Genomic DNA, 63,927 nt, shown 5'->3' with positions numbered 1-63,927 from the left:
TTAGAAGTATTTTTGAAACAGAAATCCGTTTGATGACATAACTTCTAAGAGAGAAATTAATTTGGTTATGCAATTTCATTTTTCTACTTGTGAAACTTTTTTTTTTTTTTCCTTCTCCGTAAGTAGTTTTGGAGCTACTTGAAAGTGTAAAAAAAAGTTTACTTCTCTCGAGAAGGAAAAAAAATCAACTTATGTTCGAGAAGCGAAGTAGGAAAAATCAATTTCCGGCCATAAGTTGATTTCTAGAGTAGAAGTATTACCATGCGTGTCCATCCTTCAAATTGTACCCAAAATAAAAATGATGTCTATCTTTGTCGTGGTTTTGAAAATTGGGGGCATGGTGGTATAACTACCCATTTAGGGTGAGGTTTTTGAGTAAACAATTTTTTGGGAATTGATTGTCCGAGGTGAGGTTCGCAAAAATGACATAGTCAATGGAAATTACTTTCCAGTTAATGAAAAATTCATGCATAAAATTATGAAAATGAATTCCTATATCCAAAGAAGTGAAAATACTTTTCAGAATTGCTCATTTCGATTTTTTAATATTTATTTATCTTATATTATATATTTTTATACTTTATTTTTCATATTTTTCTTTTTCTTCTTCCTCCGCCTGATTCTGGACATCGGTCACACGAGGTCAAGCCTCATTGGTTGCGAGGCCTTGGCAATGGCCGACGGCCGGTGACCGACCACACATATCCAGAGAGCTTGAGCATGCCCGAGGCCGGTGAGGCTAGACCTCATGTGACCGGTTGCCGGCCGTTGTCGAGGCTCGAGGACCGGCGGAGGAAGCAGAAAAATAAAAAGATAAAAAGTTCTTAAAAAATTCATGGTATTTTTTCAACTCGGATAAATTCAAAGATCGAAATCATTTTCCAAATGAGTTCTAAACATCAGCAAATGTTTTCGGTCACATGTCAACAAATAAAGGAAAACAAAACCATTTTCCCCATCGGAAATCATTTTCTTTTTACATGAAAATTTCTCCCAAATGATAGTTTTTTGCCCCTTCTAGCGAGCGATATCTAAAGCCAGTTTTCACGTTGCTAGATACAATGTCGGTCGCCGGGAATACGCGGGATGATTACTTCCATGTGATATAGTCAACTCCCCGAACCCACCTCCATGCCTGCTAGTGCTCATATGACTCGGATCTGATTAAGCACACACTCTTCGACACTAACTCACCCCTTTCTTCTACCGAAAGTGACGCTTTGTGGCCTTACTACACGTTTACTTTCCTCGTGCACGTCCGTCATCTCCACATCCTCTGGCAATACAGATGCGCCCAACATTGGGCTAACCTCACCATGGGATTTGTGGGCCGGAGGGAAAGTGGGTAGGCTCAACAAGAACTCGATTAGCTCCTTTTTTTCCGGGTTTGTTTGGGGATAACACGAATTCATTCGTTCGGAAACCAACTTTGAGCTTGCCTATGTTTGTGGTTGTCTTGAGATAATCGAGGTTAATAAGCTCATTCGGGTCGCGATATGACATGCTTCGTCAGCTGTTCAATTCAATAATCATTCATTGGCTTGTCAGTAATAGACGGAAGCTCCAGTCACGAGGATGAGGCAATTGCATTAAGATTTTAGGTATTAGCTAGATATCCCAAAACAAAACGGCTTAGTTCCAAATTATGGTTAAATAATTGTATACAACGTAGGTTTCGTCAGACATTGATGTTCCCATTACAATATCACATTCTCATATGAATAATATGGTGCACTCCAAATCTTTAAATAAATATAGACAGTTACTTTCAAAGCTATTTTATTTTTATTTTATGGGTCGTTAAATATTTAAATAATTGTTGCCGTATAAGCCACAAGCAATTTCAGCGTTTCGTGTATTTTATAAACAAAACCAAAAAGTGAGTGGACAGCAGTCGCCCCTCTCCACAAAAGAAAGGCAGAAAGCCATTACCTAGATGACATCACAAGAACTGAGATGACCAGACAGCTTAATGTATTTATTATGTAGAAGTTAATATCATTCGAAAGACATTAGTACTTAAAAGAGTTATCAAGCACATATTTGCAAATCCAAGCCCCCAAGATGAAAAGAAAACACCAGGCAAGCCAAGCAATCTCAACAAGTTATAATCGTCAGAGATAGACCCATACACACGAACAGTTAAATGATGAACAGCTATCAAAGAAAGTAACAAGGAAGAATCATGTGAGATCATCCTCCTCTAATTCCTTGGCCTTCAGCTTTTCCTTTACCCTCAGCAGAAGAGTTGTTTTCCACGCATCCTACACAAACAAAAGAATAATAACCATGAAGAAGATACAGGATTTTCATCTCTAAATTCAACGCCAGGAGCAGGATCTTCAACTCTAAATTCAAGGCCAGGAGCACAGCATTTTAATGATACTTAAAGAACCAAAAGCAGAGAGGGTGAGTGCCAATTGCTTTCGTACTATCTAGGTAATGTCATGATAAATGTGCGAAATGATCTTTGCCAACACACAAGAAGGAAAAGCAATCTGCAGAAAGGCCAATTAGATAGTAACATGAGGCATGAGAGTGTTTTACCAAAGGAGTCATGCTGTCGAACTCCTTCACAACATCAGTGAACTTCACGACATCTTCTTCATCAATTGCATCAGCGATATCCTGGACAAAGAAAATAATTCTCACCTCTAACAATCAAACCACAGCAAATTGCAAGGTGAAAAACACAACAGGCAACATTTCTGTTATGTGAAAAAACAAAAAAATACAATACAACAGAAAGATAAAAGGAACTAGAACCACATCCGAGGGACAGCGAGGACTAAAAATAGAGGACGGAAAGTCCATTTCATATAAAGGTCAAAAAGGCAACACTCAGACAAATGGAGCAGGAACACTATCAACAGGTAAAACCTTTAACAATCTGAATTCACGTGTTCCAGAGAAAGTTGGATCAAGTTCCTGCAAGGCAAATGCGCATCCATGAGTTCAGTCCGAGAAACAAGGTAATTTATGGTTAAGGGCCAGGAACAAGACCTGATAGCGTTCCAGTGCATTTGCTATTGCAACTATATCGGCCTTGCAGAGTTGGCAAAGGCCAGCATTTAGCAGGTGTCCTTTCACTCCATACTTCAGTAAGTTGTTGTTAAGAGAATGCCGTGCTATCTCCTCATAAATCTCAATAGCTTTCTGGTATCTGAAAAGCATAACAGATAAAATATTCAGTATCCCATTAAGAATCTTCAAGCAACTTCAGTAGCACTACCAGTTGGCCTATCCTTACTATAATCGTGTTCAGCTGAGCATTCTTCATCTTATTTTTTCCTAGGTAACATATGTTGAGTATTTTACACAAGTGTGCATAAATAACATGTCTGCATATGAGTTTTTTTTTTTGTTGTGTGTGTGTCTGACACGTGAAAAAGGATATCCACTCTTGATAACAGAGAATTTTTGTCAATCAAGAAGCACCAGATGAACAGAGACAACGCAACAATATCATGCATCAGATAATTGACGAAGTTAATACAAATGAAGGTGCAACCAAATAAGCCAGCAATAAACTAAAAGAATGGGCAAACAAATCTGAAAAGCAGAATCAAAATCTTCTTTCAATTCAAAGTTCTCTTTAATGTCAGCTATGGAAAATCAAGTTGCATAAATTGCAGCCAAAAAACAAGATCAAAAGAAATTCATCGGTTGACTTAATTTTGTTGCCGTGTCAAACAGCATTAGCATCTAGCAATGCCGCTTAGCTAAAGAAAGGCTTACTGCTCTAGTTGAGCTGCAAACTGTGCAACCTTCTGCTTGCACTGGTTGGCAGAAGTGGTCACTTCTTCACTTTCGAAGAGCTCAGCTGCCCTCTCAAAATTGTCAATAGCACGTTCAAGGTTCTGCTCAGACTCATACAACTCACCAATATCCTACACAACAAAACCACAGGTCATCGGAGGCTGCCTCAGTCTGGGAGAACATAAATCAATGAGCTATCGTTTTCCGACATCTACATCCTGACGATGTTGAACAAGCGCAACTCACCCACTAAAGGCCCCTTACCCCTTCGCTGGCATCATTAGTCAATGAAAAAGAAAAAGAACAGAACCATCAGTGACCAATTCGTGTCATTTTATAATTTTTATTGTCCGTAATTTCACCAGAATTGAGTAACTGCGCTCCTCGGCCAGTTTGACCTCACACTAGAGCGACCACCACAGCCAATATCAATTAATCATTGGGTGCTCATCATGGATACCTCTTCACTTCCGTAAATTAACTTCCATAGCTAAAATATCCATAAACACTAACAATACTTGGCGAAGTCACATCTTTCATAAACACTAGTTCATTCCACCTGATTAAAGTCTTTCCCAATGTCATATCTCAAGGCAGTGTAAGCCTGTAATTAATAACTTTCATCAAACCCGACCTTGTTCCTAGAAATTCATCCATCAGGTGCGTTAAAGAAATGAGCACACTTTCTAAATCCTTGAAGATAATTGGATTCTGAGAAAGGGAAAGTTCCAGAAAACAACGCTCCGACATGATGGTTCATAAAAAAATCATGGTCGGCTAGGAATATCTCTCAAGGAAGATACTGCTGAAGCATGTTAATGCTAAGAGTGCTTTCACAAGGTCGTGTAATTGCAGGATTGATTCAGACTGATGTCAAAGAGAGAATTGCACCTTGTAATATCTGGCAGCCATATTGAGCCTCCCTATGTCCATGAACAAACTCACAGCCTGCTCCAAGCAAGTTATTGCCTCTACATAAAAAGTGGCTACGTCAGATAAAGATCATCCATGCCTTATTGAGACAAAAAAAATAGGGATAAGGCTTGGGAACAAAGAATGAACTGAAAGGCATACTTGATACTTACAGCGAGAAATGCAACAGCAAAAAAAAAAAAAAAAACAATCACGTGAACCCCAAGGAAAAGGCTATAATGTCCCTTCTTTTTTTTTTTTTTTTTTTGCTTGGAGGCTACAATGTCCAGAGGCCAGAGATTGCTAACAGCCCAAAGGACAAAAACATTTGGCCAAATGGAGCTACTAAGATTACGTTTAAAAATGATGGATTCAAGAAGGTTTTGCTGAAGCCTAGACAGAAACATCCAAATGGTCTTTACGCAAAAAAAAAAAAAAAACATCCAAATGGTTATTGACCAAGGAATGCCTTTAATGAGGAGCAAATAATCTTCCAATCATCTTTTGTTATCTTACATCAAGTATCAACAGACGCATACCCTTGGAGGATGTTTTCTTGTAGCAATTGGCAGCATCGACAAAAGAGGAGGCAGCTTCATGCTTGCTTTCACACTGTTGCATGAACCAATTGTCAAGTTAGTCTTAAGAGAGAAGCATATTGTCTGGTTTTCAGTCCTGGAAAAGGTAGGCACTTGCCTTTAAGTGACAGTTTGCTAACTTTATATAAGTTGATCCAGCTCGGTCCCCTGAAACATTGACAAGATTATGAACATTAGCAAGCCATAGGTTGCTCAACACGGCATGCCCTCTGAAAGCTAACCTAGATAGCTACAATCCACGAAGCTCATGGCGAACCAAACAAGTTCCATGGTTATTTAAAGGATCAAGATCAATATAGCTCTTGTGATACATATATCATCAATCCTACATGGACAATCGAGATAGAACCCAAGAATCAGTAACATTAGAAGCTATAGTATATATTATAAAGCCAAGTGAAACATTCATTTTTCTTTCCCAAACCCGCGCATTAACCTATTCAGTGAATCAATCAACCAAAAAGCATCAATCACAGAGAAACGGAAACGAAAAGAAACAAGTAAATAAGATGAAAAGAGACCAGGTAATCTTGAAGAGAAGTATGTCAGCGCCCAAGATATCCATCGGGAAAGACTTACAGTTACATGCATTTTCTAAACCAACCTCACCCTATCAATCTTAACCAAATCAAAATTAATCAACCCAAATATAAATTCAATCTGCCAAAACCCAGACACTCAACAAGCTTAGATCGCAAAACCACTCTCCTTCCCGGGGAACCAAAGCCAGAACAACCCTAAAGTACGACCGAGTTCCCGAATCTCCACGATCGCCTAAATGCATGCAAACGCAGTCCGCTACTTCGATCGTCTAAAGCAAGCGCGCGACACATCCACAGATTGTTCCCCAAAGATTTCCATCGACACGGAGTAAATCGGATTGAAATAGCAGAGCGGAGCGATTGTAATACAAGATTTGGCGAGCTTGAAGCAATTGGCGGCTTTGTCGTAGAGATCGGCGGCGTCTTCGTGCTTGGAGCTGAACAACCCCCAGCCATTCAACTTCTTCTCTGCTTTCTTCTCGAATTCGTCTCCTCTGGCCAATTGATCCCCCATTATCTCGGTTCCTCGATCGCGGAGTTCGTGAATTATCGGCCGATCGTGGAGACTGGTCGGATACGAAGCGGACTACTCTGCTTAAAGCAGAGACGCGTCGAGGTGGTGGCGACAGAAGGTCTTCGGTGGTGTGGAACGCAGAGAGAGGAAACGTGCTAAGAAAGGTGGAGAGATGTCCATGGAAGAGTCTTGTTGTCACGGATCGGGTCGGGTCGGATCGGTCTTCAACGTTGTCGGGTTCTTTCTCTATGCGGGGCCCCTTTTCCCAAATGGAGCCATTAGACGGGAGTCCATAGGACGGCCCAAAGAAGGACAAGAGCCCATGAGAAAGACCCGGATCTTTCACTGCATCCTCGACTCTCCCATACATTTTATGGATTCATACAAGGTCAATCTCCAGCATAAAATATCATTTATCCAATCAATTGTCAATTGAATTTTTTTTATCTATTAATGGAATGAACTCGTTTTTCAAAGTTAAAAATTATATATGCGTTGGCAATTGAACCCTACTTATGGAATCATTTTTAACTCGGTTCTATTAGATAAAAATCCTTTATTTATCGTTTGTAACGAAGAAAAAGACTTCCCGTGCCATAAGGACCCAAAAGCATTCTCGAATAGGTCACTACAAAGGCTTTATACTTGCAAGATTGAACTCGACAAGTGTAAAAAAAGTCATAAACCTATCGCATTAATGATAATTGAGTTTTAAACCATTTTCAATTGTGCTAATTTAATTCTAAACTTTTTACATTTGTGCCAATTGAGTTTATTCAGCCAACTTTAGCCGGAAATCGCTAACGTGGATATTGATTATCCTATGTGACACGACCAACATTAATGTGGAATTTTCTTATAATTATTTATTTATTTTTTATTAATTTGTTTTTGGTTCTTTCTTTTTTTTCCTTTTATTTTCTTCATTCATTCTTTTTTTAATTAAGGGTCACTGACACTAGGAAAGGGTATCACGACCTGGCCGCGAAGCTCTTGCCAAATCTAGGCCAAGTGGGAAGGGCGTCGTGACCCTCACCCATGTTGCCCTCACCTAGTACTGGCGGGGTCATCGGGCTTCGCCTATGGCAGGCATGGGTCAACTGTTGACCCTCGCCATCCTTTAATCAATAAAAAAAAGTATTGAAGAAAAAAAAGAAAAAAGAAAAATCAAAATAATATTTTAAAATAATAAAAAATTGTTTGAAAAGTCTATGTCAACGTTGACCGTGTCATGTTGGACGGTCGGTGTCCACGTTGGACGGTCGGTGTCCACGTTAACGATTTCATGCTAAAATTGATCGGATGAGCTCAATTGATAAAAATATAAAATTTTTAGGATCAAATTGACATAATTAAGTATTTTATGATTGAATTAGTATAAATACAATAAATTTAGGATTTGATTGGCCTTTTGCCATTGATGGATAGCTACATGTCTTTTCGAAACACCTAGGAAACTCTCACGATGGGCACGAGTACAGTCACTTCCAACTCAGCTCCGTCATCCTTATAAATTAAAAATGGAACCAAAGAGGAGACATGCAAAAAGTTAAAGAACCAAATCATACCCAGAAATCAAATCATGACATGGACATAGGAATCTCGCTTTTCAAGCATGCTTTCCCACTACAGCTTTATTAATACTACTCCCTACCTCCGTCCATCCTTTGCTTTTTTCTTTTTTCTTTTTGGTCGAACCATCCTTTTCAACTGTCCGTATTTGACCACAATCCTTATTCCGAGACGTTGATTCTCTCTCTCTCTCTCTCTCTCTCTCTTTTCCGCTAATTCAACAAAGAAGAACGTTTGACCCAAAAAAAAAAAAAAAAAAAGAAGAACGTGTTCAATATCGACACGGATCTCCCAAAACCCACCCCCGTCGTCCCCTTTAGAACATCAACAGAAACCATGATTGGAGAAAGTCAGTTTGGTCACGTGTTTTTACAAGTTTCTGTTCGTCGAATCTGCTGAAATACATAAGTGGTTTGTATCATAGAAGTTACATATCGAAAAATGAATGTGATGTAAAGTAGTTAATATATTCAAATTGGTCATGAATTCATTGACTTAAATTTTTGAGTAAAGATGAATTCAATTGGATATGTTAATGAAGGTATTAGACCTCTGCTATATGCTCCCAACAAAAGATTGCTCGAGCGGGACCATCCAATAAGCCCGTGTCAATTTGTTGGCAAAGACAAAACCGAATTGGATGTTATGTTTCCAACCCAGGTCAAACCCATCCCCCCTAAACTCATTTCCGTCCCCATACATTTCTGCATTCTCGAGGCTGCGTTGCTCTACGTCTGCGTTCATCCATTATTGCCCACCAACCATTCTTTAGTCCCACTCCGAGCTGTCAAATAATCTTAAAAAAGGACATAAGCTGGGAAGCGTCCATCGAATTTACGTCCTTGTCCTAATCTTACTTGGGAAGAATTACAGACATTTCCCTCCGACCAATAATATTTTCGGAAGCCAAGTCAGACCCACATGCAAAAACGAGCGCAGATATATTAGCATTCATGGACAATCATGGACAATAAGACAGCATCCAAGATCCGGAGCTCAGACCTCAATCCAGTGCCTGAAATTTCCCAGCAGCCATGTCGCCGGAGGCCGAACCGCATGTCCCACTGCTGCCGGAGAAGAAGTCGTCCGCCAGGCCGGCATCAGTCTCTGGCGCGGTTTTCAACGTCTCGACGACCATTATTGGGGCTGGGATCATGTCCATACCAGCGACTCTCAAGGTCCTCGGGGCCGTCCCCGCGTTTGTGCTGATCATGGTCATCGCGTGGCTCGCCGACGTGTCGGTCGAGTTCCTGTTGAGGTTCACGCACTCTGGGGAAGCCACGACGTATGCAGGACTCATGAAGGAGTCGTTCGGGCGGGTTGGATCCGTGGCAGTGCAAGTTTGTGTCATGATCACGAACCTCGGGTGTCTAATCATCTACCTTATCATCATCGGTAAGTAGATGAGCTATATCCATAAGGTGGTTAGTTAATGTTTAATGGCACTAACACCTGCATCTGGTAGCCATCACTGGTTCTTTAGGGCCATAAGGTTTTGGAGCTTGTGAGATTCCTGAAAGGGGTCGATTCCTTCAATTTCTTAACATGCTTCACAGATTAATAGCAATGTCTTGGACAAAATCATCCTGAAAACATTACCTCTTCTGATTAGATTGAAGAGAGAAATACGATGACAGATGACGGATGACAGGGTGATATAAGAAATCTACGGAGTATTTCAATTGATCGTCGTTTCATGTACTTATTATAGATGAATGACTTGAATCAGTTGCATTGGTGATTCTTCAAATCCTTGTTCCTGTCGTTTTAAGGACACGGTTTTGACATTTAGAATCAGATTTGCTAGTAAAACTTTTCGGCATCACTATATCTCAGTATCATCCCTTTCAGGGGACGTACTCTCTGGAAATCAGCCCGATGGATCAGTCCATCTGGGGATCTTGCAGGAGTGGTTCGGTGTTCACTGGTGGAACTCCAGAGAATTTGCGCTCCTCTTCATTCTAGTGTTTGTGATGCTTCCGCTGGTCTTGCTACGCCGTGTCGGTGAGTATCTGTTGGCCATCTTTCTTTTAACTCTCCTGCAGTCATTAGGGGGAGATGGTTGTCCTATGCTTTCTTTGGAAGGTCTCCCTCTTGAATATCCTCGCTGTCATAGCTTAAGAACAACTTCATTAAGAAGATCGTTACCCAAGAAAGAGTTAACTTAGAAGAAAACTTCAGCAAAAGGAAGAAAAAAGTTTTCGTACTGAACAGGAGACCTTTTGATTAAGTTCAATAAGATCTTAAACGCTCAACGAACTTTCACCTTGCTGCTGAGGTTTGTGCTTTCTAAATCTCTATGGTGGTGTTTCCAGAATCTTTGAGATTCAGCTCGGCTGTATCAGTTCTTCTAGCAGTGGTCTTCGTCGCCATCAGCTCGGTATTGGCAGTCTGTGCCCTCTTGGAGGGGAAAGCAAAGAGCCCAAGACTGCTGCCTGATTTGGAGAACCGGTCTTCGTTCTTCAACCTCTTTACTGCCGTTCCGGTTATTGTGACGGCCTTCACGTTTCACTTCAACGGTGAGAACAAAAGAAGAATCTTTTGTGCTCAGCATAAGATTCAGTAGTAGTGTCGATCATGCCTTGAAAGAACTTTAGCATTAGCATCAGTCAAATACAGAAAAAAGTTCTTATCCTCGTTTTGAGATTTCATCAAGTTTATGATGCAGTTCTGAATCCCATTACCTGCAGTTCATCCAATTGGTTCTGAGCTCGCAAGACCCTCTCATATGATTGCTGCAGTCAGAATATCACTAGTGCTCTGTGCTTCCATCTACTTTGCGATAGGAATTTTCGGCTATCTGCTCTTCGGTGACTCTATCATGGCCGACATACTCATCAACTTCGACCGGGACTCGGATACAGCGATTGGCTCATTGCTGAACGACACAGTCCGGTTGAGCTATGCTCTACACCTCATGCTGGTGTTTCCCCTCTTGAATTTCTCCCTACGAGCCAACATTGACGAATTTCTTTTCCAAAAGAAGCCGCTTCTGGCCACCGACACACCTAGATTCTTGTGGCTCACGCTTGTACTGCTTGTCATCAGTTATCTCGCTGCAATTGCTATTCCAGACATTTGGTACTTTTTCCAATTTGTTGGATCCACCTCTGCAGTCTGCCTCGCATTCATCTTCCCAGGCGCCATTGTGCTGAGGTATCAATCCTGTCCAGTATATTCGGCATCCATAAGAATTGCATGGCTTCAAAAATATTGTCGACTTATCTTGTTTTGTACTATTCTGTGCAGAGATATCCATGGTATCTCAACCGTGAAGGACAGGGTCGTTGCAGGAGTAATGATTGGCCTGGCAGCAATAACAAGTACAGTTGCCATTTTGACGAACATATACAGTTTGACAGGAAGCAGATCATAGTTGTTTCTCTTCCCTTCGCATCCCAGTATTTTTGCTGCCGTTTTGTCCTGGCAAGGCAGAGGTCATGGTGTTGCTTGCATATCTTCTGCGATGTATTTGAGATGCAGAAACCTTTAGATTATGCAGGATTTTATCCATCTTGAGTATACAATACTTCCTAGAGTTAGTGAATCGTGTACAAATTATACCTGTTGAAGCCAATGAAAGACATGGTAATGTTACTCCACTGTCTTTGTATTACTATTACCGTGCCGATGAGCTCCCAAATTTCAAGACTCCATTTATCGAATGCTGAGAATTAACCAACTAGGTAGCTTCTTAGATCTAACCCAGAAGGAAAATCTCTAGCAACCTGTAGATGATTTTTCTTCCTTTGGCTTCTTTTGCGGTCAACTTAGTCTATGAACAGGAAGCAAGCAACAACTGCACGCTCAGCACATAAAAGCAGGACGAACATAGGAACTTTGGTATATCAAATCCTGCACTCGCTGAGCTAAGACAGAAAATGCGGCTGGTGCGATATCCTGATGCACTTTTATCACAGCCAAGGACCAGAAATTGCAGAACAGAAGTTAGATATGTTGAGATGGATTTCACTGTCAGGTGCTTGCAATCAACGGCCAAAGATGAGCTCTTCAGGCAAATATGAATAGGTTTCATCGCCAAGCACAGAGATAAGAAAATTACCATCTGTTGCGGACCTGTTAATCTGTATCCCGCCATTTTCCGTTTGAGAGTAACCTTCGACCGGACAAAGTAAAATGGATTATTTCACGAAACCGTCTTGTTCAGAGCGCATGAAAATCCTCTAGTCAGAAAAGAATCAAAAGTGCATCAAAATCCTCTGGTCAGAAAAGAATCACGGGCAACAACACAATAACAGAACTTCTCCCCGGTTCAAGATCATCTTGAACTATCCATTGTCCTACAGAATAATTGCAGTACTTCCAGGAAAAGAACTACTATTAAAAGACTTCTTACCTTTCTTTCAAAGTCCTCTTTTGAAGAAATGATCAGCCAGAGGTCAACTTGTTGACAAATTACCATTCACCTGCTAACAGAATTTAGGTAATCCTGGGACCTCCGAAAAATGCAATTCACATTCCTATCTCGCCGGAGTTGGGACTGGCACAGAAGCCATGCACTCCATTTCACTCTCGGCTCCTCTAATGCACAAAAGTTTCATCCTTTTTGAGGATGTTAGGTTGCCGGCTTCCGGGGCAAAATTAGGAATTTTTCCCATTGATGGAAACCCAAAATCATATACGCATTCCTTTTATGCGCATTGCTCCTCCAATACATCTCTCTTGCTTTCTCCATCTTCAAAATCTCCCAGTTTGGACTTTTGTCTATCAACTCCACAGGCACCCAACAAGCTCTACCAGACCGTTTCCTTGTCGTTGAATTGGCAGCTTCTCTGCAAAGTCTGTTGCATCATCCAACGCATCGGTCTACACGACTAAAGAGATTGAGAGTCAATCAGATCTCCTCGTGATAATCTCAGTAATTTCGCACATCGCGGAAGCATCCCTCAAGCAACAGACAATGTGCTCTCTCCATCGATGCCGCGGTGATCATTGCCCAAGACGACGCGTTCCCGCTTGGACATATCATCAAACACTTCCCGAGCATGTTAAGTAAGCACAAGCAACGGGATTCGGCAATAAAAGCATTTACATTTTTTATTTGGAGCCGAACCTCTTTAAATTTTCAAAACACATATATGGATTTTTATCTCTCAAATATATGGATAAAATAATTCTCAATGACAGGCAACTTTTTTGCTCCATTATAAAGCTTTTCCTTATAATGCTTATAAAAAAAATAAAAAATTTGTAATTTTTACGACTGTCTTTTCAGCTGGGGCGACTCTCACTTTGGTAGTCTTTCACCGGACGGTCGCTTTCGCTGGTTTTCCCTCTCTTGGCTCTACTCTCCAGCGCGAGCGGAACAAGAACTTGGGCGGAGCGCGCGAGTCTTCTCTTCGATCTTCACCGGGCATCATCATGCGTGCTTTAACGGCGCGAGTGGCCACTGTAAATTTGACTAATTTCTCTATCTTCACTTCCATTTTCGTGCATTATCAAACTGAAGCATATATGCGAGACCGGACTGAGCATATTTCAGTTGATTCTTGCTTTGATGGAGACAATTTTTTATCGATCTTTGCGCAGTATTTATGCAGAAGAAAACCCGGGTATTTGCAGAGTAGATGTTCCTCTTCATACAACGGGAAAGGTTGCTGATTTCTCCGATTCACCCACTTCGCCTTTCGGATTGCGTCTCTTTTAATCTTTTGCTAGAGCATGTTCGTTTGGCCCCTCGATGGTTGTCGGCTTCCAGTACGATTGACGTTGTGATTTTGCTCATTTTGTCCGAAAACGTTCCGCGGATGATTTTTGCATTCTACGTGGTTTAGTTGATTTGTTCTATTGAACTATTGATTTGGCCCCTTTTTCTATGAGGCGTTCAAGATCCTTTTGCATTGAGCTTGAACTAGAAAATCTATTTCAGATTCTTGCGGGGTCTATGTTGTTGTGATTGAACCATTAGATTGCGAACTAATTGCCAAATGGCTGGTCCTTCACTTTCTTTTCCCTGATAATTCTGTGTATGTTTCGAGGTGGATTGATGGCCATATATCCCTCTTGCTACGTGTTATACCTGCAACGATTCCTCCGGGGATACGCGATGCATTTGCGCTGCTGAAACTGATTTTGTTATATCTTGATTCACCTCTAGATGAGCTAGCGCTAGAGCAGGAGGCTGAGAGGAAGATAGGATGGTTGTTGAAGTTGTTCTTCGCGGGAACCGCCACGTTTGTTGGCTATCAAATTTTCCCGTACTTGGGTATGCGGAGATGTTACTCATGATCTTTGAAGGGGTCACTTCTCTATTTTATGGTTTCTGCCTCACCTTGCCTTTTCTGATGGATGAATTCTTCTATGTTTTCCAGGAGATAATTTGATACAGCAGTCTGTTTCCCTTCTGCATGTCAAGGATCCCTTGTTTAAGAGAATGGGAGCTTCTAGGTTATCACGTTTTGCAATAGATGGTAATGTCATTATCTCCTTTGGTGTGACAAACAAATAATGTTCAGGAAACTCGGTGATTATGCTTCAGATACTTTTTCACCTTTCATAACTATCTAAGCACTTGGTAAAGTTAATGTAGCTTTTGAGCCTTTTGACATATTCATTCTTCTGCCATCTGCTATGTATGTTCGCTATTATAACACACGTGGCAGCATTATATTTATGTTAGCGTTGTTGGCATGAACCATGCATTGTTTTGCTGTATCGTAGCTGCAGTCGATGCTTTGAATCATAGAAATCATTTTCAACTTCACTTTGATACTTAGATGAAAGAAGGATGAAAATAGTGGAAATGGGTGGTGCTCAAGAGCTTGTGAACATGCTAAGCACTGCTAAAGATGACCGCACAAGGAAGGAAGCTTTGAAAGCTCTTGCTGCTCTTTCAAATTCAGGTGGTGCCTTTTGTTTTATCTGTTTGTTCCCTACATCTGTGCCCTAATTATTATAGTTGCAAATTCCTCATGCTTTAGGATAGGTGCATAGCACGTTGTGCTACTAACCAATACTCATTCTGGGATTTTCTCAGCTGGAAAAGTTATTTACATCTTGTCACTATCACAAAGTCGATGATCGAACTTCTGATAGAGTGGCTTTGATAGAAAGGATACGTCTTGCAAGATATAGGAATATACTGTTGACAGTTCGTATCTTTTAAAATTTCTAATCTGAGGCTCTGGTGAATCTTTGACAAAGTTTTGTCATGTCTTTAGTAGTTCTCTGATCCTCACTTTTCAACTGTGAGTCAGCATCAATGGGAATGATTCAGGTCTTTTGTTTCCTTTGTCTCTCTAGGGAGTTCTTAGTGCTTCTCCTGGAGGTTTCTCTGCACTCTGCTATTTTCTTCCCTGCTCATCCATTCTCTTTTGCTGAACATTCGATTTAATTTGAGTTTGATATTTCTTCCTTAAAGATAGTAAATATTTTGTGAATCGTGTGATATTTCTTCCTTGACATTTCTTTTTTACTAGTGTCCTAACCAATTTTGACATATCTGACTGGAGAAGACTTTGTGAATGGCCGTTTTATTACTGTTTAAGCTTGACGAACGAAATTGTGCTCCCACATTATTACATTGCTCATATAAAAAGTAAGTTATGGTGTGGCAGTCGAAGCTGCGGGAATACTGCACCAAGCTGGGTTGACCTCCGTCATGAGGTCCATGGCAGATTCATTTGAGGACGCAGAAGCAGAGAAGTATAGATCTGGCTTGTTAAAAAGGTTTCAAGATCTGAGATATGACGATTCCTCCTAGAGCCGTGGTAGTCTAATTTTGCGTCATTGGTGGTTAACTTTGGAGCATGTCCCATCTTATCTGTAACAATCCCTTGGAAAAGCCTCCGCTATCCATCATCCGGGCATCTCATTGTGGCCTTCTCCTGGATCGCAGAAAACAGATGCAGCCTTCTGCTTCAAGAAGGTGAGGCTTGGTGACCCCTTTTTTTTTAATTAACTTTTTTCTTTTTTCTTTCTTTGGTTTTGGGCATGTGATGGTTCACTAGTTGAAATAGAATAATGCTGAACTGCAAACTTCTAAAGGTTAGATCTCCTGTTGCGCAACGAGATTTGGTGTCCATATGGAGAGGTAATTTTTTGAGTTACTAATGGAGGCGCTGGATTCGTGTGAGCCCAATGGACCATAGCCATTCGATCACGTTGGTCTCACGCATGGCACGCCAAATCAAGAGTTGTGGTGCGCTGGAGTCGCATGAATCCGCGCACCTCGAGATTTCGTCGATGAAATAACCGGTTAAAGGTGGTGGTAATTTTCTAAGACAGTCGTCAAGGGAGAGAAGGATGCGGCTAACCGAAGAGGCTTTCCTTTTCTCTTATTGGTGTGTTCGGTTTTGCTTTCTGGATGGCGGCCCAATGCACTTGATATGGGCCAGCGCATGGCCGACCCAAAGAAAGAATTTCTTTCTAATCCGGTTCATTTCATGAGGTTTGACAAGATGCTGGTGGTTTTACTTGGGGCCGGTTAAACTAGTACATTGACACTGATGGTATGCTGAGTGCGAAAGAAGGTTCCTTTCCATTGGATTGTTGGGGCATTTCCATCCCTATAAGACAATAGGAAAAGGAAATCATACACGAGCTTGCTCGAGTCGATTCATCATCTTTCTTTCTTCCGTGGAGAGACTATGCGTAATTATATAAATTGCCTCGTGATTGCTTTCGTTTTTGGACTAGTCAGGCACAATCCGTCATGAAGGTCATTTTGGGTTCGAATGACAACTAGCGGTGGGCTACTAACGTGAATCAGTTAATCTTGATCGGCAGGCTTGCGCAACAGATCGTCATTATAGGACATGAACATGTGTCTCTCAATTCTCGATAGTCAATTCGACCACTTCAAGCTATTTCGAATGAACGCGAAGCAGGTCGTCGAAACTACTTGAATCTGCCGTGGCGAGAGATTTCCATTGCATGCCATAGTCACACATGATGCCACGATCGCTTGAGTAGTCATGGATGACTTAAAACGCGACAGAGGAAAGAGGCGTGAACTGATCTTTCGGCAAAGAATGTGGTGGTGCATCCCGCTCTCATTGGCTTTTGCGTCCATGGGTAAGGAAAACTACAACCTACCATTGTCAAATCGAAAGACGGGTCTTTTCCGTGAAAAAGCTAAAAAAATGATGTTTTCGTACTACTTTCGTTTTTAGTTGTTCTCGGATTACACAGCATCCACACGTAATGACCATGAATAGGTTTTTACAATATTAAATGGGCTTCCGACATGTTCTGGCTTCTGACATGTTCTGGCTTTCGACCTGAGGCAAACTTCACGAGTCACCTTGAACATTTAGATCAAACCTCTTCTTTCTTTAATACAACCCAAAAAGACAAACTTTCAGGACAAAAAAGAAATCTTTTATTCTCTTTATTAGATCAAACCTCTTCTCTCATATGTTGTCATGTAGAGTAAGTGAAAGGGGTTGATTCATGTGTAAACTAGAAACACGTGTAAAAAGACGTGATTAGTTAATTTAAGGTTTTCAAAGTGTGCAGTATAGTTGATTTCTCCTCCAATATATATAATATGAGGTACATGTCTTCCACCTGCACCATAGCAAGTTTAAAACTGATCCTATTAATGGAAAAACATATTGAATAACAGTAGTAATGAAATGATTGTCTAAATTGTAAAAGTTTGATACTTCTTGTATGAAAATTAGTGAAAAGATCTAAATATACTATTAGTTTTAGGGTAACCCCAGTTTGATCCGGTTCTCTAGTTCTTCTATTTTGCGGTTCGGTTCCTACTTACCAATATTTAGGGTTGTTCCAGTTCGGTTCCCCGATTTTACTCGGGACTTGTGCTCACCCCTAAGGCCAGTTAGAGGTTCATTAGCGGAACCTTGGCCTTTATCAACACCCCCACGTACATATAACACAACAACAACCTCTTGACATGTTAATCTTTAAAAAGTCAGTGGCGATTTGTGGAAGTTGACTGACTTGAAACTAGAGGAAAAGTTAAAGATTTTTTTTTCAAACAAACGAAAAGTTCGAGAAAGACTTGAGATTGTACTTACAGTTCGAGTTTTTTAAGGAAATTAGTCGTATACAATGACGCCACGAGGCAAAGTTAAGTTTAACTGGAGCCCATTCCCCTGGATTTGTAAACGTTGTCTAACTGAATATCTTTGACACTCATTAACTTAAAGTGGTCGTGACCAGTGACCAAGTTCCCCCGGTTTTCACACGAAAACCACTTAGAACCAGCCGAAACTAGGCATTTTTCACGGTGTTAGGCAGGATCAGATCTCAAAGCATCTTTCGGGCCTCGTTGACATCTTTTGCTTCCTGACCACACTTTAATCGCGTCCTGATTATGCTTAAACGTAGTTTATTTTATTATCGCCCTTCGCAAAGTGAGTCGTTATTAAGGGGAAAATGAAAATCTCTCTTCGTGGGAATCCCCGAATTATCATACCGAGTTTTCACCAATCCCAAAAGTCGGTGACGTTAACGTTACCTCCTATGGCTTCCATGGTTTCACGTGGGCATTTTTGTCCATGAAAGTGCTGTTTTTTTTTTCTTTCTTTCTGCTCTTTGTTTTTTTCAACTGAAGAAGCTCCCTATATATTTGAATACGACCCTGGTTGAGAAATATCGTGTTTATTGTCAAAACATCTCACATCGCTTGAATGTACGGCATGATCTCCCACCACCATTTAGTTTAAATTTTCGATTTGGGCAAAATTTCTAACATGAGTTTGGAGTAAGGTTCCACCCTAATGGATTTGTCAAATGGATAGGTTGAATCGGATTATAAATGATCTGATCCAAAAACACCAATTTATTGCAATATAAATTTACTAAACCATATCCGACTCTACCCATAACCAATTTATACCCGACCCGAACCATATTTTTAAAACGTCTCTATATTTAATCTAGTTTAAGAAAACTCATATCCAAATTGATTGAGAATGCGGAGTAAGTGAACGCGAGATTGAGTGACGGCGAGAGAGAATGAAGAGACAATCATAAGGTGGATTGAGTTTAAGTAAGTTATAAACCTATTTATGATCCATTTAACACTCATATTATATTTAAACCCATTTATAATCCATTTATTAAACACAACTAACCCATCCGATAACTCAACCCATCATATATGGATTAACAAATGGGCTTATAACCCATTTTGATAGGTCGCGCCTCAATTTATTTCATGTACGTGCTCTCCCCGTTTGGTAATTTCCATGTATCATTCCTAATCCGGCTTGCACCTAAGAGGAGGTGTTGACATAGGCACGTGATCGACTTTCTTAACTTAAATAAGGAGACTAAATAAAGGGAAAATTTCAAATAGGATTAAATTTCAAGTAGGATTAAGCTAGGCTGACCGTCCCACCAATTCTTACGGTGGGACGGTTAAATTTGGACCGCAAATTTCTTTTGGTGAAACCGGATCATTGGCCGATCCGATTTCATCGCTTTGGTTGCCTGTTTTTTTTTTTTTTTATAATTGTAAGCTAAAATTAGAAGACAAAATTATAAGACATGGAATTTCGACTAACAAGTATATCATGTGAATATGTGGTGCGTACATGTTAAACGTGAACTTTTAACCGATAAGCATATCACGTGGATATGTAGTGTGTACGTGTCAAATGTACACTTTTAGGCGATAAGCATATCACACGGATATATGGTGCGTACATGTCATATGTGGATTCCATATCATACGGATATCCGATGCGTACATATCAAATGAGAACTTTTGATTGACAAGCATATCACGCGAATATGCATGCCTACATATCAAATGAGAACTTTTGATTGACAAGCATATCACACGAATATGTGTGCGTACATATCAAGCGTGAATTTTTGACTAGCAAGCATATCAAGCGGATATATGATTTCACCGGCCGACTAAATATTCCTGTCGGTCAAGGGCAATTTTGTCAAAAGACAAGTTTAACTTAAAGTTTAGTTAAATTAATAAAAAAATATGTAAAGGACGAAAATAGCCTTTTTAGTGAGGTTTGATCCTTTTTTGAGATAGACATAACCATTTCTGATCTTATTTGAGAAAATGAGGATATTTCATGTTATTATTTGAAACACGGTTCACTCCAACTTCTTATTTGAGAAAATGAGGATATTTCAAATCTTTATTTAAAATTTTCTTCCCAAATAAATGGCGGTGGCTGGTCGGGGCTCAGTTTTGATATGTGCAAAAAGTTTGCAACTTCATTGCGATGCTGAATAAGCCCCGGGAAAATGACCCCATTATTGTCACAAACGTGCGAACAGTGAGCACAAGGTGACGGGGCTGCTGGGGAAACATCTGGTACGGATGGAGTCTGAAAATGTTTCACCTTTCCCCAACTCCCGAGTCCTATCTATCCTCTGTCCTCTGAGTGAGAGAGAGAGAGAGAAGAAAACCGGAGGAGAGAAGCCTGTAGTTTATGGAGGAGTTCACGGTTCCAGTGCACAAAACCAAGGGCCACACACCAACCACCTCCACCACCACCACCGCCATTTCACCACCTCTTTTCCCCTATATAAATGCACCGGCACCGGCCTTCTCAACTCCTCCATACTCGCTGCATTCTCAGCCTTGTTTTGCCAAGAGAAAGAAGAAGTCAAGATGGAGGCGATTCAGTCCTGGGTCTCCGAGCACAAGCTCACCAGCATTGGTCAGTTCCATCCCATCTCTATCCATCTCGAATACTTGTATCAAAAGTAACGACTGTGACTAATCAATCTTTGCCGGATCTAAATCGTGAGGATGGGGGTTGATGCTGCAGGAGGACTATGGGCATCAGCAGTTGGAGCATCGCTTGCTTATTCGCGCACCAAGCCTCCCCTCAAGCCCAGCCTCCGCCTCATTCATGCTCGGTAGGTAGCTCCTCCCCTCGCCTTGATTAAGCACGAACACTTTGAAGTGTATGTAACTGAGTTACTATACGGTGTCGTGTTGTTCACAGGATGCATGCGCAGGCCCTGACGTTGGCGGTGCTCTCAGGTGCGGCGGCTTACCATTACTACGAGCAACAGTCCGGCGAGCCTCGACGCAATTGAACTCACTGCTTTTTTCGTTATTTAAAGATGCTTCTCTCGAGAAAAAGCATCTGCTGCTGGAGCGGCGAAGATGAGAGGATCCTGCTCTTCGTTCCGACAGACATCATCAATCAATAATTTAGCAGGATTTAGTAATGGCTTGTAGTCGATTCCCTGTGTCGACGAGAAATGACTTGACTGCCTTGTGTACACATTATCGTACGAGTTGAACGACGGATGAGGAGTGAGGACGTTATCGGTCTTCCCTTCTTTCTCATCACTCTTGTCTATTGAATTCTTTCACTTGCTAGCGAAGTGGATGTGTTCTTCTTTCCATCTTTAGCGGAATTTAAATCGTGGGTCTGCGATCTTTATCTTTCCCAAAGCCCAAAATCCAGAAAAACATTCAGATGACGACGGTCTCTATTGAAATTTGAATCCAAAAGTCACGTAAAAAAATCCCATAACCGGGGCTTTGTGTGGACGGAGGGAGGCCCAAGAATTCACGGCCTTGATTCTCCAAGGAGTTCATGATCATTTGTGCCTCAGGTTGGTAAGAAAACACTGCATACCCCCTTGGTGCCACCTCATTTTTCCCCTTGTCCATTTAATGAACGACACGTGTCTATTGGATCCTGCATTTCCACTTTTCAGAAATCTCTTTTTCCCTCACTTTCTCTCTTCCATAAACCACCCTCCACCCTCCCTCTAATCTGCAGCGCTCCTCCCCCTTTCTTCTTTCTGTCTTCACTCGTCTTCGATTCCCCCCACCCAAATTCAACAAAAATACGGAGAGTGAGAAGGTCTATTCCAATTTTTTGTTCAACAAGAAAATGCACAAAGCCCCGCCAGCTTCGTACCTCGTTCTTAGCCGCCGCCGAGCTGGCCCTCATTGATGCCAAGCCCGATAAACTCCGCGGTGAGATGTTCGACCTCCAGCATGCCGCCACCTTCCGCCCCTGTGCCAAGATCTCGTCGACTACTCCATCGCCGGCCGGTCGACGGAGGCCGACATCTTGGTGAAGGAATAATCGACTTCCATAACCCATATAAACCAAGAGTCAAATCGCACAAAAATATGAATACATTAATATGTGGCAATGTAAATCAAAGAAAAGATGAATTATTTTTTGTTCTTCTTTCATGAATGGGTGAGACAAAAAAAAAAAGTCTTCATTTCTGAAGGAAAGAGAGAGGGAGCGCATTGCGGAAGAGAGATGGAGAAGAGAGGAGGTGGAGGGGTGATTGTGGAAGGCAGAAAGTGGGTCAGAAAGAGATTTTTCAAAGATCTGAAATGTGGGGCCCATTAGACACGTGTCGTTCATTAAATGGACAAGGGGAAAAATGTGGTGGCACCAAGGGGGTATGCAATATTTTCTCTTCCAGGTTCGTAGTGTGTTTCGGAACGCGGTCATCGCAGTTACGGCCAGATGGGAAAATCATAAAAAAAAAAAGAATCATAAATCAATTATAATTATGTCAATTTAGTTATTTTTTTTTTGCCAATCGGTAACCTTTGACGTTATGCCAATTCAGTTCATTCACATAATTTTGACTACACTAATATGGACATCGGCTGTCCTACGTGGCTCGGCCAAGACCGACGTGGATAAATTTTAATAATATCTTTAAAACGTTTTGAATTTTCTTATAATTTCTTATAATTTCTTTTCTTTTCTTTTCTTTTTTATATTTTTCTTTTTCCCCCTAGCTTAGGGTTGAGGGCCGGGACGCCCTCGCCCACGCTAGCATAAATTCAAAAATTTTAAGACCGAACCGGTAAAATTGCAATAAATTTTGGACTTTTTGGATAATTTTCTCCGGACCAAATGGCTCCTCCCTATCCTTCGGGATGGGAACAGAGTGCGAAGCAAGTTGTGCAGCTGATGTAGTTTGTTGTACAGGAGGTCCACAGTTATGATTGAAAAGGTTTCTTGGGTAAGAGACCAACATGGAGCTTATATATTCCCATCGCGGATGTTTTCACGCGGTTAAAAGAGAATTACATGTCCCTAGGATCATCTCATTACGACAACAAGCTTTCCGATTTAGAAATCCGAGGACGTTTAATGAACATCCCGACGCAAACAAGTCGATTGAGGGAAGGAAAATTAGAGTCCTAGTACCAATTCGCAATAACAAACTCCCTTTGTCGGAAGTTTTTAACGCATGTTTTATTCCGATTTCGATGTAGAGAACAGCAACTCAATATCAGATCACCGGTTCTCATGAAAGTAAGTAACTTAAAAGTGGACAAAATGGCAACTAAGAAGGAGTAAATGACGACCGACATACAGTTTTTCCATACCAAAGCTTAGGGTGTTGTCATTGGACTCCATGGACAATGGCATGCCAAGAGAAAGCAGGTGTCCAGACCATTTATGCGCACTCATTATTCCCAGACTTCTGGTTTCGAGAGTTTCTTGATTTGATGAGCGACCGAGTATTTCCTTTGATTTCTTCTTCCACTTCATCTTTTTACATATGTGTGTATCGATCCGGTCTTGGTAAACAGTTCCACACCTGGAATCAGCAATCGGAGCGGTACTCACCAGTTTCGATAAATTGAAACCGGGAATCAGATCGATTCCCAGGGGAACCGCCCAGAATCGGTCGGTTCGGTCCAATCCTAGGCCGTTTTCGGTTCTTTTGCACACCCTTCCTTTTTATGCACGCTTCCATCTAGATGTATACGGTCCAAGAACGACTTAACATTTTCACCAATAACGTGGGTTGATATTATAAGATATCTAAAATATCTTTAACAATAAACAAGTCAATACTTCATTTAAGCATTCTTCTTCTCGAAGCTTGGCGTGCAGGATATATGGATCATATGTGCAAACAATTAGCTGCACTTCTACATGAGACCAATAGTTACTGAGGAAAAACTAAACCCACAAAAAATTAAACTGAACAATTAAGGAATGTAAATCAACTTAATCTGTGGATGATGGATAGCATCAAACACATAGGTTTCTCAGAAGCAATAATTACATTAACTTCGAAGACTATACCATTATAGCTTAATGAAGTGATCCCACACTTTATGGAATCTCTTCACCTCTTTAATATGCTCTTCAGCATTTCATGATACGTACTTAGACATTACTTGTGGGGAAAAGGAAAATGCTTCAGACGTTTTCAGACCTGCCGTTGCTGTTTTCTCCTTTTGCAACTCCTAACTCTCCTTTGCAAAAACCCTACAAAGGACGAGATGCCCAAACGATTTATATCATTCTTTCTCATCCATCATTGTTGCTCTCATTCCAATTCTTCACCGCTTGAACTACCGCTTGTTTGATAACTTGTGAATCGATCATATCACCTTCTTCTTCATTCTGCAGAACGAGTTCGGAACGTATGATACTGTCATTACCATTAACTCTTTATAATCAAGTATTAGGTGCTCTCAAGGTCGTGTCTAATAACTTGCTTGCTTTCACCACCATGCGCGCCCGAAACTTGCGTCTCGTTTCTAATAAGCTCTCGCATGCAACAAACCCTCCGTGTCATCTAGTGATCTCATATCACAGCCAGTATGTGAGAGTGTGTGTGTGTACGAAAGAGAGAGAGAGTTCTGCAACGCAACTGTGTACATACTGAGGGTATGTGTATACGTAAATATAAAGATTATGAAAATGGGACTAAGAAATCTTACTTCGCCTCCAAATGCTTGTAGGCGGAAGTTGTCCGTGCAAGAAACCCTAGCTTCAAGAACATTAAGACCCAAGTCCTCAAAAGCTTCCAATATTGACACAAGCAAACCGGGACAGCTTTTGTCGGAGAATACGTTGATTAAGAAACCTTTCTCTAGGGTTTCCACCGTTACCTGCTGTTTAGAGCACAAAAGTACAAAGCGAGGAACGAGAAAGAAAAGTCAAATCACACAAGTAAATAGGGGAAATGACGCGATAAAGTTTTTCTTTAACTCAAATTTATTTGACTGAGGACAAAAAAAAGCACTTCAGGAAAAATAGGGTGTGCATCATCTTCGTGACGACTGTAGACGAGATCGGATTCGACGAAGAAAAATGCCATAAATAGTCGTATGGGAAAATATGGACAGAGAATGTGAATGCGGGGTTATATGGTAGGATGAACATGGACGTGCGGAAGATTAGGATAATAAGAACATACCACAGGCAATTGAGGTTGCTGGCTTGAAGTTTCTGCATTTGCTATGTCTTCATTGAGCCTTTCTACCTTCTGCTTCAGCTCTTTGATATACTTGGATGCATCTACTATGATTGAAGTCTTGTTTAGCTGACAAATATGACAAGGAATGTAAGTGCGGCATTAGAATGGTACTGGAAATTCTAATCTCTATTCGGAAAATGACTGTTTTCAATCGATTGAACCTGATAAGCGATTATCAGAAGTCTATCCCACACCATTAAAACTGAGATGAGTTAACATTCCCCCATATCCAACCCCTCTAAACTGATTGAAATATGAGGAACATCAAGAATGGACAGAAATCAGTTCGACAGAAAGTAAATCACTCTCTGCATCAAAATCAAAACAGGGACGAAGCGGATGGGAGGATATGACTGAAAATAAGATCAAAGAATCACCAAACCAGAGAATAGAAGTTGAAAGAAGAAAAATAGATGGAGAGAAGGGAAGTTTTTGAACTCTTGATTATCTGGGTATATTTACATAGCAAAATCGGAGGTGGCGTCATTGGCGAAACGAGCAGAAAGCCTATGGAAGCAAAGGAATCAGAATAAGCGCAGAGGGGAAGAATTACTGCATGAGAGTTTGTCATGGAACGAAGAAGTTGCAGCTTCTCATGCAGTACTGCTCTCTTTTGCTCTCTCGAAACCATGCTATCTTCTCTGCCTTCTTTCCTTCTCCTCCTTCCTTTTATCTTCAAGCTCTCGGAATCAAATTCGTTTTCTTTCTGTAATCCCCCTTTGTTCACTCTGAGACTGCAAGCTCCGAGGCTGTTTAAAGAGGGGAACGAGAGCTCTCGAATCTATACTAGTCCCCCGTTTGCAGTCCACATGTCTGCCTCAGTTGCTTCACAAGCAAAATACAGTATTTTGATTGTATCCGTGAATTTACAATGTTATCCTTTCTTCACGAAATTGAAGTGTGATGGAATTTTCCACATTTTATAAAAAGATGCATGGTCAGCTTATTACCTATAAATTACATAATTACTTTTTAAGAACCACTATGAAAAAGAGTGCATCGAAAGGAAAAGGATTAGTATATGATGGGAAAAATTCCTGCCAAAATTGTATTTATTCACGATGTGGTGTTTCATTCGTCAAAGAACAACCAACTGTAAAAATATTCACAAACCAATAATATATTATACCATATGTCAAAAATATTCATATCTGCATTAGCACATAAGATATTACTGAAAATTTGTACGGACAAAGCCATTACAACACCTCTCCCCTTATTTCTCGTCTTCAAACATGTTTAATTGGGCAAAACTTCGTGAGAGTGGAACTCATTAAACTGAAATCTTTTTCGGGCAATCTTCCTTTTGATCTAGCACAACTTTCAGTTGAAGTTGAGCTGAGCCAATCTCGTTGCAATTTTGATAGTTACAAATTATACTCGAGATTTCTGATTTTGATCGATTATCATCTCATGAGATTTACTCCGGTTATCTACAGATAAGTCGGTACATCCTATAGTATAGCCCATTTCTTGTACAAACAAACCCATTATGCATCTTACTTTATGATTCACCGTGTTGTCTGTTGACCAATTGATTTGGAATTGGCAAAAAGTCTTGCCTCATTACGAAAAGATCATTAACTTCCTCTTAAATCTCTAAACGAGCTTGAGTTGCAAATCCCATCTAGAAATGAAAAAGGGAAATGCTTCAATGACAGAATAATTTCAATCATAAATTCACACACTATTATCACATGCTTTGCATAAATGACTTATTGATTTGGAGATCGTATAGTCGAAATAACTCGACAGTATTATCGGAAAAGGAGGGGAAGCCACCTCTTCCAACAAAAAATCTATAGAGGTAGGAAAAGGAGAGAAAAAGGGAGGGGCATAATGGGGAAGAGAGGAAAGTGGGGGATGATTAGCTCGTGAAAGGAAAGGGTGGTGATTGAGTTTGGGGGGGATGGAGAAAGGAATTTGGCCATCGGAAGGAGTGAAGAAGAGGAGCGGAAGCCACCAAAGAATTGGATGTTGTAGTTGTGATTCAGGAATGCCTCCAAATTCTCCTCACGGGACCTTTTCATCTCTCCCTCTCTCTCTCTCTCTCTCCAGCCGTCACCTTTTGTCCTCTCTCTCTCTGTCTATCCTCACGTGCCATTCCACGACACCTTTTCCATCACCTCTCGTCCATAATTAAACAGAAGTTTCAGTAGTAAAGCAGGAGAATTCAAGCTCTCTCTTCCTGAAAACAAGGAAGAAAAGTATCTCTTCTTTGCCTATCGCGCCCGCTAGAAGTTTCAAGAATGGCATCTCGTTCCACATCTTGTTATTGCTTGAGGAATGGCTAGTGCTGGATACGTACTTGGAGAGCACCATCCATGCACAGATGAAAAAACCCTAGTGAAAAAGAGAAAGGCATACGCTACCCTAAAGTACAATCGTGTCGAGACATGAACCTCGTGGGAGAGATGAACTTCCTCATCATCTTATCATTCTAGATCTTTTTCTATGCTTCTTGATCACAAACTACCCTTCCGTAGGTTCATTAATTGCTTGTGATTCATGCCCTTTTGAAGCAAACTAATGGACCATAAAGAAACGAAATTGCGAAGGGAAGCAAAGCCATATTGGTTTCACCAATTAGGGTTTCATTGATTAGGCATTGGGTTCTTCATCTTGAGTACCTTTTGAAATTTAATGCCGCCCATGCACGAGCTGTGTCCTTATCTGCACGCATTAGCCTCCCGTTGAGGTACAGAGAGGGCATGCACAGAGATCCCACCAACAGTGAATGTACAAAAAACAAAGGCTGTGAATAGCCAGCTCTAATAAATGAATGCATCACGAGATACCTTTAAAAGATACACCCAAAAACAATTTTTTCTTCTGTTTTTTTTCCCCTTTCTCTTTTCTTGTTTGCGTTTGCTTTGCCAAGTAACTTTGGAGGTCTCTCTCTCTCTCTCTCTGTTTTGGTTCCAACATTGTCTACATTCCTCAAAGACAAATCACGTACCCATCTATTCACATGTGTGCCCATTAATCATTACTACAAAACAATTGCTCTCTCGATGCATTACAGTCCTGCGCCAATCTCTAGCCCCTTTGCCTTCCCCTAAGTTGCAGCAATACTCTTTAGGGCTTTTAGATTCTAAGAGAGTCAGCAGCTAGGTCAATTACCTCTTGTAAAAAGTAGTTTCTCATATAATTTTACCGCTTACTTTACGGCTGTAAAGAAGGAGAGAAAAATAATTAAGTGTACCAACTCATGATATTGGATTTCGCACATAGGAGAAATGCTGCTACACTAATATTTTTACCGAATTCTATTTGTTAAGTCATATAGCAAAGGTAGCTGCTAACCCGACATCTTGACAAGATTGTTAGTTATTTTTTACCACACGATTTCTCAATCAATGAGTGCTCTATGTGAAACACATGATGATATTATGTGGATCTACGGTTGAGATTGTATTATCCCCGATAGTACTGTCGGGGCAGCATTTTCCTATAGCAAATCACGTTAGATTATATAATTGCTTTCCATATGAATCTCTCTTATTTTGAACATTTAGTGTGACATTCAACAAATCATAATTTAATTAAAAAATATAATAAAGAGAGTTTTAGTATTCATAGCGTTACTTCTCCTATAGATAGTGGAACTTATGTACGTTAGCTTATATAGGGTTAATACCACGGAAAATCCCAAACCGGTACCTCTATGATAAATTTATCCCAAATTATTTTTTTGACCACTAAAAATCCTAAATTTGTACACTTGTGACAAATTTAACCAAAATTAGTACACCTGTGACAAATTTACCCTTTGTTAGTTTTTGTTAAATCTAATCTTCAAATTGCTAAGTTGGTCGACATGTGACAATTTACGGGTGTATCGGTTTAGGATTTTTACCCTCTGTTTATCACAAGTTTATCAATTCGGGATTTTTCGTGGTCTTAATCTAATTTAATGGATGGTAAATTTGTTACGAGTGTACCGGTTAGAGATTTTTCAGTCAACAAAATTAGTTTAGGTTAAATTTATCACAAAAGTTTCAATTTAGGATTTTTGGTGGTCAAAAAAATAGTTTGAGTTAAATTTATCACAAATGTATCGGTTTGATTTTTTTTTTTGTGGTAAAAAAAATAGTTTGGGGTAAATTTGTCGCAGATATATCAGGTTGGGGTTTTCCATGGTATTAACCTGCTTATATACGGATTGTAGAAGTGTCAAATGGGTGGGTCGGGTCGCGTTTGGGTTGGGTTGAATATGGTCCGACTCATATTAACCCATTTTGACCCATATTTATCCAATGCAAATTCAATGACCCATACCCCACCCGACCCATACCCGACCCGTATTTCTTAAACAATTATATATTAAACCAAATCATACTAGATAAAAAAAAAATGATATTTAACTAAATCATACAATACAAATTTTGTGAAATTTTTTAATTATATATATTTTTAAAATTTTGTAATTTTATAAAATGTTTTTAATTTCGCTACAAAAAAAGTTTTTAATTTTAATTTTATTTTATCTTTTATTTTTCTTCTTTTTCTTTTTTGGTTTTTTTTCTCCTTCCTCCTTTCTCCTTCCTTCTTCGTCTGCGGACCTACGTCCGCAACTCCGGCTACAACCTCTCTCCTCCGTCGGCCGGTATTCAAGGCTTCGATGATGATGGGAAGCTCAGCAACCGACCGCTTCTCGGCGAGGCTCACTCGATTCGGGTTGGCGACTCGAGGCCGGATCCCAACTAGCCTCGAGCTCACCCGATGTCGGCGAGCTTGAGGCTCACTCGATTCCAACCGGCAACTCGAGGCCAAATCCCGACAAGCCTCGAGCTCACCTAGGCTCATACGAGCTTGCCCGAATTGGATCCCGGCTGGCGACTCGAGCTCACCTAGGCTCGTACGCTTAGGCCGAGCTTTGACTCACCTAGATCGGCCGAGCCTTGAGCTCGCCGACGCTCGGCCGAACCTTAAGGCTTGCTAGATCTTAGCCGGCCAAGCTCGCCCTCGCCGGTGGCCGTCGCCGGCCCTAGGCCGAGCCTCGAGGCTTGCTAGATCTCGGCCGGTTGAGCTCGCCCTAAGCTCGTCGGTGGCCGTTGCCGGCTAGTGACAAAAAAAAAAGAAAAAAAAATTAATATTATAATAAAATATTAAAAGTTCAATTTTTTTTTTGAAATATTCATAAAATTTATTTATAACTCTCTTAAGATAGTTGTTTTACTTGACCCATTTATGACTCATTTAGAACCCATTAGATTTCTAAATAACCCATTTAAGCACTTAAACTAACCCATTTTTGACCCACCACTATCAAATATGGGTTGAATATGGGTTATAGACCCATTTTGTCACCTCTAACGGATTGTGTATTTACATAGCTTTTATTTGTAGTAGCTGCACTAATTCCATGACGAAATACTTTTGTTTGCATTTTGAATTATTCACATAGAATTTTTAAGTTGACCATGACACGAATATAAATCTCAAAAGTGGTGGTGTGCGGATCTCTACTGTACATATAGGCCTCCAGCTATGGCCGTGCTCTTTAAAAATAGTAACTTTTCCGGCGTTGTGGGAAGTCCAATTGACTCGGTCATGAATGAGCCGACATACTTATTCATATTTTATATTCGTGGACACTAAAGTTACATATTTTTTTAAATGTTCAATATTGTATAAGAGTGATTAAACATATAAGACGCGTTCACATCCGTCTCATGAAAATTTCAAACTCCAACTACTCATCATAAGTTAAGAATTATGCTGAAGATAAAAATTGAGAAATTTATGTATATTTCAATATGTATTGATAAATAGGATTTTTGTAGATAACTATTTGAAGTAATAAAATAAACATAATATAAAAAATAATTATTCAAGGACATGCACTATGAAAGAAAATATATGCATAATCCTAAGAGATATGCAGCATCAAGTAAATATCCTATTATGGTTAACATCCCCTCAAATGCAAGGTGGGTTAAAACAAATTAACACAAGTTTGAAAGAAAATGCGAATAATGTCACAAAATCTTTGATTGGGATTTGAGGCGGGACAATGCATGGTGGCGCATGTGATGTGTCCAAGCTTCCGCTGACGATGAGAGTTCAATATGCCACTCATCTAATGGCGGTGAGTTTGGTGGTGGTGTCGACTTTTTGAAATGAGAAGTGAAAAGTCAAGAATCGGAGGCCAACAACATGCGTCCTATGCGGTCGACTTTTTTTGTTGAAGTAGAATAGCATGTGTCGTTTGTAGTCGACTTTGCTATCGGAACAGTAACTGAACAAACGCGGCCGAATATAGTTAGCGTGACTATGATACCTCCACTAGAAAAAAAAGGTTGACTTGGCAATGCATCGGGATGCATGCACTAGGAAAGGAGGCTGTGATATTAAGTTAAGAACAATGTGTAAGATAAGAATTGAGAATTTTATGTATATTTCTATATGTATTGATAATTAGTACATGAGCCTATTTATAAATTCTATTGGATAACTATTTAGCATAAAAAAATAAACATAATTCAATCAAGGATATGCATTGTTAAAAGCTATAGGTGCATAATCCTGAGAGATATACCCAAATCAAGTAAGCATCAGAATATCGTTAACACTATAGTTGCATTATGTTGAATTATTTTGTGAGAATAATGGGGCTTATGTCTAAAAAAAAATATATATATATCCCAATAATGCTGTTTAATTTCTTCTGGGATACCACAAATCCGCTTTGTCTTATTATCTCCGCCCAAAAGATTTCTTTGGAGCATGATTGAACATCTGACAACACAGGAGGCTTGGGTACATTGTCCAATGAGGTGTGTTGAAGGTCATGAGCATGATGAGGTTTCGAGAAAAAGATGAGGAAAAATACAATTCGAACCAGAAAAGCAATTTGTCTTCTCACTTTTTCTCACATCTATTAGGCTGTGATTCGCCCTGCCCATCAATTTCTGTCCCAATTCGCGCATGATGCAAAACGAGGAAGAAAACTCAGTACTCCGCCAAGAAATTCATCATTAACAAGACATTCTAAAAAGGTGAACAGAACAAAAAGGATTGAAAAGATGGGCCTTGGAATTGGAAGGTGCTTATCAAGGTGATTGATTTGCCATTATGTTTTAGATTCATCATATGAGCTTAGTAGTTAGTTCTCCCAGGAAATTCTGGAGAGACTGCCAAGTTCCTCAGCATGCCAAAATCCAGAGAATGGTGGTTGCCCCTGCCTAACAACGAAATATTTCGGTAATTAGTGTACGCAATGGTATATCGCAATTTTCAAATTGACATATCGTATCTTTTTCATTTATTATTTTGAACATAAATATATTGAGATGATATGTTGTTATTGATTGCCACACATCATATCAATCAACGACATGATGTGTGATGCCCGTTCCTAAAGAGCGTCACGGGTCAATCTCTCCTTGTTGAATTCAATGTGTTTTTTTTTTTTCCCTTTCGCATAGCACATGTGAGGAAAACCTTGTGTTAGTTCAATCGAGTGTAGTAGAAAGCGAGGGCACGAGTAGTCAGTAGAATAAGTTCAAGTTAGAATAATTTTGTACATATATTTGTACCTCAATGCCATTTGTATCCACCTACAAAATGGAAAATTGTTTGGCTGAACACTTGTAAATGGGGGAAAGTACAAAAAAAATCCTAAATTTATTGTAGTCATTGCAATTCATTTCTAAACTTTTCATTAGTGACTTCCCACTGTTCATTCACTTCCTTAAGAACTACTCATCTTCTCTCTCCGTGATAGGGCATGCCTGATCACTAGTTATCAAATAAAACTGAGAAATGATAAGCATGAGCAGTTCGATAGAACATCATACCATCCCGACTGTTACGTTAAAAGCAATGTGCCGAAAATTTGTGGGGCGCTAGAAGATAACTTGCTTGTTCAGCTGTTGTGTATGCTCAGGGCTTGTCACATCATCCTTGTGAACCAATCTGTATATCATTAACGTCACATGCACGTACCTTACTAGGCAATCATTGCCCAAAAGAAGGTACAAACGCAGAGTCATTAAAAGTGCTAGAGATACAGACCCAAAAAAGAGTGTTAGAGATAATTAGCACAACTTTCTACGATTTATATTAGACATAATTAGGATATTTCTGATGGTTTTCTATATCTCTCAAGATTGTATGAATATCTCTATTTGACTGTGCATATCTTGATCTATATATATTACCTTTGATAGTCGTATGATAAAATCTATAAATGGGCTGATGTAATTTTCATTATGATACATTAAGATATACATAAATTTTGTAATTCTCTCTTTCGCTTTATTATTCTTATCTAAAATAGACTAAGTAGCTTAAAATCTTCTAAGTGCTGAGCATGCCAAGCTTGTTTTCCATCAAATGACACGTAGGACAGTTATCCTTGTCGAATCCCTTGCTGCCCGCAAAATTGTTGGAGACGGGGAAGATTCTCTTCAGACGATTATGCTCTCATAATGACATTGTTTGACAACGTGCGACGTCGCATGTAGCACAAATTATTTTGAGCGTGGCGACACTAATGGACACCTCCGCAGCGTGCCACAATTATGGAGACGCAATGTCTTCTCTAATTTTAATGTATTGAAGCAAAAGTGATGGTGCATTGCTGACGTGTACACGTTTTTGTGTCTACTTGTAATTTTATTTATTTATTTATCGAGCAACGGGACAAAATAAATCCCTGAAAGGAATATATCTTAGGGCCCAATCATGGAATGAAAGCATAGCTGAATTCAGAAATGCTTCCCGTGACATTCCATATTATTATAAAAATGAAAACGAAATCCCATAAGAAAACAAGCCAAGGCATATTACAAACCCTTTTTCTCTTCTTGATTTTGCTGATATTTTCAAAACTATTTTTGAGGTTATTTCTTATGTCATGGCGAGCTTCATCTGCATGTACATCGGTAGTATAGGATTCTTCTAACTCCGCTGGCAAAGCACACGTGACTTGCTCTTTGGGAAAAGTACATTCACATGCAAATGTAACGACCCGACACTGAACAGAGAAAACGAAAGAAAGAGAGAAAGAAAAATGGCGCAGAAGCTGAGACGATAAGTGCTGCTTCTGCTCTGCATGGGAAGACATGACGACTTGAGAGTAAGTAAATGATGATTTAAAGAGCATTAAGTATGGTGATAAGAACATGGGAATTCTGGAAGTTTTAGGTATTCGATACTCACCGAAACGTGGAGATGAAAGTGATTAATATGTTTAAGACCGTACCGAGAAGTTTAGACGAGAGTAAGGAAGTCGTTTTCATGAGGCGTGCATGTAATCTCCCTCTCTCTCGATCTCGAGGACTAGGGGACTCAAAGGTCGTTTTCCATAAGTCGTGACACTTTTCCAAAGCGTATCACACATCATCCACTGTTGCCTAGGGTTTACGCTTGCAAACAAACGAGTGCCTTGTGCTTTGGACAGCTATATTACTTTGTCTTTTCTCGGACGAATGTTTTGTTGAGGAGTTTTATTTGGCAACTGATCCGAAAATACTATTTTGCCTCTCCTCTAGTTTTTTGTATCGCTAATTAGGACTAAGAATGGTTCCAAAGTAGAATTTAGAACTTGGAACCAGAATCTTTGGGAACAGATTTGATTCCAGGTTTCAAGGTATGAAAGGTAAGTTTTAGGTTTTAAAAATCGAGGAACCCGTTACGATGAGTAGGTTCTATATTCCGGGTAGATGAAACCCGTAACAAGTTTTTGTATTTTTCTTGATATATATATTTGTGCGATCTTACGGTTTTCCATATCGTCCGGTGGTGAGTGTGTAATCCTATATCAATAGTCCGAACTTCCATTTACGGCGATATTTATGATTGCAACTTTTATTTTGGTAATGTATCATAATTAATCATGTGACTAAATATAAGTTGTGGTCAGTAGGTTGTTGTAGCAAATGGTAGTCATTAAACGTGATGATTTTTATTGCAATAATTCAATTAAAAATATAAGTGAAATCATGGTAGAACCTAGAATTGACCTTGAAACTTGTGACAAGGTAGGTTCTAGGTTCAAAAAAATGAAGAATCTGTTCTGATTAGTAGGTTTCACTTTTCAAGTGAAACTTGTATGGAACCTAGGACTACTCACCCCTATTGCCCATCTTTGAGTTACTTCCGCGAAGACATCCTCAAAGAATACATACCAAAGTATCGAAAAAAGAAAATGTAGAGAGCTTTATGACAGTGACGTATAACTAAGGTTCAAGACTGAATTGAAACAATTGTAATAGGTTTATGATTTTTTTAATAATTCTCTCCACTTTTGAGTCACCACATTCATCATGTGACCGCATCTCAATTGGGTTGACAACCGCGGTACTACTTATGCACAATCAAGAGTGAATTATTACCATGTATGTAAACATCCGGCATGTAAGTAGTAGGAAGAATTGTCCAAAAAATTCTTGATACATTGCACTTTTTTCAATTCAGCTCTAAATCATTTAATTTTGTCAATTGACTCCTAAACCATTTTACGTTCTATCATTGGAGTCCATCTAGCCAATTTTGATTGGAAATCGATGAAATGGATATCGGTCGTCGTACGTGACACAATCGGCACTAACATGGAGTATATTAACAAATGACATTAATAGTTTTCGAATTTCTTATTTTTCTTTTATTTTCTATTTTTTTTTTAATAACTATGGCCGGTAATGGTTGGATGGAGGTCGCCAAACGGAGATGTTAAGGAAAAAAAAAACAAAGAAAAGGAAAGAAAAGAAAAGAAAACGAAAAGGACAAAATATTATAACATCATTACAAATTGTCTAAGTCAATGCCGGCCTTCCAACGTGTCACTACCGGCGCTCACATCAGCGATTTTCTGCTAAAATTGGTCGGATAAACTCAATTGGCCAAATTTAAAAGTTTAGGACCGAATCAGTAAAAGTGTAATAGATTTAGGATTTTCTAGACAATCTTCCGTTAAGTAATGTGAATGTTGACAAAAACAAGAAATGTAGAACTTAGGGCTTCCCAATGAAATGAGCAATGGCTCTCATATCACAACAATTGTTATCACATACGATATCTCCCCTCCACGGTACTCGGTGCGGTCATGGAATGCATGTGACATGCATAGACCAAGGGCTAAAGAGGAATGCGTGATTTTAGCCTCATCCGTGTTGCGGGTCGTGACTAGAGGTGACAAATGGGTGGGTGGGGTTGGGTCGGGTTTGGGTCGGGTTGAATATGGTCCGATCCATATTGTCCAATTTAACCCGTTTTGACCCGTATTCATCCAATGCAAATTCATTGACCCATACCCGACCCGACACGTACACGATCCATACCCGACCCGTATTTCTTAAACATTCTATATTTAACCAAATCATACAATACTTATTTTTTTATAATTTGATAAAAAAATGATATTTAATCAAATCATACAATACAAATTTTATGAATTATTTTTATTTTTTATTTTTTATTTCCTTTTCTCTTTATTTCTTTTTTCCCTCCTTCCTCCTCGTTCCCGCAACTTCCCTCCTCCATCCGTGACTCTGCAACTCCGCTGCAACCTCCCTCCGTCCGCTTGTATTCGGGACTTTAGCTAAGGTGGGAAGGCCAACAACCGATCGCATCTCGGCGAGCCTCTACTAGATCGATCTAGGTAAGCTCAAGGTTGCCCGATCCTCGTTGGTGAGCTCGAGGCCGGATCCCAGATGAGCCCCGAGCTCACCCGAGGCGGGCGAGCTCGAGGCTCCCCCTATCCCGACCCGCGAACTCGAGGCCGGATCCCGACGAGGCCCGAGCTCGCCTAGGCTCGTTCGCCTAGGGAGAGGTCGAGCTCGCCTGGATCGGCCGAGCCTCGAGGCTCTCTAGAGCTCGGCCGATCTCGAGGCTCGCCGGATCTTGGCAAGCCGAGCTAGCCCTAGGCTAGCCGGTGGCCGTCGCCGACCGGTGGCGGGCAAGGCAGGAGAAAAAGGAAAATAGAAAGAAAAGAAAGGAAAATAAAGAAAAGAAAAAAATTAATGTTATAATAAAGTAATAAAATATTAAAAAATCATATTTTTTTTAAAAATATTCATAAAAAATTATTTATGACTCTCTAGTTATCTTACCTAACTCATTTATGCCTAACCTATTTATGACTCATTTAAAACCCATTTAGAACCTATTAAATTTTTAAGTAACTCATTTATGACCCACTAAAGCACATAAGCTAATCCATTTTTGACCCACCATCATCAAATATGGGTTGAATATGGGTTCTAAACCCATTTTGCCACCTCTAGTCGTGATCCAAAAGACAAAAACTCGTCTAGAAATAGCGAACCCTATAGATGGCCAAAATTGTTAGAATCAAGGGCTTGGGACGTGCTCTCTCTCTCTCTCTACCCCCATTTTGATCGTGACAAAGAGCCAGAGGATTGCAACGTCTTTCCATTTTTTTTTTCAGGTCACGGGAGCAGTTTAACTAGCAACAAACATCAAATTTTCGTGACGAATTTAATGATTTTTTTCTTCTGTTTTAGTAGAATTTTTATGGAGCATATGAAAGAATGACACTGCGCTCTCTTGTCCCGTCGCTTCACATGTAGCAGAACCGGCAAAATCCATCGGTGCAAACAACCAAATCGAGGCCATGCAGTATGGGACAGCTCAGGGAAGCGAGGGGTTCGTATGCTTATGTCTCTTTGTTAAATTTGAAATGACGGTGTTTGAAATGGGGCAGAGATTACTTGGATTCGCTTTGATGTATCGTTTTTAAGCCCCACAATTCTGGGAGATGCCTTCTGGTTTTGCTCTGTCTAAATCAATAAGAGAGGGTTTCGGTGGTTCGTTTTTGAGGAGGGAATGTTATTGCAGTAAAGAGAAGGGAAAAAAACTAAGTTTTGTCTTTTTAGGTTGTATTAAGAGAGATAAGGTTTGATCTAAGTCTTCAAGGTGACTCGTGAAGTTTTGCCTTAGGTCGGAAGCCAAAACATGTCTTGTACCCATTTAATTATTGCAAATTATACATGGAAAATATGATTCATTACATAGTATTCATCGTCATTACATGTACATGCCGTGATCGGAGAACAAATAGCGACGAATATAATGCAAAAACATCTTTTTTTTTTAACTAGCGAAAAGTGACTTGCTTTCGATTTGATGACATGGGCTGTGGTTTTCCTTATTCATGGGCGCAAAATACTTCCAACAGATGGAAGTTTAGTTCCCTAAACGATAGAGAAGATAGGGGCCGACCAACAAATTCTTTGCAGAAAGATCAGTTTGCACCTCTTTCCTCGTCGCCTTTAAAGTAATCCATGATTGCTCACGCGGCCATGTGATAGTGGCCGCGGCTATGGCATGCAATCAACGTCGCTCGCCATAGCGAAAGAACTGGATCTTCTCAGTTCGAAGAGAGACTAGACCGAGTTTAGAGATCAAGATAGGTGCTTCGACAACTGGAACTATTAGCGACAACCTGCTTCTCGTTCTTTCACTTGTCTCGTAGAAATGGATCGTGGCCCTTGGAGGTGGATTTTTTTTTTTTTCTTTTTTGGGTAAACTTAACTTCCTTTATTTATCATCTAGAGTTCGTAAAAGACAAGCCCAAAGTGGGGGCATCACAACATAGAAAGTCCCATAAAGTTTGGAAGGTTTTGACAACCATAAAATTGGTAGAGAATTCGAGCGAAGGGCTTTACCTATCCTATCAGCAAACCAGATTTGCAGGTCTTCCACAATGGGCCACATATATGTTCTTGAAATGGCAGAGATGGGCTCGGGCCTCCAGCACGAGAGCCTCAATTTCCCATGGAATTATATCCCTTCCAATTACAGCGTCAACCAAAACTTTGCTCTCCGACTCAAAGGTATAGCTTCTCCTTGCTTCTGGATCCGAAGATTTTCAACCCCTCCACAAGAGCAGTCGCCTCGGCTTGAATCGGCAATAAAGCTTGAATCTTTTTAGCAAATCCATCAAGTAGCACGCCTGAAGAGCCTCGGAGGACACCTGCGATCGACCCCGCGGAGCTTCCTGCGCGACTAAGGAACCATCTACGTTAAAGTGGTTGAATTGGCTATTGCCACTAGCCCGACAAGAGAAGAAACGGGCCTGAATCCTGCTTTCCACTGATCGTTAACGGGCTGAATTTGGGCCGGCCCGTCAACAAAAAAAAACTTCTCTCCGGCCTTTGCCTTTTCACCTTGCTTTTGTTTCCCTGTTGGGCCGACGAGGAAAGGAAACGACGAGGGCGATCCCGAAAAGCACAGAGAGAAGCCAATTCCATTTCAACCGGAATTTCGCGCCACTGTGCTTGGCTCGAGTTCGATACGAAGCTAACGATGCTCGCCAGTGTGTAGCGCGGCAATGGAAGCTGAGAGAAAGAGCGGCACGAGAAGAAGAAGGAAGCCTCTCTCGGACCTCACCAACGCCGTCTCTCTGTCCGAGCTCGAACCTCCTCTCAAACCCAGCGTTCCGTCTGCTCCCAAGAGGATCGCCCCAAACCCTAGCTCACCCGGTTCCGCGCTTCTCCCTTCCACGCCCTCTCGCCCTATCGCCTCTTCTTCCGGTCAGTTTCTTCGGCGACTTCCCCTGCGTTCCGTGTTCCAATTGAACGTCGCTGTGTTTCCGATTCATTGTCTTGGTTGAACAGCTTGTTGATTCCTGTTTATTTGGAGCTTCGAGGATAGTTGTCTTTTAGCGATTGTTAATCAGGTAATCATATTATTAGAAATCTTGATGTGATTGGATAGAACTGGCTCGTTGTAATTTGATCAGTTTCTTGTTCTAAGCATTATCTGGAATTGGTTCTCTTTGCATGCTTTGCTCTGAAACACGTTGAGATTGCTATACCTGAAGAGTGTATCTAGTCGTCAATGAAATTGGGGCCTTATTTGCTTAACTTGGTACTTTTTCTACCAAATGTTTCGCTGTTTAGGGCACGATGTTTCTGGGAGGTCTATGTTCTGTGCAACCTATAACCGCAGAAAGCCTGCGGATAAAAGCAAGCGTAAAGAGAATGCCGTTGGTGTCCCTATGACTAGCTCTCCGGCTAGGAAGATCAGAAATGCGAGGTACTCACGCATCCCAAAATGTTGGGTTTCTGCAGTTAAGTAGAAGATTTGTGTTTTAGCACTATGTTGGAAGCGAAAGGGAACAAAAAGTGGAGTTGACGAGAATGTAAGATATATATTATGTTCGAAATTCAGCAAGAACTTGGAATTTTTCAACATTAGCTGTTTGGTGGGGTTGTAACTTCTGCTTTGGCCTATGCTGTTGGTTGAAAGTGGTATGCTGATGCCCTCTTTGTATAGTATTACAGTCAGTCTTATTGGAGGAAACCTGGCAATCTATGCTGGTTTCATGTGCCATATTTGAGCAGATAATTTGCCTATTGAAAGTCGGGATGTTTCATGTGATGATGACACTTGCTGCTTCAGTATTAGTATTGCCTTCAGAAGAATTGCGTTCTCCTAGAGAAGTGACTCTGTTGTTTTTAATTCTAATTTAACTTCAATGGGTATGTACATCTTTCCCATTCTCCGTTTTCAATGATACCTTTCTGGTGTTTGCTTCTTCCTACACAGGAACAAGCTTAATGATGAAGGAGATGGTGCTGGATCCAAGTCATGCTCTATACCGAATAAAAGGGTATTCTGTCAAGATTCCTTTGCATTTAAAGTAGTTTGTTGCTTTCGACCAAAAAAATAAAAAAAGGTAGTTTGTTGCATGTATTATATCATCTCTTCTGGCTTCCTTTCACCTCGACCTTTGCTTGTTTTTGTATATCTCAGTAGATGGAAAAACATTGACTGGACAGTGTTTTTTGCTCAATTATTTTTGGGATGTTGATGCAGAAGCAGCAGAGGCCACCATCTAGGAAAGATGTGCCTGATGATGCCTTGCAAGATTACATCAGGGAGCAGAAATCTTACTTTGAAGAGATTGATGCATTCGAATTGCCAGAGGAGGAGGTAGCCTCGGTTAACGATTTGGACTAAATGGAAGAGATACAGTAGATATAAGCAATCGGTGACCTGACCGCTTAAGTATAGGGGGTGATGTCTGTACAGTCAACTGACAGTGGAATACTCGACGACTCTACCCAGATTTTGGTTTTGTAACTGCTAGTGTACATATGGAGTCTTCAGCTACTTTACTCTGGAGCTTGTAGAATTTGTCCTGCGTATTTCATGACTTGATCATGGAGTACCTTTTGTATAACATTGATTACTAATCAGAAATTTGCCTATGCCTTAAGTTCACCAAGGCAATCCAGGCTGCTTCTTTCTTACGCTTGGCCATAGTTTTAGCAAATCACCCAAATTCTAGCAAACTGTTGGGGGAAGCTTGTCCAGCAAGTTGTTTATATTTGGAGAGCACTGTCCAGCCCTGATTTGTAATCAACATGTTCTTGTTAATTGGTCATTACAATCATCTATCGACTTTTCCGGTTACGTAGTCATATGATCTGTTTTTGAACATAAATTGCTGTTTGCAAAGGAATACAGAGTGGATCTTAATACCGGTTGAGCAAAACTAAGACAAGCTCCTTTATTTTTCAGGCAGCAGCTATAATTAGACATGAAGACAGACACATGACGGCAAATTTTCATGGGACATTTTCTAGCCCTTATTTCACTTCTGCATTCATATGTGGCGGTTTCGAATTGCATATCAGCTTCATTCTTAATTCACTTTCCTGCAGTTTTTTCTTATTTGACCATTGCTTCCTTTTGGGGGCCTAATTTTACTCATTTTGATCATTGCCCTGGCAAAATCCTGGAAAAATGCGCTTGAATCGCATGCGTACTTCTTGACCAGTGAACCCACAGAACTGCCGTTGAAGAGCTCTTGATCTGAGTGAAGAAGGCCCTTCTTCTGCAGCAAATTCTTGAAGTAAAAGTTGTCGAAAAGGGTTGGCGTCTGGATGTCTAGCCTTTGAGGGACGTTATCATTTCCACTCATGGGACATTTCATCTGCAACTTACGGGCGAAGGATGCATCTATGTTCGAGTCGTTGTAGATCCGTCCTCGGAAGGAAGTGCATCTCGATCGGCCAATGGTATGTGAACCTGTCGATTTGAAAACCGTTTGTCAGCTGATAAAGTACATCGATGTCACCAAACGTAGTCGCGATGGATGCTGAATTCGGGTTGTTTTTCTTATGATTTCTCTTGGATGTAATTTCCAGTGCACGGTGATATGGAGTTGAAATTTACCAGAAAGAGCCACCATGTTCTTGACTGAAAGGCCCTGAGCAGAGAAGCTGGTTATGAGAGCACTAAGATTAGAAGTAGGTGGAGGTAGGGAGGTGTTAGCAAGGCTCCTGCTAGCGGTAGTGGAGTCCCTTCTTCCTAAGCTTACGTTCCATGAAGGACCTCGCAACTGTGACCATGTCACACCAGAACATGTTCATAAACGGAAACATAGAAGAAATCCGGAAAAAGATAGATTTGCCCCACTTTAACTGTCAAGGGAAAAATGTAGTAAATTAGAGTCGAAATGTTCTCTATCTCTTTAATTTGCGAGAAGGTTGTGAAGAGGACTTGCATAGACGACCGAGTCGCGAGCAGCCAGAGCAAGAATGTCTGCACAGGAAACCACTCCAGGGCACGCCTTCTCTAGGCTAGCCTTGATGTCGTCGATCACTTTGAACCCTCTCACTGAGTTGTTGTTCGGAGCTGCTGTTTTCTCGCCAACAAAATTGGGTGTGTCGTCCAACAATATCGACGCATCGCACCCCTGACCGATGTTTAAGTAGACGCATCGGTAACGAGGAGAAACACAAAGATAAAAAGAAAAATGTAGGATCGGCTCACTAGGAATCTCTAGAAGACGTGACTCACATTGACGAAGCAGTCGTGGAAGTGCAGCTGAAGCAGCGATGCGCCCATACGGGTCTCGTTCTTGATTGCTTTTGCTACTCCGTCTCGAACGATCGCCAACGCCTTAGGGCATGTCGATTGATAATGACTCGGCGAGAGCTTGCAGCCGGTAGCGGTGACAACCAAGGTGGCAAAGACAACGACGACGACAAAGCCGAGCATATCGCTTGTAGCCATAACAAGAATTATGATATGTTCCTGTCGAAAAACAGCAAGAGCGCGGGCGCAAACAACCTCAGATGAAGTCTCTTTGGTCTATGGTTTACGCCGAATCTGGTTATAGCACAACTCAATGATTGCAACGAAATAAAGCTGAAAATAATAGTTGCTCTTCCCGGCTTTTTCCAAGCAGGGAAACACTGATTAGATAGTGTCACATCAAAGGTGCGTAGTTCTTTTCGAGCAGTTCGCCACCACAGTATTCCAAAGAGTGATAGTGAGAGAAGACTGCATTATTTTGTGCAACGTTGTACTGATAGTAATGGTGCAAGGATTGGGCAAGTTCCTACGTCGTGTCCTTAGGACACAAAAGTGATCCCTTAACTCTTGGTCAGCCCATCAAACGAACAAGTCGAATTAAGCAAAACATGATCCGATTAAAATTGATCTACTTACTTATCATACAACTTCAGCGATTCATATCCGACTTCACCCGTACCAAACACATACACAATCCAATTCGAAAATCATATGTGAAAGTTTTTCCTTAAATTATCGCCTTTGAAGGATATGAGGCTTTTTGACCAAAAAGATAAAAAAGAACAGGCGGCTCCATATTTATTTATTTTTGGGGGGGGGGGGGGGATAAGTTACTTAACTAACCCACTAACATCCATCTTTTTTTGGGTTTCTTTTCCAAATTACGATAAATTTTTTTTTACCAAAGTAGATTAAAAAAAAAATATTTATCGGTTTGGGGTTTGCTCGACAGTCATAGTGCCGACCGGGTCCCACTCGATATTTAAAGCGCCAAGCCCACCCGCTCTGCACGCTCGCTCTACTTTGCTCTGCTAGCAGGGGGAGGGGGGGCCCACTCGCTAGGCACTTTAAGTGCCGAGGGGGTGGGCTAAGCCCTCCTCAACTCGGTAGTCATATTGCTAAGCGGAGGGGGCCCCCTACCAATTTGAAGGCGTTCCAACGCCTTTAATCATGCGCTGGTATTGTCACCTGCAAAGGTGTTGTAGCGCCTACAAAGATGTTGCAGCACCTTCACGATTGTTACTGAGCCTTCGGCTATGCTTAAAGTAGAGCCGAAGGCTTTCCGCTCAGAAACTCTCCTCTTCGCTCAAAAGCTCTCCAGAAGTAAAAACTCTCAAAACTCTCCCTCTTCTCACACTCTCAGAGCCCTCCCTCTTCCCGCACTCTTAGAGCCCTCTATCCTCTTGCACTCTCTCTCACTCAACTCACAAAGTTTTTCTCAAAGAATCCTCCCTCGTATTGCCTCAAAACGCCCTCTCTCTCGGACGTCCTTTCATTATTATCGTTCGGTTTTCTCGCTCTTCTTTGTTCATTAGCCTCATTTGCTCGTTGAAGGAGATTCCCCTCACCTCGGGTGCCTTTATTGATGTTATTATAGGTTGTTAGTGTTTTTATTTTATTGCTAATATTTTTGTCACGTTTAAATTAAATTGGAATTTTTTTATTTTGAAGAAGTTGAGACAAAAGCAAAGCCGACCTCCTCACTCGATGCTTTCTCTTGATAGTTTGAGCTTTTCATTCGGCGCGTACTTACCCCCCATAGTTTGAGGTAAATTTTGTTATAGTTATTTTTTGCAATTTCGTAAGTATTGTTTTATTTATATGATGGGATTTGTGCAGCTTGATTGACATTTGATTACTGCATTGGTCAAGCGGTGGAGGCACGAGACCCACACATTCCATATGCTTGAAGGTGAATGCACAATTACGCTGCAGGATATTGCGGTGCTTACATGGCTTCCCATAGATGGATGTGTAGTTATTGGCCCCACTAATGTGAATTGGGACACTGTTTGTGATGATCTACTTGGTGCTCACCCAACCCGGTTGCGTGGCACACAGATAAATTTAAGCTAGTTGAGATAATATTTTGAAGATTTTCCCACAGAAGCCGATGACGTCACTATAGTGCGGCATGCTAGGGCATTCATTCTCCGTCTGCTAGGATGATCTATTTTTGCGGACAAATCGGGTGCCCAAGTTAGTTTGTTGTTTCTTCCACTACTGACGAACCTCAACGTCCTTATGCGATACAGTTGGGGTTCAACAGCACTTGCGTGGTTGTATCGAGAGCTATGTCGTGCAACCGACCCGGAAGCGAAGCAAATGGGCGGTGCCCTACATGTACTGCAGATTTGGGCGTGGGAGCGCTTCGGATGTGTCTCCCCCATCCCTAACGAATGATGTTCTTTTAGTAGATGCACCTTTCGGTAGTCGGTATGTGATCTATTGCATTTTTAGTTCGCGCGTTATTAATTCTTTCCGGTGCGTATAATATATAAAACTTGAATGTTTTTTGTTTATGCGGTTGGAGTCAATACCGAAACACAACGGAGGTCCCCACACATACGTTGGTACATCTGCGCTACCAACTTGATATATTGGCATCCGAAGATGTAAGTAACGATAGCAACAAATGAGTTTAATATAATGTTAGATTTTAAATTAATTCTTCATTTAATTTGATATGTTTTATTATGATAACAAATTACTTGGGGGCCCCGCGCCGACGATATTTTGGAGATCTACCGTATTACTGCCTATAGGGCAAGACATTTGGAGGGCTCGTGTCCTATTCATCTCATTCTGGATAGTTGAATGACATTATCCAGACCGAGTACTTCGTCGGTTTAGTATGCAATAGCCAATACCTACTCCTCCCGGATATCATAAATCCTTGCATGATATTGACAATATGACACCTGGGAAGGATTGGGCAACTAAGCACAGATGATAGATTGCTATGTGGGACAAGTGTACCGAATATATAGTCCATGCTAATCCCGCAACAAAGGAACTTCATTTTCATTTAGAATATATGAGTGGTTCCATAGACTTACACGGAAGTGGATTTCTATTACGGGAGCTGCAATGGGTTCAACGGTTCGTACAAACACTTTCAATTTAATTCATTAATTATATTTTAGTAACAAAAGTTATTGGCATTTGATAACTTTTGTTACTTGTGATATCATTACCAGGATGATAGCGTCGAACAAATCTTACATATAACAAATTCACGTCTATTTCGTCAGGCTTGGGCGGATGTGGGGAGGATAGTTAGGGCAATGCTATACGCCCGGAATGAGGAGAGGCGGCTAATAATGATGCCACCATCCCAACCAGCAACTACAACAGCACCAATTGACCCTCACGATAACGACCCACCCGGGCCTATTTAGTCGACCCGGAGGACTTCTCGAGTTCATTTAGTTGGCGATGTCGTCCCTTACACCTTGGAGTATCATACGACAAATTTCGCTCCAGGTTTCACTCCCGGGTTAGGTCGGGCGGGTTTCGATGTAGGATTAGCCCATTTTGCCGCCCCATTTCCTGAGGGATCTACTTTTGCATTTCCCGACAACCCACCGCCGCAGACTCTAGCTCATTCTTCTGCTTTGTATGAATATGATTTCTTTCCTTTTTATTCAGGTTTTTCTACAGTAGGATATGTACCATTTGGGCATGACATATTTTCGCAAGATATGCCTTCATCATCTACACATCCTACTCACTTGGATTCTCCTCATCGTTGGTACAATACTAGACCCGCCGAGCACCGGAGAGAACCCGATTGCGGAACATGAGGTTATATAGGAAGATGACGTCGTTAGTAGATGTAATTGCGATTAACGATTGTTATCTATTATGAAAATTACATATTTTTCATATATCTTAGCACTTTTATTTTATGAATATTCTTAATTAATTACATAAATACAAAATTATTTATTAATTATATATCTTAATTAATTATTGATAATTACTTTATAAAAATAAGCTTAAAAAATTATAAATAAATAAATGTTATTAAAAACTAAAAAAAATTACAAATTTTTTTTTAAAAAAAGCTGGGCTCCCCCTCGGCGTTGGGCGGCGGAGCGTGCGGGTGTGGGTTGCCCGGCCCGGCTGCTTGGCGACCCAATTATCGAGCGGGGCCTGCTCGGGCGTGTGGATGTCTAGCGGGACCCGGTCGGCATTATGACCGTCGATTAGACTCCAAACCGATAAGTATGTTTTTTTTAAATCTATTTTGGTAAAAAAAATTTATCGTAATTTGGAAAAAAAAAGTCCTCTTTTTTTTGGGGGCTTTATTCATCAAAACTCATTTTGACCCATATTTTGAGTTTAAGATGACCCAATTAAACAGATGTGGGTTAATATACAAATTTGTGATCCATTTTAACAGCTTTAGCTACCGATGAAAAGCGATCGATTACTGTTGACAACAAAAACTATAGTGCTGACGCGATTCGCTTGCCTATGGTTGTCTGCCCCGAAGTGCAAAGAAATGCACAGTTGAGAAGAAGGTGACCCTGCTCAATGCCATTTCATAAAGCGAATCTTGATTAAGGCAACATGTAATGGTATTATTAGTCCGATTCTTCTCGGAACACGCCGACGTATGTCCCTCATGTGATTAAAAGGAACGCCTTTATGGAAAGGCAATAATGGTGACCAGACATTGCGACGTGCATGCGGAACTAGACGCTTTGTCTGTTGTATTTTTGTGGTTGATGTGATTTGATATAAATCAGAAGAAGCTAATTCAGAAAATTGTTTTTGTTCAGATGAACGAATCGACACAATAGTTCGTGAAATACTACAAATATTTTAGGTTCTGTTCATTTCGCGGAAAATATCTTACAAGAAAATATTTTCTCGATTTTTCAGCATTCTATTCATGAAAAACAAATGGCTCAACGAAAATATTTTCCTTTCACGAAAAAAAAAATCAAATTTGAAGCTTTTTAACTAGTCATATTTGCGATGCCCAAATCACGGGTAAAGTCAAAAGTTCAAAATTGGTACTCACTAACAAAAAGTTCATTAGCTGGCAAATTAAAAAGAGTTTTTAAAGATTTTCAAGCCCCTCGATAATGGAGCATCAGTTTTATTTATTTATTTAATCGCGCCATTATGGTGTTTAGTTTTGCTGATTAACGTGTTTAATTTTAATTTTTTTTCCAATGATGTTTTGCCGGGATCACAAACATGAGACCCCCAGAAAAATCCAAGGATGAGTCCACAGGTTTCGTCAAAGAAACTGCTGATGAAGGATTTTGTCTTCATGCTTTGGTCCTATCCTTCATAGCTGTTGAATATTATAACATCATTACAAATTGTCCACGTCAGTATTGGCCTTCCAACGTGGCACTACCGACGTCCACATCAGCGATTTCCTACTAAAATTGGTCAGACAGACTTAATTGACCAAATTAAAAAGTTTAGGACCGATCGGCAAAAGTGTAATAGATTTGGGATTTTCTGGACAATCTTTCCATAAGTAATGTGAATGTTGACAAAAACAAGAAATGTAGAACTTAGGGCTTCCCAATGAAATGAGCAATGGCTCTCATGTCACAACAATTGTCATCGCATACGATATCTCCCCTCCACAGTAGTCTGTGTGGTCATGGAATGCATCTGACATGCATAGACCGATAGCAAACTTCAAATTTTCAAATAAAAGGGTATTCTGTCAAGATTCCTTTGCATTTAAAGTAGTTTGTTGCTTCGACCCAAAAAAAAAAAAAGGTAGTTTGTTGCACGTATTATATCATCTCTTCTGGCTTCCTTTCACCTCGACCTTTGCTTGTTTTTGTATATCTCAGTAGATGGAAAAACATTGCCAGGACAGTGTTTTTTGCTCAATTATTTTTGGGATGTTGATGCAGAAGCAGCAGAGGCCACCATCTAGGAAAGATGTGCCTGATGATGCCTTGCAAGATTACATCAGGCAGCAGAAATCTTACTTTGAAGAGATTGATGCATTCGAATTGCCAGAGGAGGAGGTAGGCTCGGTTAACGATTTGGACTAAATGGAAGAGATACGGTAGGTGACCTGTCCGCTTAAGTATAGGGGGTGATGTCTGTACAGTCAACTGACAGTGGAATACTCGAAGACTCCACCCAGATTTTGGTTTTGTAACTGCTAGTGTACAGATGGAGCCTTCAGCTCCTTTACTCTGGAGCTTGTAGAATTTGTCCTGCATATTTCATGACTTGATCATGGAGTGCCTTTTGTATAACATTGATTACTAATCAGAAATTTGCCTATGCCTTAAGTTCACCAAGGCAATCCAGGCTCCTTCTTTCTTACGCTTGGCCGTAGTTTTAGCAAATCACCCAAATTCTAGCAAACTGTTGGGGCAAACTTCTCCAGCAAGTTGCTTATATTTGGAGAGCACTGTCCAGCCCTGATTTGTAATCAACATGTTCTTGTTAATTGGTCATTATAATCATCTCTCTACTTTTCCGGATACATAGTCATATGATCTGTTTTTGAACATAAATTGCTGTTTGCAATTGAATTACTGATTCGAATTTGCTGCGTGCTGCTAACAATAAGGAATACAGAGTGGATCTTAATACCGGTTGAGCAAAACTAAGACAAGCTCCTTTATTTTTCAGGCAGCAGCTATAATTAGACATGAAGACAGACACATGACGGCAAATTTTCATGGGACATTATCTAGCCCTTATTTCACTTCTGCATTCGTATGTGGCGGTTTCGAATTGCCTATCAGCTTCATTCTTAATTCACTTTCCTGCAATTTTTTCTTATTTGACCATTGCTTCCTTTGGGGGGCCTAATTTTGCTCATTTTGATCATTGCCCTGGCAAAATCCTGGAAAAATGCGCTTGAATCACATGCGTACTTCTTGACCAGTGAACCCACAGAGCTGCCATTGAAGAGCTCTTGATCTGAGTGAAGAAGGCCCTTCTTCTGCAGCAAATTCTTGTAGTAAAAGTTGTCGAAAAGGGTCGGCGTCTGGATGTCTAGCCTTTGAAGGACGTTATCATTTCCACTTGTGGGACATTTCATCCGCAACTTACGGGCGAAGGATGCATCTATGTTCGAGTCGTTGTAGATCCGTCCTCGGAAGGAAGTGCATCTCGATAGGCCAATGGTATGTGAACCTGTCGAGTTGAAAACCGTTTGTCAGCTGATAAAGTACATCGATGTCACCAAACGTATTCGTGATGGATGCTAAATTCGGGTTCTTTTTCTTATGATTTCTCTTGGATGTAATTTCCAGTGCAGGGTGATATGGAGTTGAAATTTACCAGAAAGAGCCACCATGTTCTTGACTGAAAGGCCCTGAGCAGAGAAGCTGGTTATGAGGGCACTAAGATTAGAAGTGGGTGGAGGTATGGAGGTGTTAGCAAGGCTCCTGCTAGCGGTAGTGGAGTCCCTTCTTCCTAAGCTTACGTTCCATGAAGGACCTCCCAACTGTGACCATGTCACACCAAAACATGTTCATAAACGGAAACATAGAAGAAATTCTAAAAAAGATAGATTTGTCCCACTTTAACTGACAAGGAAAAAATTTAGTAAATTAGAGTCGAAATGTTCTCATCTCTTTAATTTGCGAGAAGGTTGTGAAGAAGACTTGCATAGACGACCGAGTCGCGAGCAGCCAGAGCAATAATGTCTGCACAGGAAACCACTCCAGGGCACGCCTTCTCTAGGCTAGCCTTGATGTTGTCGATCACTTCGAACCCTCTCACTGAGTTGTTGTTCGGAGCTGCTGTTTTCTCGCCAACAAAACTGGGTGTGTCGTCCAACAATATCGACGCATCGCACCCCTGATCGATGTTTAAGTACACGCATCGGTAACGGGGAGAAACGCAAAGATAAAAAGAAAAAAGTGGGATCGGCTCACTAGGAATCTCTAGAAGACGTGACTCACATTAACGAAGCAGTCGTGGAAGTGCAGCCGAAGCAGCGACGCGCCCATACGGGTCTCGTTCTTGATTGCTTTTGCTACTCCGTCTCGAACGATCGCCAACGCCTTAGGGCATGTCGATTGATAATGACTCGGCGAGAGCTTGCAACCGGTAGCGGTGATAACCAAAGTGGCAAGGACAACGACGCCGACAAAGCGGAGCATAACGGGTGTAGCCATAACAAGAATTATGATATGTTCCTGTCGAAAAACAGCAAGAGCGCGGGCGCAAACAGCCTCAGATGAAGTCTCTTTGGTCTATGGTTTACGCCGAATCTGGTTATAACATACCTCAATGATTGCAAAGAAATAAAGCTAGAAAATAATAGTTGCTCTTCCCGGCTTTTTCCAAGCAGGGAAACACTGATTAGATAGCGTCACATCAAAGGTGCGTGGTTCTTTTCGAGCAGTTCGCCACCACAGTACTCCAAAGAGTGACAGTGAGAGAAGGCTGCATTATTTTGTGCAACGTTGTACTAATGGTAATGGTGCATGGATTGGAAAAGTTCCTACGTCGTGTCCTTGGGACACAAAAGTGACCCCTTAGCTCTTGGTAGGCCCGTCAAACGAATAGATCGAATTAAGTAAAATATGGGCTGATTAAAATTGATCCACTTACATACAATGCAACTTCAGCGATCCATACCCGACTTCACCCGTACCAAACACATACACGACCCAATTCGAAAATCATATGTGAAAGTTTCTTCTTAAATTATCGCCTTTAGAGGATATGTGGCTTTTTGACCAAAAAGATAAAAAAGAACGGGTGGCTCCATATTTATTTTTTTGGGGGGGGCGGCGGTGGGCAGGGAAATTGAGTTACTTAGGGTGCGCATGGAAACACTTCTGCTTCTGAAACACCATCAGAAGCAGAAGTTGATTTTTCAACTTCTCCATCAAAAGTTGATTTCTCATAAAAAAAGACGTTTGATAAAATTTCTACTTCTAAAATTTTTACTTTTAATCAAATACTGGCGGCGATCGGGGGGTGGCGACCGGCGGGCGGCGACCGGCGGCGGGGGACCAACGAGCGGGCATTGGTCGGCGGGGTCGAAAAAGTGATTTCTGAAGGCGAGAAGTAACAATTTTTAACTTCTCAAAGTTGGCCAAGAATCCAACCAGAAGTAGAAATCTCTTTCAGAAGTAGAAATTCCTACCGGAAGTCAATTTTTTTACCAAACGGATTTCGGTTTCAGAAGCACTTTTGAAGTGTCTTTACTAAACGGATTTCAGCTTCAGAAGCACTTCTGAAGCAGAAATTCAGCTTCTGAAGTGTTATCATGCGCGCCCTTAACTAACGCACTAACACCCATCTCTTTTTTTTGGGGCTTTATTCATCAAAATTTATTTTGACTCATATTTTGAGTTTAAGATGACCCACTTAAACATATGTGGGTTAATATACGAATTTGCGATCCATTTTAACAGCTTTAGCCACCGACGAAAATCAATCTATTACAGTCGACAACAAAAACTGTAGTGCTGACATGATTCGCTTGCCTATGGTTGTCTCCCCTAAAGTGCAAAGAAATGCACAATTGAGAAGAAGGTGACCCTGCTCAATGCCTTTTCATAAAGCGATTCTTCATTAAGGCAACACGTAATGGTATTATTAGTCTGATTCTTCTCGAAACACGCCGACATACGTCCCTCATGTGATTAAAAGGAATGCCTTTAGGGAAAAGCAATTGAGTTACTTAACTAACGCACTAACACCCATCTTTTTTTTTTGGGGCTTTATTCATCAAAACCCATTTTGACCCATATTTTGAGTTTAAGATGTCCCACTTAAACAGATGTAGGTTAATATACGAATTTGTGATCCATTTTAACAGCTTTAGCCACCGATGAAAAGCGATCGATTACAGTCGACAACAGAAACTGTAGTGCTGACATGATTCGCTTGCCTATGGTTTTCTCCCCCGAAGTGCAAAGAAATGCACAGTTGAGAAGAAGGTGACCCTGCTCAATGCCTTTACATAAAGCGATTCTTTATTATGGCAACACGCAATGGTATTATTAGTCTGATTCTTCTCGGAACACGCGGACATACGTCCCTCATGTGATTAAAAGGACTGCCTTTACGGAAAAGCAATAATGATGATCAGACATTTCGACGTGCATGTGGGTCTACACGCTTTGTCTGTTGTATTTTTGTGGTTGATGTGATTCGATATAAATCAGAAGAAGCTAATTCACAAAATTGTTTTTGTTCACATGAACGAGCCGACACAATAGTTCGTGAAATAGTACAAATATTTTAGGCTTCGTTCATTTCGCAAAAAACATCTTACCGGAAAATATTTTCTTGATTTTTTTAGCATTCTATTCATGGAAAATAAATGAGTCAATGAAAATATTTTCCTCTTATGAAAAAAAAAAAGAAAACTTAAAAAATGAGGAAAATAATTTCCTCTTTTTGAGAATATCAAAACATTTTCCCTCATCTTTCATTCCTCCACTCTTTCTCATTTATTGTATTTTTATTTTCGAAAATTTTTATTTTTTTAATTTATTTTTCTTTTCTCTTCTTCTTAGGCCAATCGCTGGCCACGGGCAAGGACAGCAATCGGCCGAACAAGAGGGAAAAGATTAAAACAAAATGAGAGAAGAGAAAACATAAAAAAGGAAATGAAAAAAATAAAAATAAAACAAAAGAGAAAAATAGAATTTAAAAAATATAAAATATAAAATATAAAGTATATTAGAAGGAGTTGATGGAGAAAAATTGAATTCGATTTTTCATACCGAATGACAGAAAATATTTTCCAAGTCATTTTTAAATTTTAGTCGAACATCCAAAATATTGTCATTTTTCAGAAAATGACTTTCTGGAAAATAATTTCCAAAAACACCTCATTTTTCACGAAAAGAACGGAGGAGCATATTTTTCTGTGTAATCCATCCATAGAAAGAAAATTCATTTAATCAAAGGTTAAATAATGTGCAAGCGCCGATTATCAGAACGAATCCTTATTTTCCAAGAATCATTAGTATCACGTACCGCCGAAAATAAGAAAACATGCACAAATTATCTGCACATTGCAAACAAAATGATAGCTAAACGTGAAAAGGAAAGAAGAAGTGAGGAGAAAAGGCAAAAAAATCATCTAATTGTAGCTCTAATATATCGTTATTATAGAAAGTCGCATCAAGTAGAAGAGTAATTAAAACCATCGAATGCGAAATAACTTCTATTAGGTGCTTCGAGAGAGTTTTGGAGAAATGTAAGATCAATTTTCGCAAAATCTTTGCATCAATTTGCTTTTGCTAAAAAAAAAAATTACCGTTTGGTCAATTGATTTTTGGTGTATTTTTTTTGCAAAGTAGCTTTTAAGTAGGAAAAAAAAAAAACAAACAAACTCATGGCTATTGGAGAATGGAGAGGGAACCATCATGGAAGAGGCCAAAAGAATCATTTGGCCCCATTGCGGACTGAGGCACCTTGCTGGCGATGGCTGACCCATCGAAGAGGCTAGACAAGGCGATATGATATACCTAGATCTCGCTTTGATCTCCAGACCTAGCTCCCCCAACCCTCAGCACCCTACCCGACCGCCCGGGACCCTCGCCCACCCTCGACGACTTCCAAGGAGCCTTGCGCGACCCTCGGTGGAGCTTCAAACTTGCCCCTCAGACGAGCAATTTCAAAGAGGGAGAACATTCAGATCCGGAACGGTAGCTTCATAAAGGGAGAAGATGAATAGTTGTTTCATGAGGTTAAGAGTGGAATACGAAATCGTCAGAGATGGCAAGATTGGAAGAAAAATAATTGCATTGAACCCCTGAAGCAGAATTTTCGGACTGTCGAAAGCTAATGTTGGCCGCCAAGTTGCATTGAGTTTTTAGCATTTGCAAAGCCGAACTTTGGCTTAAAAGACCTTTGCAATTAGGTTACCAAGCACCTTGGTTTTAGTACAAGCGCCTTAATAGACCTAAAGTCCTTTGGCAAAGATGTGCCAAACGCACCAAACATGTAGAAATAATAAGGCCTGTGGCCTATTGGGGTCGAGGTATATAATCAGCATATATTTTGCGGAGAAACAGAAGGAAGACTCGAAAGGCTGGCCCATATACAGAAGGCCTTGATTGCAAAACGTACATTAAAATTAAACAGAATTAACAAGATTGGGGAAGTCCGCAACCTTTGCCCCGCCAAGAAAATTAAAATTGTATGTCGAATTCGGCCCGCATCATTAATTGCGGCCCAAATATCTTAGGACACGAGTACGAATTCGTTTCCGATGCACTGTTGTCCAAAATGTAGCAGATTATTGTCGTTATTTAGCCAAATATAAAAGGCGCGGTTTGGTCGAATAAGTGTGCATTTAACATGCTAACATAGTTATCATCTTGCGCATGTTTACTTTATACTGCGATTTTAATCCCGCTTGTCGGAATCACTATTGAACCGAATCAATTGTCCGTATGGATCTACTAATTAGGGCGTAATATCGGCGTATACTAAAATCTTGATTTGCTAAATGAATTTATTAATTAACTAGTGGGACAGAAAAGGATGAAATGGTGAAAATCATGCATCCAACAACCGCAAAACCATCAAGGTGCATCACGCATCTAATTACAAACCTAATACAGTTAAGCCCCTGGTTTGTAGCTAATCCATTTGTTACTTGCCTCATAATCCCCAATTATTGCTTAATAATGTAACATAAAAATGTAATTGACGTGGACCGTTCATGTTATCAAGTTCAGTCAACCATTTTTAGAAGCATGGAAGAATCACAAGGTTGATCATTTCTTAAGTTCTTATTTTAACTTCCTTTTTTGTTGTTTGGCATGTATTCTTTTCTCACTATCATCTTGCAATTTTTGCTGGGAGGCAATATCTTTTGAAACCCTACATGTTCAGTTGACAGTTCAGTTTCATAGTGTCCACCGCAAGAAGAGGGCAATTTTCTTTTCCACTTACAACAACAAAGCCAGTATGGCAGGCTAGCAAAGAATCTCCGATATCATTTGCTAGCTACCATCCATAGAAACTTGACATTCACCAACTCTTTTAGAAACTTTTGTACCCGGAAATAGTGGAATCGTCCTAGCTCCTTCATATGAGAATGTAGGCTTGGTCCGGGTAAAATCAGCCCCTAGGAAGATCATGTAGAAACCGGCAATGGGATCGTCCCGAAGGAAAGACATGATTCTTTGCCTGATATTTGTACCGTGTTCTAAACAGGCTCTTTAAGTTAATAAGTGTAATTTCCTCCATATATATTGCATTGCAAGAACTTTCTGCGAGTGAAGTTTATGATGGTTAATTCACGAACCCCACAACTTGCATGGACAGAGCAAGTTCCGCGCATAATCAGTCGGGATGAGAGGTTCAAACACCACATGCTATTGAAAACAAATAACCGTACTAGCGGCTTCAATCTCTTTCGTGGTGGGCGCAAGATAGACAGCATCCCCAGCCTATTCATATACATAGGGTTTGGACCTCAGCATGGACGGATTTGGCCTAGGTTGTTCTTTTGGTGGTGACATTTGCTAGTTGCCCTCCGTTGTCCGCAACAACAAACCTTAAATCCCTTCTCGTTCCGCAAGAACCGACCCTCCACGGAATCAAGAAGACGGTACTGTACGCGCCAAATCGATAGGTTGGAATAAATGCTGGGAAAGCATGAATTGTTCGGACATGGTTGAAGATGCGAAAGGGCTTGAGAATCAGCGGTCAATGGACCTTCGAAAGAGAATATTGGGAATCGAAGAAACAGAATATTTCGATCGGTGGAGTTTAATTTCAACATGGGGATGACGAATATGAAACCCTATCAAGAATGGCTCATGATGAGCACATTTTCTCCAATTTTGATTGTACAAGACTATCTCCCGATCACAGACGAATTAAAAAAAAAAAAAATAGAAGGACAAAATGAACAAATTATGTTGTCATAATGACCTACCTAAAAGCCAAAATCATAAATAAGGTGCTCAATTTTTTTTTTTTTTATAATCGAGGTTTCTCACGTGCGATGGACTATTCCTCGAGATGGTGGGGGCATAAGCGCCAATGCCACCAGTTAAGTCCCACAAGATATGGCCGGATAAATTTGAACTTGGGATCTCATTAGTTTAACTGTCTAAGTTCCATGGATCTCACCAACTCAGCCAACACCTCATTGGCAAGGTGCTGAAGTTGATCATCTTTACAACCTAAACTCCCGTTTGATATTAACCGACGACGACGAAATCGTCATAAAATCACGCTTCTAAGCAAAGCACATTGGAAAACTCCTTTAGGTTAGAGATGCTGCAACTAGTTAACTCCAAGTAATTACTCGAAGATTCGAAAAAGATCGGTATCCAAACATTAAACTCCATGACGATCCGTCCATGTCTAACGATCTACCGAGATGGGATCTTCAGAGCCATTCGATCCACCGATGCCTGTGGTCCATCACCACTGTAGATGCACTACAAAATTGACTCTCGCTCCATTATTTATTGATCTCACATAACATTTTTGGAAGTGATGGCGACGACATCAAGGTAGCCTATCGTTTCTGATTCCTCTCCCAAGTTACATCCGTTCGATTCATTCGGCATTTCATCTCATCGCAGCCACTCTTCTCTCTTCGAACACGAGTAAGCTAATGTTCTGGGAAACCGAAAGAAGGGACTTTCCACTTTAAGAAATCAGCTTGACGGAGAGAAAACTAGGGGACTATGACACATTTGAAACGTATGATGTTCTCTTGACAAGGAAGTCCACGTGATCAGATTATTAAGTATTGATCTTGATATGCCCCCATCAACTTCCTAAATCATGGAAAAAAACATGAGGTAAATCCTACGTGGTGGCCTAATCAAGTCCACATTTTTCCATGTTCAATAATGTTTTTTTCCCTTTATATTTTGGGTTAATACTACGGAAAACCCTAAACTAGTATATCTGTAACAAATTTACCTCAAATTATTTTTTTGACCACCAAAAACCTTAAACTAGTACACTTTTGAAAAATTTACCCCAAATTGGTACATTTATGACAAATTTACCCTCCGTTAGTTTTTGTTAAATCCAACATGCCTCATTTCTTCCATATCAAATCAATTTTGTGTAAGTCATAGCAATTCCACTCAGACGCTGCGCATGTCGAGAGTGTCGCCTTGGATGTAATCTTGAGATGACAAGGTCGTCAATTCCAAAATGCCTGGCATACATATCCGACGATCCTATCATAAATCCAGAAATCTCATTGGACCTCCCGTTTTTTGAGGTTTGAGAAAACCCCTCGAACGACCCTCTTTGTTTTTGTCAATCTAAATCAACAAGACACTCATTCATAGCTAGAAGGAAATTCATATGAACAGAGCAACCAACTATATGATTCCATGCGAGAATAGTCTTGTTAAATGCAGCTTCGTGGCCTAAATCTAGCCACATGGAATAGCATTCGACGCAGATTAGTATGGAATATACTTACACAACAGTTTTTTTTTCTACAGTAAAATTGACAGCATATTGTAAGTCACAAAAAATACATGACAAATAATTAAAAATTATTGTGGGGTCGACTCTTTTAAGAATTTATGGCCCATAACATGTTGTCACTCTCACAGTTACCAAATAACTGTTATGCTAGCAAAATTCGATTCTTATCAGACAAAAAAAAAAAAGTCTGATTCTTATGGACAATTGACTCAATTTTTGAAAGAGGAAAAATTACCAAAAAAGCGCTAAACTTATTTATAATTATGTCAATTTAGTCGTAAATCTCTCTCTCTCTTTTTTTTTACCAATTCGGTCCTTCTAGCCAATTTTGGCTGAAAATCACGATGTGGATGTCGATAGTGCCACGTAAAACTACCGTTGTTGAGGTGGATAAATTTTATTGATGTTTTAATAATTTTTTGAATTTATTTCAATCAACGACTTAACGAGCCCGGGCCACGTAGGGTGGCGACGCCCTCGCCTTCCAGCCCTAAGCCAGGAAAAAAAATAAAAAATATAGAAAAGAAAAAAATTATAAGACAATTCAAAATGTTATTAAAATATTATTTAAAAAAGTCAACGTCGGCGTTGGCGTGCCAAAGTTGGCTGATTGGTCTAAATTGGCGCATGCAAAAAGGTTTATAACTAAATTTTCCAAAAAAAAATTTAGAACTAAATTGCCACAGTTTTAATATGTTTAGGACTTCTTTGGTAATTTTCCCATTGAAAAATAATTGCTTTGTTTTGTTTGGCCAAAAAAGACGTGATTTCATTGGGTTCAACTTGCAAAAGAACAGTCAACAGCACAGTGAATAAACGTGTGGGGAGGTTAGAATGTAATAGCTAAGATTCCTTCTAGGAGAATGAGAACATGTGCTTCTCTTGTGGACCATATAAAAACCAGTGACAATTCCAAGCAACTGCAAGTAGTCCTATGTACCGTACCAAGTGGGGGCATTGCTTGCAGCCCCACCCACCTCCATTGCAACGACAAAATGCTACCTCATGAGAGTAACTTTGATCGGTTCGACCAATAATGGGCAAACCCGAACAGACCAGGTCAACCGTCGAATCTGAGAGCCCTTCCTCAATCTCGTTCGTCAACTTAAAAACACAAAGCATTAGCCTAGACAGAAGATGAAAAACCTGGCCGGACCGACCGAGTCCAAGAAGGAACCTGACTGTCAAGATCACCTGCCCATCCATGCTTCGAGCCTAATCGTGGATCGGGTATCTAAAACACTTTGAATGATTTTCTCTGGGGCCTGTCTTCGATATGTGTTGTTGAACAAGCGCATCCATAACATTTGATGGAGAGAGGTCCCTCGCTAGCGAGAGTCAACAACAAAAACTTGAGGCCAAAAATGAATTTGTACAACTGAAGGCTTAAAGCTAAAGCTTATTGTTGAGTGGACCAACAGAATACATTGGAGACGTGGGATGCTGGGAAGATTCATGTGGTCACCAAACATTTCTTCCCCCTTCAGTACCTTGCCATGCTGTTGACGCCTAAATTTTGATTAATCTATTTTTTGCATAAAAATTATAAAAAAATCATCTCACATATTTATTTTTAGCGTACATTGCATTGGCATATAATCGGGCAAGCAGAACACTTAATTTAGCATGCGTCTAGACTAGGCACGGGATGGAAAAATACACCGAGAAGATTTGAAACTTCAAGGACTGTATTGCAAATACTTAAAATTTCGGGGACTGTATTGCAAATACTTGGAACTTCGTGGACTCTGTTGCAAATACCAAAAGAAGATGAAGAAGGGAAGATGATGAAGGGAAGATAATGAAAAGAAGATGAAGAAGGGAAGATGATGAAGGGAAGATAATGAAGGGAAGATGAAAATGGAAGGTGAAGAAATGAAGATGAAGAAGGGAAGATGAAAATGGAAGGTGAAGAAATGAAGATGAAGAAGAGAAGATGAAGATGGAAGGTGAAGAAATGAAGGTGAAGAATGAAGGATGAAGAACTTTGCCTATAAAAGAGAGAGCTCTTGAGAAGAGTTTTAGAAGGGGGAAGTGGAAGAGAATTGAGAGAGAGAGTAGAAGAGAATTGAGAGAGTTTTTTAGGAAGAGTGGAAGAGAATTGAGAGAGTTTTGAGAGAGTTTTTGAGAGGAATTTTTAGAGAGGAAAAAGAGAGTTCTTGAGAAAAATCGAAGAGAAAATTCGAGAGTGAAGAAAAGTGTTTTAGTCGAGCATCATCTTCGACGAGTCCCGACACATATTTCGCCCCTCGCAACCCAACAAGGCCATTGCTTGCCATTTTCGACGACAGCCCGCGTTCTTCCAGCTCCGAGATCTTGAAGGGAACTATAACGTATATGTGAGTAAGATTTTGTGTAATAGAAGGTAATCCTTTCCATCTCGATCTACAAAAATGTAATCGTTTGGTTTGAATATTTGTTTGTTTATTTTAGACATGCCACGTGTTTCAAATTTTAGCATTATTACATGTTAATTTATTTTTATAAATACTCGTGATCTGGCTGCATTTTCTTTCTTTCTAAATCACCCATGGTGTATATCGTACAAAGTTCAATGTTTTACATCCCCATAAAAAAGAAGAAAAAACCAAAAAATTGCATCTTTGAATTTCGAGTAAAATCCATCAAAATTGCCAAATCAAATATTTTTCATGAAAATGGTACCGAAAGGGCGTTAGAGAAATCCGACGTAACCAAATCCCCGAATTCAAAATCTCCGGTTCGCGGAAATAAGATAGTTTTCTCCCGCTATTTTATTTAGGTTTCTAATCAACCTACCGAAAATGATTAGTGGCGACTCCAAATTCAAAACACGTTGCATGTTAATTATTTGAACCTTAAGTTGCGATTTGGTATGGACTTGGGAGAGTCCGAGTTAGGTTAGTTAATTAATTAACCTAATAATCCATTAGCCCGAAAATTAACTCGTTTATTTTTTTTTAGGTCGCGACAGCTTGGCGACTCCACCGGGGACTTTAAGAGGACTTAGGCCGATAATTTCATGAAAAAGGAATCACTTGATTTGGCAAACTTTGGTTGAATTCTCATTCTTAGGTGTTAAATGCTTTTGCAGATTGGAAGTTATAAGGGGAGGAGTGATCGGCTAACCCTTTGTTTTGCGAGACTTGGTGAATTGGAATTGTGATTTAACTTTTGAATCATTGAAGCGATGTTTGCCTTTAATTGTTGTGCATGATTTATCGTATTTGCACTACATCGCACATAACCCGTGACCGGACCTGGGTCACACTAATAGTTTTAAGATGGTATTTAGATGGTTCTTTAACCTTGGTGGTAAGGTTTCGCTAAAGGTTATCCCATCCCGGATCCCGAAAATTTTTCCAAAAAATGGCTCAAGAGTCGTTCTCATACACGTGAGGCTACGATGCATGAGAATTGCCCTTGTCGACCGAACCAAGCCGAAGTGATTGGACCCGACTAGTTATGACTATTGTACGCGAGGTTGCGACTAGTCATGATGATGTGCGCGAGGCTGCGACATGTCGTTTCGTTCATCATTTCACTTTGCAAAAGCCTTTTGGATAGATAGAATAAGATTTAAACTCACAATTCATGCGCATGTCTTTGTGATTGGCATTTTCTTCGTATGAGAGGTAATTTCTTGTCTCTTGTACCCTGTTATCTCATTTTTATTTTGAGCTGGTCCATGGTTTAGGAGTATCGTTGTCTTATTTCCAATTTCGCACTTTGCTTCCGTAGCTTTTACAATTTCATCAGTTGTCCTCATTTCTGATTTGGCTTGTTCTTGTTGTGCGATTTTTACTAAATTCTACGATCGAGCTTTGAGTAAGTACCAAACACGAAAGTTGTAGACCTATGTTTCAACTAATATCTTGCAAAATTTCAGAATTAAATTCATATTTTAAGATGGCCCTTCGTTTTTTCAACAACATGCGGTTATAACAGTTTTCTGAACGTGATTTTTTTGGAAAGACACATTAAACTGATTTGATCCATGCATTTCTAGTCCGATTGGCCAACATAAAAGTTGTTCATCATCTTCTCAACTACAAGCTCGTAAAATTTGGACATGTTTTGATCAACGTACGAATTAATACGAATTTTTTCGTAAAAGCGGACAAACTGAAAATTACATGTTTCAATCCTTTTGTCATAATCACTTTGTTCATTTGAGTCTAGAGGGATGCCATGGGCCGGCTCGCTATTCTTGCTCCCCGTACTAATTTTGGGTTTGTTACTGTGTACAGGTAATTTATCACGGATCCTTCACATATTACTCGATCAGTCGCAAAGAGGATGACCGACATTAATGCCGCCGTTAGTGCTGCCCTAGACGAGAAACTTGGCTCCTTGACTGAGCGCTTTGAAGGGATGATGTCCCGAAAGATGGAAGAAATGATGGCCGCCTTCACCGCCAAACTTCAATCATCCGCCGCCAGCCCGCCTCTTCCTGCTCTAGTTCCTCCCGCGGATAACTCCAGTAAAGCCCCGGAAGCTGCTCCCTATCAGATAATGCCGCTAGAAGATGTGATCATCACAGGCATGAACTCGAGCATGCCACCCGTAGTCCCAATCCCTCAAGCCAGCCCTATGACCCCCGGATTGAATGGTGATGCGGCCAAGCTGTTGGCCCAAATGGAACAGAGGATCCGAGAGGTTGAGGGGACTCACAACATACCCCAGATTGACCTGTCTATCTTTTCAAAGGTCACAGTGCCAGAGTTGTCACAAATGTCCGGAGTTGTCACAAATGTCAGATTCATGGTGACAAGATTAATGTCCCTCCAAATGAGTTGCATCGATTATCCGAACCATGTCCATTTTCTATGTGGGGCATTGATGTTATCGGCCCTATCAATCCTAAAGCATCCAATGGGCATCGATTCATCTTGGTAGCAATTGACTATTTCTCTAAATGGATCGAAGCCGCATCTTATTTAGCGGTCACAAGACGAAATATCGTGAAATTTATCCGTCGAGATATCATCGCTCGATATGGTTCACCCGAAGCCATAATCACCGACAATGGCTCAAACTTGAACAACAAGCTAATGGACGAATTATTCAAGGAATTCAAGATCAAGCATCCGAACTCTTCCCCATATCGTCCTCGGATGAATGGAGCAAGAGAAGCCGCCAATAAGAACATTAAGAAAATCTTAGCGAAGACGGCTGAAAATTATCGCGATTGGCATGAGAGGTTGCCATTTGCACTTATGGTGTATCGAACCTCGATCCGGACATCTACCTGGGCAACCCCGTATTCTCTTGTATATGGAGCGCAGGGCTGTTCTACCAGTTGAAGTGGAAATTCCTTCCTTACGTATACTATCTCAAGCTAAGTTGATCGAAGCCGAATGGATCCAGCAGAGGACGGCCCAATTGAATCTGATCGACGAAAAGAGACTTAAGGTTATATGTCATGGCCGGTGTTATCAGCGAGAGGGTTGCTAATTCATTCAAGCAAAAAGTTCGGCCTCGATATTTTCAGATCAATGACTTGGTCTTGAGAAAATTATTGCCAATAGTCCCATTAAGCCTTCATCGGAGAAATTAAGTTCGTGGTCGAACAGAAGTTGGTGATTGTCCATGGAGGAAGATTACCAGATTTTCAATGAAACGGTCATTCCTTACATCGAGC

At 40.4% G+C, this 63,927-nt stretch overlaps 7 protein-coding genes and 1 long non-coding RNA gene across 17 annotated transcripts; 4 read left to right on the top strand and 4 right to left on the bottom strand.

Moving 5' to 3' along the window:
- Positions 1-1,863: 1,863 nt before the first annotated feature.
- LOC125315118 lies at positions 1,864-2,143 on the top strand. Its single transcript, XR_007198483.1, has 2 exons — positions 1,864-1,985; positions 2,017-2,143. It is a non-coding gene; the product is annotated as an uncharacterized LOC125315118 (long non-coding RNA).
- On the bottom strand, positions 1,950-6,490 carry LOC115743758 (alpha-soluble NSF attachment protein). The gene is made up of 9 exons (XM_030678695.2): positions 6,182-6,490; positions 5,368-5,417; positions 5,211-5,283; positions 4,651-4,730; positions 3,739-3,890; positions 3,004-3,163; positions 2,881-2,928; positions 2,548-2,628; positions 1,950-2,264 (listed from the first exon to the last, which is right to left on the bottom strand). The coding sequence occupies exons 1-9, from the start codon at positions 6,324-6,326 to the stop codon at positions 2,184-2,186; spliced, it is 870 nt and encodes a 289-aa protein (XP_030534555.1). The 5' UTR covers positions 6,327-6,490; the 3' UTR covers positions 1,950-2,183.
- A 2,299-nt stretch (positions 6,491-8,789) lies between these two features.
- LOC115743759 (amino acid transporter AVT6C) lies at positions 8,790-11,500 on the top strand. The gene is made up of 5 exons (XM_030678696.2): positions 8,790-9,293; positions 9,750-9,902; positions 10,214-10,417; positions 10,589-11,054; positions 11,148-11,500. The coding sequence occupies exons 1-5, from the start codon at positions 8,933-8,935 to the stop codon at positions 11,272-11,274; spliced, it is 1,311 nt and encodes a 436-aa protein (XP_030534556.1). The 5' UTR covers positions 8,790-8,932; the 3' UTR covers positions 11,275-11,500.
- Positions 11,501-13,142: 1,642 nt separating this feature from the next.
- LOC115743798 lies at positions 13,143-15,967 on the top strand. Of its 5 annotated transcripts, XM_048279554.1 has the most exons (7): positions 13,183-13,321; positions 13,359-13,512; positions 14,017-14,124; positions 14,231-14,329; positions 14,636-14,761; positions 15,371-15,378; positions 15,476-15,967. In XM_048279554.1, the coding sequence occupies exons 2-7, from the start codon at positions 13,374-13,376 to the stop codon at positions 15,509-15,511; spliced, it is 516 nt and encodes a 171-aa protein (XP_048135511.1). In that variant the 5' UTR covers positions 13,183-13,321; positions 13,359-13,373; the 3' UTR covers positions 15,512-15,967. The 5 variants fall into 5 exon arrangements, with proteins under 5 accessions (XP_048135509.1, XP_030534628.1, XP_048135511.1 ...); XM_048279552.1 differs by lacking the exon at positions 15,371-15,378 and having other exon boundaries at positions 13,143-13,310; positions 13,449-13,512; positions 14,026-14,124; XM_030678768.2 differs by lacking the exon at positions 15,371-15,378 and having other exon boundaries at positions 13,143-13,310; positions 13,449-13,512.
- Positions 15,968-24,065: 8,098 nt separating this feature from the next.
- On the bottom strand, positions 24,066-25,951 carry LOC115743828 (transcription factor SCREAM2-like). 2 transcript variants are annotated; one of them, XM_030678805.2, is made up of 4 exons: positions 25,645-25,951; positions 25,032-25,157; positions 24,553-24,723; positions 24,066-24,232 (listed from the first exon to the last, which is right to left on the bottom strand). In XM_030678805.2, the coding sequence occupies exons 1-4, from the start codon at positions 25,720-25,722 to the stop codon at positions 24,137-24,139; spliced, it is 471 nt and encodes a 156-aa protein (XP_030534665.1). In that variant the 5' UTR covers positions 25,723-25,951; the 3' UTR covers positions 24,066-24,136. The 2 variants fall into 2 exon arrangements, with proteins under 2 accessions (XP_030534665.1, XP_030534664.1); XM_030678804.2 differs by having other exon boundaries at positions 24,553-24,726; positions 25,645-25,946.
- Positions 25,952-39,267: 13,316 nt separating this feature from the next.
- On the top strand, positions 39,268-48,949 carry LOC115743696. 4 transcript variants are annotated; one of them, XM_030678599.2, is made up of 4 exons: positions 39,268-39,598; positions 39,968-40,103; positions 40,617-40,680; positions 48,794-48,949. In XM_030678599.2, the coding sequence occupies exons 1-4, from the start codon at positions 39,397-39,399 to the stop codon at positions 48,935-48,937; spliced, it is 546 nt and encodes a 181-aa protein (XP_030534459.1). In that variant the 5' UTR covers positions 39,268-39,396; the 3' UTR covers positions 48,938-48,949. The 4 variants fall into 4 exon arrangements, with proteins under 4 accessions (XP_030534459.1, XP_048134749.1, XP_048134750.1 ...); XM_048278792.1 differs by having other exon boundaries at positions 40,617-40,710; positions 48,654-48,949; XM_048278793.1 differs by lacking the exon at positions 48,794-48,949 and adding an exon at positions 40,747-41,325 and having other exon boundaries at positions 40,617-40,710.
- On the bottom strand, positions 41,559-51,178 carry LOC115743695 (peroxidase P7-like). Of its 2 annotated transcripts, XM_030678597.2 has the most exons (5): positions 51,043-51,178; positions 42,879-43,100; positions 42,583-42,774; positions 42,252-42,417; positions 41,559-42,104 (listed from the first exon to the last, which is right to left on the bottom strand). In XM_030678597.2, the coding sequence occupies exons 2-5, from the start codon at positions 43,092-43,094 to the stop codon at positions 41,719-41,721; spliced, it is 960 nt and encodes a 319-aa protein (XP_030534457.1). In that variant the 5' UTR covers positions 43,095-43,100; positions 51,043-51,178; the 3' UTR covers positions 41,559-41,718. The 2 variants fall into 2 exon arrangements, with proteins under 2 accessions (XP_030534457.1, XP_030534456.1); XM_030678596.2 differs by lacking the exon at positions 51,043-51,178 and having other exon boundaries at positions 42,879-43,246.
- Positions 49,494-51,049, bottom strand: LOC115743693 (peroxidase 4-like). Its single transcript, XM_030678595.2, has 4 exons — positions 50,813-51,049; positions 50,517-50,708; positions 50,187-50,352; positions 49,494-50,039 (listed from the first exon to the last, which is right to left on the bottom strand). Exons 1-4 carry the CDS (start codon positions 51,026-51,028, stop codon positions 49,654-49,656), a joined length of 960 nt encoding a protein of 319 aa, XP_030534455.1. The 5' UTR covers positions 51,029-51,049; the 3' UTR covers positions 49,494-49,653.
- Positions 51,179-63,927: the final 12,749 nt, after the last annotated feature.

Source organism: Rhodamnia argentea, chromosome 5 (genome assembly GCF_020921035.1).
Source record: "Rhodamnia argentea isolate NSW1041297 chromosome 5, ASM2092103v1, whole genome shotgun sequence".
In the NCBI taxonomy this organism is placed as follows: Eukaryota; Viridiplantae; Streptophyta; class Magnoliopsida; order Myrtales; family Myrtaceae; genus Rhodamnia; species Rhodamnia argentea.
This window is presented reverse-complemented; position numbering and strand designations above follow the sequence as displayed.

Coding starts and splice junctions, on each gene's coding strand:
- LOC115743758 (XM_030678695.2), bottom strand. CDS start 6,326: ATGGGGGATCAATTGGCCAGAGGAGACGAATTCGAGAAGAAAGCAGAG. Junction 5,418..6,181: donor CTTCAAGCTCGCCAAATCTT/GTATTACAATCG, acceptor TCAATGTTTCAG/GGGACCGAGCTGGATCAACT. Junction 5,284..5,367: donor TAGCAAACTGTCACTTAAAG/GCAAGTGCCTAC, acceptor TTCATGCAACAG/TGTGAAAGCAAGCATGAAGC.
- LOC115743759 (XM_030678696.2), top strand. CDS start 8,933: ATGTCGCCGGAGGCCGAACCGCATGTCCCACTGCTGCCGGAGAAGAAG. Junction 9,294..9,749: donor CATCTACCTTATCATCATCG/GTAAGTAGATGA, acceptor CATCCCTTTCAG/GGGACGTACTCTCTGGAAAT. Junction 10,418..10,588: donor CTTCACGTTTCACTTCAACG/GTGAGAACAAAA, acceptor CATTACCTGCAG/TTCATCCAATTGGTTCTGAG.
- LOC115743798 (XM_048279550.1), top strand. CDS start 13,374: ATGCGAGACCGGACTGAGCATATTTCAGTTGATTCTTGCTTTGATGGA. Junction 14,125..14,230: donor TCAAATTTTCCCGTACTTGG/GTATGCGGAGAT, acceptor TATGTTTTCCAG/GAGATAATTTGATACAGCAG. Junction 14,762..15,475: donor TGCTGCTCTTTCAAATTCAG/GTGGTGCCTTTT, acceptor ATGGTGTGGCAG/TCGAAGCTGCGGGAATACTG.
- LOC115743828 (XM_030678804.2), bottom strand. CDS start 25,722: ATGGTTTCGAGAGAGCAAAAGAGAGCAGTACTGCATGAGAAGCTGCAA. Junction 24,727..25,031: donor AGCAACCTCAATTGCCTGTG/GTATGTTCTTAT, acceptor TGCTCTAAACAG/CAGGTAACGGTGGAAACCCT. Junction 24,233..24,552: donor TACAAGCATTTGGAGGCGAA/GTAAGATTTCTT, acceptor CTCGTTCTGCAG/AATGAAGAAGAAGGTGATAT.
- LOC115743696 (XM_048278792.1), top strand. CDS start 39,397: ATGGAAGCTGAGAGAAAGAGCGGCACGAGAAGAAGAAGGAAGCCTCTC. Junction 40,104..40,616: donor AGGAAGATCAGAAATGCGAG/GTACTCACGCAT, acceptor CTTCCTACACAG/GAACAAGCTTAATGATGAAG. Junction 40,711..48,653: donor AAGATTCCTTTGCATTTAAA/GTAGTTTGTTGC, acceptor AAAAAAAAAAAG/GTAGTTTGTTGCACGTATTA.
- LOC115743695 (XM_030678597.2), bottom strand. CDS start 43,094: ATGGCTACAAGCGATATGCTCGGCTTTGTCGTCGTCGTTGTCTTTGCC. Junction 42,775..42,878: donor TCCACGACTGCTTCGTCAAT/GTGAGTCACGTC, acceptor AACATCGGTCAG/GGGTGCGATGCGTCGATATT. Junction 42,418..42,582: donor CTCGCGACTCGGTCGTCTAT/GCAAGTCCTCTT, acceptor ACATGGTCACAG/TTGCGAGGTCCTTCATGGAA.
- LOC115743693 (XM_030678595.2), bottom strand. CDS start 51,028: ATGGCTACACCCGTTATGCTCCGCTTTGTCGGCGTCGTTGTCCTTGCC. Junction 50,353..50,516: donor CTCGCGACTCGGTCGTCTAT/GCAAGTCTTCTT, acceptor ACATGGTCACAG/TTGGGAGGTCCTTCATGGAA. Junction 50,040..50,186: donor GAACATGGTGGCTCTTTCTG/GTAAATTTCAAC, acceptor TCAACTCGACAG/GTTCACATACCATTGGCCTA.